Source organism: Pinus tabuliformis, chromosome 7 (assembly GCF_031772625.1).
Source record: "Pinus tabuliformis cultivar Carrire ecotype Pingquan chromosome 7, CPIR1, whole genome shotgun sequence".
Taxonomy (NCBI): domain Eukaryota; kingdom Viridiplantae; phylum Streptophyta; class Pinopsida; order Pinales; family Pinaceae; genus Pinus; species Pinus tabuliformis.
The window spans coordinates 406,852,019-406,924,107 of NC_142293.1; positions in this window are offsets into that span (position 1 = coordinate 406,852,019).

The window sequence follows — 72,089 nt, forward strand, 5'->3', positions numbered from 1 at the left end:
TCACACATCCATATAACCATACGAAGAACAAATTAACACACAAACATTAAACTGGCGGAAAAGGTAGAGAGCCATCATGTGGTCTCTCATACTCATGTAATTTTCTCTTGTTCAAATAATTTAATAATACATTTAAATACATGAGCAAGTGGTCTTAAGATACTGCATCTATCTTAGACTCACTTGGTTGAGACAATTTCTCAACTTACACACTAATTTAGGAGAGCTAGACGGAGAGAATATCTCATCCAAACTAGACTCCTTAGTTTGAGGAATTCTCATGATTTTATTTATTTAATTTAATAATTGCATTTATTATTATTTTTTTAGAGAGTGAGGCTAACATTTCCCCCCTTAATGATAAATCCAAAACGAAAAAGGAACCATCTTCCAAGTTCTCAAGTTGATCCTCAAAAAACATTTTCCTGAAAAACCGCCAAAGCTAGATGCTAGAAAAAACTCAAATCTAAAGAGAACATGAATCAGTTGCATGTCCAATTCATCTCTGAATGTCACTTGATAACTCCATCACGTGCAAAGCTACAAAAGAATCCATTTTTCCTTTGCTTGAAAACAACATCCGGTGTCCACTAACAAAATCTAATGAATGCCCACTGGCGTATTTGCTGATGACGATCACCCACTAGCTGATGAAGATGCCCACTAGCTGCTTCACTGATGTTGTCGAGACTTTCAGTCTCACAACCACTTGTCAATTTCATTGACATTTTCCCCCCTTTGTTAGCTGAAAGGAGAGGCAATCTTCTCCAAATTATATCTGAACTCTGAACTCCCCCCTTCAGATGTAGGAGAGTTTCACTATGGTACTCCCGCTTTCAGGTGCATGAGAGTACCATCTTCATTTGACTATTGGCTGCAATATGTGTGAGTGAATCCCATTGTAAAAACTGTACAATCTTTAGGCTTTGGATGACCATTCCTAGGGATCAATCCATGAATAATTTATCTTCAATCTGGCTGACTGTCGTTGGTTGCAACATTTCTCTAATGTATGATATGACTTGCCACAATGGTGACAAGGATGGAGATCAAAACACTGATCTTCTAGATGACCGGTTCTTTGACGATGGGAACTTTTCAGTTTGTCTACAACTTGAGTTTGTGTGCATTTATGTTTGTCTGCAACTTCAATTTATGTGCATGCACGTTGGTCTGCAAGTGGATAAGAACTTGCTGAGGTGATTTGTACAAGTAATCCGGCACCGACGAACTGAATGGGCTTTGAATAATCAGGGATATGTAGGTTGTCATTATCTTTGACATATCCTAAGTCGCATCGATTTCGATTACTTTGAATTTCTTCCCATGGCTTGATGATGGGTTTGGAAGAAAGTTGAACTGGAACAACTTCAACACTTGAAGCTGGTTGAATGAATGAATTCGAATGATCAGCTGTCTCTGGATTGGTCAACAACTTGGAAGCAACATGCTTCTCTTGCAACTCATTTCTCTGCAGTTGCGATTCCAGTTGAAGGAACTCAATTGTTTCATGTGCATGTTGTAGATTCATTGAAATATCAACAAGGGTTGATTTGCTGATTTGCACCATGTCTTCATTAGTTGAGAGGATCAAATTGTTAAGAATCTTTAATAACTGAATGCTTTTAGCTTTGTGAACTTGTTGGAACTCACACTTGCTTGCTTTTAATACTTGTTTGATTTTTTGAACTCGCTTGCTTGATGTTTGATTGATTGTTGTAGGCTCGTTTGAACTTGTGTTAACAATTGATTGTTTGAACTCTCACTTTCTTGCTTTCATGCCCACTTGATGATTGGTTTGAATGACATGCTCGCTTCATGACGATCACTTAGCTTGAATGAAATGTTTATGAATGCTTTAATGAACTTTACACAGGCTCACTTGTTGTGCATTGAACTATTGTACTTGATTTCGTTACTTGACACGCTCGCTTGCTCTTAGTGCACTTGCTGTAGACACATGCTTGTTTTGATGCTTACTTGAAGATTAGAGTCCACGCTCATTTGAAGATGATTGCTTGCATGATTATGTGCTTGATTGTTTTATGCGTACTTGAATGAAATACTCATGCTTCCTTGCTTGATTATTTTATGAACATGTTCACTTGCTTGATTGTTGTTATGAACACGCTCGTTTGCTTGAAATACTTGTTGTCTTGAACTCTTCTATGATTACTGCACTTAGTGGTGCACTGAATGGGCTAAAAAAATTGATGGCTGTCAAACACTGTCAAAAATGCACCCAAATGATAAATGTTCAAGTGACAACTGACTTGACTTAATGTATGAACTATAACAAATCAAATGAGGGTGTTTGTTACAACCGAAAATGCACCCTTACAATTCAAAAAAAAGTTTATCTGGAAGTGATACAAAAAGTGTTGATGATGTTGATGTCATTAGGCTTGAAGTGCTTGATTTGTACTGTCCTTGACTTGATGGTGTGAATTAGCTGTTGTGAAATGTTGGTGTAGAATATTACTTTTATCAGGTCGATGATGTGACGCTTTGTGCTTATGAACTTAATTGATTATGGGAGCTTTGATTTCAGGAGCTTGATCAATGACTTGTATATGTAAACTTTCTTATGTGCATGTAGTTGTTTTGATTAAGCATAATAAAGATAGTGTTTTACAAATTCGACTCAAATCATGCAAGCACATTCACGACACATAGTGTACCTATGATCCCTTTATTCAATTTCGGGAAGACCTAGGACATGATCACCACAAAAATATATGTTTTTATTTAAATATGAGAGTACATCAACAATCAACTTCATCCTTATAACTCCATTGTTGACACAGTTTAAGTAATGATAATACAAAGCTCTATCTTCAAAGTTAACATAATTTTCCACTCCACTTAACTTTCACATCAACCCTCACTTTTCTCACTTGACATTGTAGCTTCTCAATTACAATTTTAACTTTGACTTTCCTTTGAAGTGAACTTAAATTATCTCAAAGTAAAACATTACTTTGGATTAAAATAATGACTTTCATTAAAAAAATTCCACTTATCACTCCAAATACAAAAATTCATTTCACCTTATTACTCCAAAATAAAAATAAAAATACATTTATCACTCCTCACCTTATATCTCCACATCTTATTTCTCCATTAAAAAACTTTAATAAAATAACTTAATTCCTTTTTAAACTCCCACTTAAAGGAATTTTATGGAGTCCCTTTAATAAAGTGAATTAAAAATTGAATTCAGAGTTATGGAGTCATTTTAAAAGTGAACGAAATATCTTTTTTGAAAAGTCAAAGCACACTTAATTCATAAAGTGAACCTTAATTTAACGCATTCACTTGTCCTCCATGCAAGTACTCCTCCACGTTAGACATTTTTTTCGTCAATGTTGGTTGTTGCTGGCACATCATAAACTATCGTCGCTCCAAAATAGCTCAAAGGTCTACACATAATTCGCACTCACAGTGCAAGCATAAGCATGTTGGTTGGGTGGCAATTTGACATTGGAATCAAAAGCAGATTCTTTACTTTCCAGTCATCTCTTGATCTAGATTTGTAAATTCTGGCATCGTTGCACCACTCGTTCCACTACTTCAATGCTGCCAACTACGCTATTCAGTAAAACACTCCAAAACTTCCATTGGATATCTTCTATTGTGATAAAAAACATCCAATGGAGAATTTTTCATGTGGGATAGACTAATTGATGTGAAGGGCGATTGTTGGTGTAGCGCAGGAGGCCTCCATATGGGTGTCGATAAGATGGATCCAATACTCATAATCTGAATAAGACTTGATGCTGAAGAAAAGAGAAAAATGTTAGTCAATAGTGCTGGCTATGATCCGCTTATTCAGGCTTCTTTTTATTCTATCGTTCCACCTGACTTCTTGAACCTTGCCAGTGACCAGAAGTTAACTGAAAATATGTTGAGCTGCCTTGCTAAATGGTTTCAAAGCACTTTCCATGTCCAGTCTTCTGAAGAAATCTCATCTACTCAGCCTGAAGAGAGTAAAACTTTTTTGACCAAATTTCTCCATTCGATAGAAAGTCACATTGGGACTATTGAAGAGGTGGCTACATTGAATTTGGATGCAATGATGGATCTTAATTTTCTAACAAAATAGAATTTCGCTGAGCAGCAAGGCAAGATAATTCACCCAAAAAATGCAAGAAACTTTGCCCAAGTATTGATATGATAAATTTAGTGCTTAACAAGTGAGGAATGTGTTCGAATTACAAGGAATTTTGGCCAATCCCATAAATATAATGGCCATGAGCATAGCAGAACTTTTCATATTGAAACAACCCATCACTGGGTCGAACCAAGTCAAACTAAGACTAGGCAATGGCATGAAATCAATTGCCATGTTCAGATCTGTAGCTTCTCTTTAGAGACATATCTGCAGTGGTATATTTGGTTTTCAATAGCATTTCCAGATTAGCACAATCAAGCTCTGTCTTCTGGTGTTAAAACCAAGGTGTATTCTCTACAAATAATATTATAATACCTGACAATTGTTCTTAATAAAAAACCTGAAACATTCATTTGACTATGCGGCTCAGTTTTGGTGAATTTGTATGTGAATGCAGTTTATTGTTGAATCATTTGGAGCTTATGATTTAACAAAATCATATGCTCATCCAATCAACCACGTTTCCGAAAGACATCAATGAACACAATATAAAAATTTCCACGCTCCTCTATGGGGAATTTCAAACATAATTTCTAGCGCTCACTCAAAATTTTCATTAATAGATTGTTCTATTTCATTCTTTGAGAGCTACGACTGGTCACGGCCAGAAAAACCACCTCAAATCATATATTTAGAATGGACATCCATCCCCAAAAGCCAATAAGGATTGCAAATTTTAGAGGAACTAATTATTCAAGATATCCCCTCATAAGTGTAGGGGCAAGGGTTGTATTGATAGTAGGTCCTTTCTCTTTGCTAAATATCACACTGAAAATTTCCAATAGCATGAACATAGCACTATTGAATGTCTCTAACTTGAAAATTGACTCTCCACACTGCGATCCTAATCTACTACAAAACGCATAATGGTTATGTTCGCAAAATCCTTATGTGATTTTCACAACATCCACTATCAAAAACCATGGATGAACCTTGCTCCAATCAAGCCATCAATTCCTCGCTAGGTGCTCCTCAGTTGCACACAGAATTTTTAACACTCAAGATTTGTCACATGATCCCAACAATCATGAAATTTGCTCTGATACCACATGAAGAAGAATCACACAGCCATATAACCATATGCACAGCAAATTAACACACAAACATTAAACTGGCGGAAAAGGAAGAGAGCCATCATGTTGTCTCTCATACTCATGTAATTTTCTCTTATTCATATAATTTAATAATACATTTAAATACATGAGCAAGCGATCTTAAGATAGTGCGTCTACCTTAGACTCACTTGGTTGAGACAATTTCTCAACTTACACACTAATTTAGGAGAGCTAGTTGGAGAGAATCTCTCATCCAAAATAGACTCTTTGGTTTGAGGAATTTTCATCATTTTTATTATTTAATTTAATAATTGGATTTATTGTTGTTTTTTAAGAGAGTGAGGATAACACTCCCTTTGACAAAGCCTATTTTTTCCTGAGAGATTAAGGCAGGTAGGATAGGTTTGAGGTGATTCACCATGATTGTGGCCATGATTTTGTAAAATATGTTGCATAGCACTATTGATCTGAAACCTTGCGGTTCTTTCAAGTGGTCGATTTTGGGAATAAGGGAAAGAAGGGTAGAATTTAGGGTCGGATGCATTCTTTTATTGCGTCGGGACTCCTCCATGATTTCCACAATATCATCTCCCATGAACTGCCACGTAGCCTAAAAGAACTCAGCTGTGAACCCATCTTGGCCTGGTGCTTTGTTTTTCGCAAGGCCTTTGATTACTTCTTCCACCTCGGACTTGGAGATTTCCATTAGAAGAGCCAGATTTTGTTCCCTGCTCACTAATTAGGGAATATGTTGAGTTAGTTTGTATATATTCTCCATCCTATCTATGTTCAGTTTAGTCAACAAGCTTTGAAAGTGGTGAACTAGCAAGTTCTCCATATCTTCCTTTTGAGTAAGGCAATTTCCTTCCTGATCCACTAGGGAGAAGATCCTTTTTTGCTGCTTGTATTGAATCATTGCTTTGTGAAAAAAATCTAGAATTCCTTTACCCTTCCTTTAACCACTGGATTCTTGATTTCTGTTTCCACATGATCTCTTCTTGTTGCCTTATTTCCTCTAATTTGTTTATTAGTTGTCCTTCTACCTCTACTAAGGATTCTGATCTACCCTCATTAATTATATGTTGTTGCACTTTCCTCATCTTAGCCTGAATCAATTCTTGATATTGATGTATGTTGCCAAACTCTTCCCTATTCCATTTTTTTATTTTACCTTTAAGATCTTTGAGTCAGAGTTGGAAAGTATGCATTAGGTTTATACCTTCTTTCTCACTATATTTCCACCATTCCTTTAGTTTTCCAATGAAGGTCAGGTCTCTTAGCCAAAAGGATTCAAAACTGAAGGGTCTCTTTGTTTTCCCTTGTTTCATGTCCACTTCTAGTATAATCGGCCAGTGATATGAGCCCAAGCAAGGTAGGATGGATGCCTCATAGTAAACATCTTTGCTGATGATATTTTCTATTTCCAAGAATCAGTTGAGGCGAGAAGCTATTTTCCTATTTCCTCCCTATTTATTGTTCCACGTATATCTTCCATTAATTGTTGGGATATCCACCAAGTAGAGCTCTTCTTGGATATCCCTTAATTGTTCCATTTCTGGCTCCTCCCTTCTAATTCCTCCCTTTTTCTCCTCTAACGATGTTATGAGGTTGAAGTCACCTGCTATCGGCCATAGATTTTCGTCATGCATCTAGTTAGTGTCTTTATCTTTTGGGGGAAGTTTTCCTTTTCAATTGGGATGTGTAGGACATAAATTACTGAGAGAAAGAACAAGTCTTTAATTCCTATGAGGCAGAACCAACCTATGAGGATGTGTTGCATGCCTATCCAATAGTCTACAGTTACTTCTATATTCCACAAAATTGATATCCCTCCTGCACTTCCTTTTGCATCTGTTTTCATTCCCTCATACCTCAATTTCATCTTTCTCGAGATCTCTTCTAGTTTTTCTCCTATGATCTTAGTTTCTTGGAGAAGCATGAATTGTGGTTTTTCTTTTCTCAGTCACTCCACTAAGTATCTCTGTTTACCTCGGCTGTTTAGGCCTCTTATGTTCTAGGATATTACTATCATTGGGAAACTTTATTTAGTTGTTGGTATACCGCTGATAATGGTACCACCCTGCCTATGTTCACTAACATTTCTCCCATTATCTGTATTGATTCCTGTAGGTTTCTCTGGCCTCTTTTCTTCCCCCCTTTTGCTTTGTTTTGATACTCATGGGGATTTTCTTGGTGCATCCCCAGTTGTTCTGTGATCTTGACCTATCCCTGTCCTTGCTTAGCTTGATATTGTTGAAAAGTCTCTTTGTATAGTTTCATTTGGTCTTCCGGGATGAATCTTTCATCTAAGTGTCTCCATTCATTTAGTAATTTCTTAAGGATTTCTTCTTCCATACTAAGCTCCTCTCCCTTTCTTGGGTCGATTTCCATTATAGTGGTTTCCATCCCTACCTGTTCATCTTTGTCTGTGAGGTCTCTTTGGGCTTTCTGCTTGGGTGTTGCTTTTGCTTGAATGGAGCTTCTTTCTTTTCCTTTTTCCTAAAAATCCATGGGTTGGGTCTTGTTTTCCACTTCTTCTTCCACCTGTAATACTTCATATCTTTTTTTACTACTCGACTGGGCTTGGGTTTTTTTTTCTAGGTTATGGAGTCCCTTTGGTTGCCTCCTCTTGGTTTTAACTTCTTGGAACCCTTCATTTCCGTCATGTGGGGTCTTCTGCTGCTTGTCCTTGTTCTCCATCTCTTCCTGGTTCAGTGGGCATTCCTTGAATAAATGGTCATATTCATGGCACCTTCGACATCTGAATGGGATATTCTCATAGTCTAGGGTCTGCTGCCAAACATCCTCATGGTATTATAGCTCCACTGACTTGTGTATGAGTTCTGCTACATTCATGTATACACAGATTCTCACATAGGATGTGTACGAGCATCTTTTTGTAGTTTCTCATATTTTGACGAATTTTGCTATCATATTCCCAATTCCCTCTAATACTTCTGGATCCCAGAAGTCCACTGGGAGGCCAAACAGTCTTACCCATACCAAAGATGTGAGGAATTTCTCTTTTTTTGGGTCATAGAATTCCTCCCAATATTGCATGAACATACCAACATTATAATGGAAATAGGGGCCATTTTCAAATACTATTTCTTTATCTTGCAAGTTTGAGAAGATTACCATAAAGAAGCCTTTGTTTCCTAGCTTGAGTTTGATATGGCCCTTGGGTTTCCATTTCTATTGTATTCACTTGATGCGGTCCTTCTCCATCGGCCACACTCCTATGAACTTGCAGACCATCGCATGGTCCTTTATGAAGCTTCTATATCTTTCCAATTTGTTCATCGGGATGACAAATATCAGTTTCTCTACTGCACATGGCATGCATTTTTCCCTACTATGATCCTGCCACCACGACCTGAGGATAGGGCCATTTGTCTAGTTCGTTTCTTGGGTTTTCGGCTGGTTGTTTGGTTTATGGCGGGAATAGCCCACTGTAGCATCCCAGTAGGAGGGTATCTCCCTCCCCCCTCCCCAGACTTCCTTTGTGATCCCGGCCTATCTTGCGACCCACAGGTTGGCTACGTTGCTAGAGCCATCAGGAAATCAGGTTCTCGACTTAGTTTAGGGCATGGAAAAGTCTCAGGTCTGCTAGGGTTACAGAGCACTGACAATTTTTTTAATTCAATTTGTAACATTAAAAGCACCTCCATCATGGTAAGAAAACCAAAACATAAAAAACTAAATACAAGTCACTTAGTGTATTATGTACAATTTTGATTACTTTCTATTGCCTTCCATGAATTAAATATTTTTTTTATCCACAATGTTTGACTATTTCAAGGTTACCTTGTAGTCATATCCTAATATTTTACATATTTCTTCAGTATTTTTACACAGTAAATGCTGGTGCAACAAAGAGAATGGGACTTCCATCCCAGCAACATGTTACCTATAGGTGGATGTGGCATCATAAGGTAGATGTGTTGTAAATGGCCATCTTTTAATTAGCTATTTGGAGCATTACTAAGAATAAATTGTTATTGAATACAATAACTATATCAATTCTCTTTTGCCTTTGCAACACCTTGTTGACTTTTTATGAACTGTATCTATTATTAAGAAAATATTCTTTTCAACACCATGCCTACTATGTCTATTTTGTTTCCATGTATTGCAATTAGCTGTAATTTATCATTTTAACATTAATCTAAATTATAAATAAAACCATTGAGTACCCATGTACAAAGCAAGATTGGTTCATGTTCTAGGTGACACTGGTTTTTATTTCTTTCATATGCAGATGAAAATGGGGAAAAATGGCTTGTTTGTGTTTCTTTTCAGCCTGCATTGCTTGTTGTTGTTGCAACATGAAAATGGAGGTGAGGACATAAGTCCGAAGATGGAGATGAATATGATCCATCAGAAATTGACAAGCATACATGAGGTGATACAACCACTTTTACGTGTGGACTCCATCAGAACAAGGTCTTGGCAATACAAGAATACTTCTTACCATCACAAGAGGCTTGGAACTTCAGGCTTTCAAATGTCAATAACCTCTGGTGCAGTAGACATGGGAGCTCCTATTTACTTTGTGAGTGTGAATGTAGGAACCCCTCCTCAGCAAGTTCTGTTGGTTCTAGGCATAGGTAGTGATCTTGTGTGGGTGAATTGCAATCCAAAGATCTGATCTACTACGACGAAGCCTCTACCCACTTTCAGACCCAAAAAATCCTCATCTTTAGCATATGTTCCTTGTAATTCCAAAGATTGCAGAGAGATTTCCCAAACCCCATCGATAGCATGTTATGGTTCCACGAAGACTTGCAAATACAGCCACAGTTACATGGATGGCACCACCATCAGTGGCCCTTATATCAGGGATACCATAACCTTGAAGTCCACCAATGCCAATGGTAGGATTTTTGGAGCAAAAGGTGTATTGATGGGATATGTAATGCAGAACTAACAACAAAATGTTTCAACATTAGTTGAAGAGTGCACTAGAGAAGATAGTGTAATGCCCACCTTGAGTTAGATATTGGACCTCCTTTTTCAGATGATTTTCAACAAGTGATATTTTTGTTCTTACTACAAGATATTTTCCCTGATATTTTTGTGTTTCCACCATCACTTATATGCGACATGAACTATAGAATGCAATTGTTAATAGTTTATTCCTCCATATAAGCTGATTTTTTTCTCAGTATCGTATATTCTTCTACCTATCTCCTTTCCTTACGTGTCAGTCACATCCATCCATGATGAGTATTCCTACTAACCCTGCACATTTCTCTTGTACAATGATTGATGTTATTGTCAAGAGTGTTCACATAAATGACATAAGTTGGAAATGTAGGTGAAAACATAGAGGATAATGTGGGTGCCTAATAAATAGGGACTGGGTGCTTAATAAGCATGAAGTGAGGTTTTGAGCCCCATGTTTCACCAAATAAAATTTGAGAAATTCATCTTATCTATTGGTCAACCTTTTTTATAATGACTCTATAGCCATAGACAAATAATGAGCTATAATTTAATTAAATAGGAACAGACAAGTCAAAAATCCACCCATGTTAAGTATTCATAATGCCTTACATTATCGAATCAAAATTGTCATTATGTCACCTTGACCTCTTTCTCTTTAGGTAAAATCTAGGGGAGACTGACTAGTGTGTATGCCTATTCTAAACCAAAATATTTGTTTATCACAAATTTGAATCTCGAGTCTCACCAACACAGAGAGAATTTGAAGTTTGAGTTTCATTTCCATGAGTTTAAAAGAAAATACAAGAGCTTCTTTACAAATACAATATTACTTAGTGTATAGATAAATTTTGGCATGATAACATGAATGGTTTCTCGAAAAATGGACCAAAAAAAGCATCTTAGGCATGCATTATGATTTATATGAACTTTGAAATGTTAAAAGTGGCACTGACCCAACTTAGTGGCACAAAGAACAATTTAAGCCAAAGAATTTATAGAACATGTAGTTGTATAAGTGTATTATCTACATCATTGCATATATAATGTAGAATGTTGCGTATCTTATTGATACCCTAGCAGAGGTCTTGATCGAGGTTAAAACTCAAGGGAAAAAGATGAAAGGATTTCTCATATCTAAGAAATGTATAAAGCCATAATACAATGGCTATTGGCTCTAATCCTCATTCATGAATGAAACCATTGTGTGCTCATATGTGCCAAAGACTCATATGATCCACCCAAAACCATTCATATCAAGCCCCCATTCCTTGGAGGATACAATGGTATAACCATTGGAATTCAAGTCCAATTCCGCAACCAGTTTGACAATATATTACTCCCGTTGGAACATGTTTTATCTTAATTCATATAAAATTTGGTTGCCTTAGGAATTTGACTATTTTCATGCACAAATAGAGCATTAGAAAAGGCTGATCATTTTTATGTAGAGACAGAGCACTAGAAAAGGCTAATGTTGTTGGCATGGATTGAAGAGCAGGCACTCCATTCATTCACATGCTTCCTTTTCTTCCCAAATAAATGGTTTTCATTTTCTTACGATTGTACTATGTGACTAGTAGCCTTCGCATTCAAAATGGTCGAAGCGCCCTTGGTCCTTAAAATAGGAGAATAAATACTTTACTTTCTTCTCTTGGAAATTCTTGCAACCTCGTATCTTTTCTTATTTCCTTCTATAGAAATTGCACTATTGTATGCCATATGCATGTCTTGACCTTTTTTTGTAGGAATCTTCACTGAACTCTCATTTGAAGTGAGAGAAATATATCCAAAACAATCTGCAACCTAGAATTATTGACCAAAAATTCTAGATTGTAGAAATAGACCGGAAATTGTAGATTTAAAAGAATTTGCTTTTCATTCTTGAGGCCTTCTCAAAAAAATTTTAACAAGCAACTTCCAATCCAATTGACCCCAAGTTTTAACTTGTGAGAGTTTCCTCACTTTCTCTAGAACTGACTGCAAAAACTTTCTCTGTGCTTCCATATGAAGTTGCAAGTGTCTATGGACCTGCTCAAAAGAGAGGCACACAATCAACGTGACATTTTAAGTTCATACTTCTCTATAGCATAGCAAAGTCATGTACAATGAATGAAAGCCAAGATGGGAATTATAGCCCTTAACTCTAGCGGTTTGCATGACCTTCTTTGTACCTCCATCTGCATCCACAGGGACTATATGATCTACAATGTGCTGAGATACAAAAAAATAATTTTAGCTAGATATTCCCTCTCTTATTGCATCGTTAGTATTAGAAAATAAAACATCATTTGGAGAGGCTAAAATGGTCTAGGGACCATAAACCTGAGGCATAGTCTCTAGCAAAAATAAACTAAAGCACATAGTTGTGACTCTCCTTAGTCCTGATAGAATTGAAAACCCTTTTTTACAAAAACACCTCGGAGACTTTGTCAAATCCTAACAGTGTTGTTTAAACTAATTTTCTTCTGTAACCTGGGCATTTCAAGGCCTCCTCCTTGTTTGGGTTGTGGTGTTATATGTTTTTCAAACTAGTTCTGTCAAATATAGCAATATGTATCTCAAAATGTGATTGATGACAATACCTAGGTAGATTTGACATGACACAATGCAAACATTCTTGCTGGAAGGAAGGACACTTTACCAAAGAAGAAATATATGAAGACAATTTGCAGAAACCTTTTGACAAAATTCCACCATTGCTTATATGGAATTGGAAGTACATAATCCATTTGTTAATAGTTTCTTTCACCCTATAAAGTGATGTTTTCTTAGTTTTCAAATTATTCTATCTCCTTTGCACTTACATGTCAATAATATACATTTGTGATGAATATTTATGTTAACCCTACAAACTTCTCTCATACTGTGATCATTGACATTGACAATAGTGTTCCTATAAATGTCCTAAGTTGTCAGTGCAGACTTAAAGGAGAATTTGGTTACGTAATAACCATTCAATGAGTGTCTAATAAGCATGAAGTAAATTTTTTAACCCTTAGCTTCACAAACTAAAACTTGATAACTTTATGCTATCTGTTGGTCAACCATTTTATAGTGAATTAAGCCCCTGGATCATTAAAGAATACTTGAGAAGAGAAGGATGTTGTTCTGACTAGAGTTGTCACTAGTCTCACAATTCAACTGGGAAATTTCAGTGTTGATCTCATCTACGAGGTTAATTTCGTAAGTCATTATGTGCTCGTAAGTAAGGGTTCTCTGTGGTCCATTTTCTTCTATGTATAGCATCTCTCATTCCTAGCAATGTACAAAGCCATAATGCAAGGGCCATTGGCTTTGAATCTCATTCATTAATGCAATTAGAGCTTGCTCATATGTACCAAATTCTAAGCTATGTTGATATACAATGCTCATCTAATTCACCCAAAACCACTCACATAAAGTCCCCTTTCCACGGAGGATATAGTGGTATAACCATTGGAAATCAAGTCCAATTTAGCTACCATTTTCATAGTTTATTATTCATGTTTGAGAATTTTTTAACTTGTATTGGATGTGTGATGTGGAATGTGAGATAAGTAGAAAAACTGTGTCGGGCTTTCCAATTTATGGCCAAAATTTATTTGAATTGTGAACAGCTAAGTCATGCAATAATTTCTCAATGAAGTCCTAAAATATATTATCACACTGTTTGGTATGGAGTCATGAATTATATTATCACACTATTTGGTATAGAGATTTTTTTTTTTTTGTTTTTTCATGTATAGTCGAGTTACTATGCTCAAGCTTCCTGCTAGGTGTAGTATAATCACACAAATTTGCTTACTTACCATCTATAAGTATATTGGTGTGTCTTCCACCAAAGAGATTTAACCCCTATAGTAGTCACATAAATTTTCTTACAATCGATTGTAACACTGTCACACAATAATACCTCATGGAGTCACGCAATATACCATTTGGTATAAGATGAAATTTTTTCTATTAGGAATAGCTGAGTTGCTGTGTTCATGCTTCCTGTTAAGTATAGCTGAGTCAGGAAAATCTCAATGGCCAGTCATGGTTGTCCATCCATGATTCCACAAGGCAATTCATTCGTGCCATGATAGCATGAGTGAATTATTAGTTTCTTTGACTTTTCTTGATATCAAAACATTGTTTATGATGTAAATAATACTAAATATTCCATTTTTTAACTTGTATTGGATGTGTGACTACAGGGTATTTTTTCACAAACATCTTCCACCCTAATATTACAAGCAATGGAGAGATATATGTTAATACTATGAAGAAGGATTAGAATCTAACCCTTGGACTATGACACATTCTTCTTGTATGTGTTCAACCACTTATCAATTTAGCTTATTTATGGGTACGATGTGATTATGTTACAAGAGGTACGATGTGCTTATGTTATAAAAAAATATATATTTATATGGGTTTATTTTGCAGGATATATACAAGCATTCATGCTTTGAAGCCGAAATTGAAGAGTAAAGTGGAAATTTCAAAGTCTATTTCTTTAAATGAAGACCCAAGAAATACCCTTGTGACTTCTCCTAACCCACTTCTACCATGCCAAACAAATATGAGAATAATATTCAAGATCCAAGCATAAATGTCGCGTCAACAGAAGCTATAGGGGTTGGTGCATCAACATTTCATAAGAAGAAGGATCTAGCTTCTACCAGAGTGCACATTGATAATAAAAAACTTGATTCAATTTAGGAGGGCATGGTAGACTCTGAATTGTATGATATGTACTTTTCAAATAACAGATGAATATTCTAACACCAGGTTTTGTAATGTGTCTTAATAGTGGTCATAGGTTTTTCACAATAGTCAAAGATTTTCTGTAGTTCTTTTACAAAGATATTTCTGACCAATGCTTAACAAGTTGACTTGGATCTAGGTCTATGGAGTTGTTTCATAGATTCAATTTATGCTAGCATGAAGCACGATCCTAAACATGCAAGCTTTGAGTTTGTAGAAGTGAACAATTCTAGAGTTGGAAGTACAAATCTACTATTGGTTGTATCATCATCCCATAAACAATTGTTTGATAGAGATTTTTTTTTAAATATATATCATAATATTTTCAAGCCTTTGCATATATTCATTGTTTAGATTTAAACTGTGGAATGGTTGGCAATTTGGAATTTGGTTTTTGATTGTGCGCAACCTAGATATTTTGGCTTCATGCTATATAGTTGGGAACTTTCAAGTGCATTATGGTCAGATAAAGATATTGTTTTCTTCATTACGGGGTAGATATACAAATTTAGTCTTGTTTATAGTGGAGACTATTTTTTTTCATGTTATTTCATGTTGTTGTGTATTTAGTTTGTGCTTTGAGTCTTGACAGTATGATTTTTGTTTACAACATAGTGTTTAAAGTAATTTTTCTTGGATGGTCCAAGAGCTTGATTCTTCTCAGGGCTCTTACACTAGAGCAGACATTGTAGGTGGCACAATTTTTATGAAAAATCCTTGTATGACTGTTCGTTGTGTTGCTACAATAGTTCTTGAATTCTATTGGAAGGTCACCCACTTGCATTTTCTGTTAATTGTAAGAATATCATAGTTTTAGACTTTAGTATATTGTTTTATGTATATTTATATTTGTCTAGGTACACCTTACGAGTGCAAAAAAAAAAATCCAAAGCCTTATCAAAGTTTTTTCCAGTGAAGGCTTCCGAGACATTATCTTCTTCATACTCTACATGCAATTGTGTATTTTTGAGGTCAGTCTATGACATGTAATGAGAAATATTGGATATGGATGTATTTCACATCTGTTAACTTGTTAATTCTTTTCAGTTATGTTACAACTAATAAGTGAGTGAATTTTTAGTAATAAGTGAGTGTTTTTTTGTTTTCTATCATTTATTTCTCCTTAATAATGAATTTAATTACTATCCTTTTTAGCAACAAGGAAAAGATTTCTTGTTGATGTTGTCTATGTAAAATGCTAACTGATGTCTTGTGTACTTATTTCCTTTCTGAAGTTTGGAAGCTTTGTTAAATAAACATAAATTTGGAGGATTTTGAATGTACATTTAATTATATTATTTTTTACTTACCATGTCATTATTAAAGAGTCTTCCTCCATATTACATTTGCTTGAAGATCTTGAAAAATATATTTTCAAGAATTGAAATGCATTGAAATTTAGTAGGTAGTAGTACATGTTAACCTGTGCCCACTATCCATCTTTTCTCCATGAGCATGAATTATATATTCTCGGAAGATTTTGTCACATGTATCCCTTGGCCTGTGTCATAAATTTAATAAATTGCACAGAAGGTGCAACCAAAGGCCTGATTTTTATCACTCTTTCCAAAGCTTGGGTCCCAAGTGCAAGTTTGTAAGAAACCACAAAGACAACAAGTAGATCAACTTTTGAGAATAGTGAGACTCTAGGCTATACAGCTATAGTATAGACTACAATTTGTCTCTTAAGGCTTTTTTCCAAAGATATTACTCTCCGAAGCTCCAACAGAGAGAGTTAGTTCACCTAATACTACGATTTCAAATAAAAGAATATATGCATATTGAGTGAAAGCTTTGAAACCATGTGAATCTTACTCTACATATATCTTACTCTCCAAAACTTGTATATAGTAGTTATGTCAATACAGCTAAAGACTAAGGCAAGTGTCATAGGGCTTACACTATAGACTAAGCTTAGAGCTCTTAAGGAAGTCAGTTCATAGGACTTGAACTCTATAGGTGCTTAGGAAAATCTTCACTCCAATGGATACTTTCTTAAAGCTAGTTTTTGGACCAAGGCTAGTAAGATGGAATATTCATATAGACGGGCTTGTCTCTTTAGGATTTCCACTCTCTTTCTTGTTCAAAGAATGGAGACTATATATTATGGCTAGTCACCTACAGCTTAAGACTATAGCAAGAGGTCCATGCTTATTCTACCATGCTCTAGGGGTCTATTTTATAGTTACAACGAAATTAAACTAGCGTTGTCAGAATCTATTAGCTCGTAATTATGTTTTCAACTTCTGTTTGAATTAGAGGCAACTAAGTTGGACTAAATCCCGTGTTTTATAGGAAACTAAGTTAGACTATAGTTTCTCAAAACATTTTTAGTGTGGAATTTTGTTTCCAACTTCTATTTTTATTATATACAACAAAGTTTGATAAAATGTTGCATATTTCTGTTGTCTCTGAGTAAGTTCAGAGGTATTAAAAGAAAATTGTGTGTCTTCTCTTCAACTAATTCTGCCATAGCTATTTAGTGCAATTTATTGTGACATCTTGGTAAAATGACCATTGTTCTGATAAAGAAGTTGTTTTTTTAGAATCGCTAGCTGCTGCGAAATTATATTTGGACATTTGAGAAGTTTAACAGTTTCATGTAGAAAAATCAAGGACAACTGGTTTAGCTTTGAACATTCTATAATATATGTTGTGGAAGTTGATGTGGGTCCTACCGGTCATGCCCAACTTGAGCTTCCAAGGTAATAAGATGATCCATGCACCTATGCTTTTAGAAGTGCTCAAACCTCGTTGGCCTTTTATAACCTATGGTCTGCGGGTTTTCCATAGAAGCTTTTGGATATTTGTAATCATGGTTGCATATAGAGAAAATGGTTGTTCTCTATTCTAATCTTAACAATGAGAAGGCAATATTAATTGAAGTGTTATACAACAATATTAAATGAAGTGTTTATATAAACAACTGGCTTAATCCCTTGTTGGGCATGGAATCCCCCCAAGGCATGTTTTGGGGCTTAAAGCCCAAGTTTTGACTAAGTCCATTGTAAAGACTCCGCTAATTGTGGGCATAGAGTGCAAAGTTATAATAGAGTCACAAGGTTGTCTGCCCTTGTTTTTGTAATGTAAATTTGGTTTGAAAGATCTACACATGGTTCGTAGACCATGGGATTGTATAAATAGAGCGAGGCTCTAAGTGTACAAAACAGTTAATCTAAGAAAGAAGAAATATGAGTCTAAGGAATTGATGAAGAATTGCGTCAAAGTGTAAGTCATGTCTTTGCGTCGTAGAGTAGGAGAAGGCTCTACAGTTGAGGGCGTGGACCCTTGCAGTTGAGTGTGTAGGGAAGGTCGAGTTTGTAACCGTTGGAAGCATTAATAAAGAGAAGTTCTACAATATTTTTGTGTATCTTTTCCTGTTTTATGTATTATTGGGTATGAATTACAAGTTTACTATTTATTTGCTATGTGAACTCATATGAATGTGATGTATAAGTAAATATGAGATAAGGCATCCATTTACGCAAAGATAACTAACTCGTGTAAGAAGATAAGTAAGATCTCAGGTGTGACTTAGAGAAATAGTGTAGAGCGCTGCTCCAGCAGCGCAGAAGCCCCACAACCCCTGGTTAGGGCTGCATGAAGGAAAATTTATTAGGGTGCGAAGGCCAGGGAAGTGCACAGAGTAATGTATGCGAAGGGACTAACAGTTGGACCAAATCAACGCCTTAGACATCTGAAGGGTCTGAAAACTTGGTTCCAACACCCCACCATGCTACTTAGGGTGAGACCTTAGTACGTGCTCCGTGAACTATTGCCGAAAGGGCCAGTAGTATAGGGATATGTTTGGCTAATTAACTCTGAACCTGGGTCAGGCCCCTACAATCTAACAAATGGTTCTGTTGTCAGGACCGGGATCTGCATAGAGATGTCTGACGTCATATGACTGGAATCCAACTAAGAAAGGAATTGAAGAGTGGTTGGATAGGAAGATTCATGAGTTTGTGGTGTAGGAGAACAAGAATCCGCAAATATCAAAAGAAGAGTGGTTGGAATGCTACCTGTACACAGAGATCCATGAAAGTTTCTTCGCATATTTCCCTACTGACCTATACGAGTGGATCGTGAAGCTAGCAGATAGCCAAGGAAGGTGTAAGCTCGACAGACCTACTGTGTGGACTCTAGAATTGGTGCACAAATTGGAAGCATTGGAGGATAATATTTCACACGTTGTTGATCACTAGCTCGATCAAATTATAGGAGGATTCATCATTGAGTTCGCGGTAGATACTTCAGTCAGCGATAGTGAGGTGGAACGATGCTTCCTCAAAAGACTATGAGGTAATTATGTTAAGGCTTTGAACACTTAGACTAAAATTCTACTGCGTGAAAAGTGGGTTATGCAAATACATTGATGTTTGGGGCTATGCGAAGTCGGAGAATTTACAGAAATGAAGGTAGTGTAGAACTAGAAACTATACCCTTCATTTCACCTTCATGAGGGGATGAGGAAGAGCTCGCGAAGGTCGCGCCAAGAAGTGCGATCAATTTGATAAGGCAAAGGATTTTGTGCATACCACCCCACTCACACCACCGCCAGTTTCACTGTCTTCACCCCCATCTTCGCCCATACCATCTCTGCCACCACCACGAGTCAATATGGAGAACATGATAAAGTTGTCAGTGTTCAAGGGAGTAGGAAATGAAGATCCGAACCAGTTTTGATCCGTGATAAAAGCTATATGTGAAGTGTTAGGTTCCTATACCAATAGGAGTCATAATTTTGAATGACTAAGGTTAAGCCTTGTAATATTGTACATACCTTTGCTTTTTGCAAATGTTTTCCATATTATAAAAATTAAAAAATGTAAAGAGGGTATGTCCTAAAAGAAAAATCAAAGGACAAAAGAATAAGAGAAGGTAAAAAAAAAATGAAAGTATATGAACCCCAAAATAAAAGAGACCATGAAAGTGTGCAGTCTAAATACCACTACTATTTACTTTTATGCATAATAATGATTGTGTGCAACTTGTTATTCATGCCATAATCCATGGTAATCAAACTGTTTAATCTTGGTTATTTCATGCTTTGAATTTTACGTTTATAGTTAGATAATAAAATCCGACCAAACAGTTTAATCTTGGCAGATCATTAGATAGGTAGAGAAAATAAAAGGAGCTCATAAGCTTAATCTGAGTGCTTGGATGATATAAGGTTAGAAATAGATAGTTTTCTTTATAAAAGAAAAGATAGAATAAGGGTTTTCTAGCCTAAATGCACCCAAAGAAATGAAGAAAATATGTTAGAGGTAAGAAATGGGTAAGTGTAAGAAAGGTTGTTGAACTACAAAGTTAATTATATCAAATCACATGCATCATTCTTAGATACATCTTTCAACATGTATGGTCGACTATGGAAGCAAAGGCAAGGGTTTACACCTTCATGTGATTAACTCCCCCTCATTCACTTTCCCCCTTTACTTACTAATTTCCTATTTACAAGTATGTTCTAGTACTTTTAAATCCTACAAGTCAAAAGACTTAGAGCATTTCTCTAACTTTTGGTGGGACCGAACCCTCGGCTTTATGACTTATGGACACACGTGCTCGAATCCCCTTCATAAAATCATTCCCCCTTCATACAATCCATTTCCCCTCATCACCCTAAGAAAACCCATTTTTCCTAAGGTCAAACACCATTTACCTAGGAAAAGTGAAAACCCCCCATGTAAATCCCTTTTGGCTCAAAAACCCACAAAAAACCTTTTATCCTAAGTATAAAGAAAAGTGCGTGAAATGTATACATTTTACCCTTTTACTTAGGAAAAACCCACTCCGCCCATTATATTTCATATTAATTCCTAATTTTATTATATAATTCCCGATATAGCCCTTTTCTCGTATATTAACTAAATCCCTATGTAAATACCCCCAACCCTTAGCTTTAATACAAACTAATACATTTACCCTTATCCCAACAAAACAAATAAATCCCCCATTAACCCCGAATAAACACAAATAACTCCTGATTAAAGGTTTAGGCCCCCACTAAGCCTCCGTACATTTCCTCCATGATGTTTCATGACCCGACCACCATCCGATCAACTGCACCCTAATCCAAAGATGCACAACCGTATCGGTCTCACCCGACGCCTGACCTTTACCCAAAGAGTTAAGCTCCCTTATTAAACACTGCCTGATCATTGTTAACCCACTATTAATCCCTAAATAGACCAATACTGCCGAAGATTAAAGCATTGGGCCCCTCCTAAACCCAAGCTTTTATAACCTGCACGTTTCCCTTCACCGATTGTCGTCTGAACAACATCTGCTAAATACAATGCTCCACAGCCATATCGGCCATGCCCGATGGACGAATGTTATCAGGCAGTTTTCCCCGACCCCCCGATGGCTATGTGTCAAGCTATAGGGTACATTGGGTGAGCCCTCCTAAAAACCACCTTCGCCTCATAAGTAGTGCGACAACCTCCAATACCATCTCCCCACTAACCCGATAAAATGCCTATTATCCATAAATATGAATTCTCGCACCATATTCAAAAATTTGCTTGTTAAAGACTTTAAACCTTGAAAACCTTGTTTTCGTGCCTTTCGCCCGTTTCACAGTATAAACCCATTAAACCCTTCAGTGCCACCCTGAACCTCTGCAATGCAATTCCACCTCCATTTACATCCAAAACACTGCCACAACCCCTTCCCCAGGAACCCTTGTGAAAATAAAGCCATCAAGTGTCTTTCCAGTCGACTGAGATTTTCTTAGTTATTGTTGAATTTTGCAGATAATCAGCGGAATACTAGAGCTTGGATAAACAGTTTTGATACTAGTCATAGAACCTGTTTACTCCAAGACTCGACAAGAAACCTAATAAATTATATATTCAGAAGAAGAATACCATTATACAAGGAACAGAGAAGAAGACAATTACACATAGAGCCGAGAAGGAAACACTTATACAGAGCATTGACAGTCAAAATAGAGGATCCAGACCGAAGATGCAGTTAGAAGACAAACAAATGAAACATAGAGAGACTTGATCAAAATTCACTTCCCAATGATGATACACATAAAAACAAAATAATTTACTATTGAAACACACAGTAAAAGGTTAAATTGTGCATTAAAGGAAAAAACACAGTGAAGGATAAAGACAGATAATCAGAGTGAAAGAGTATCACAGTCAGAGAGTATCAAATGACATCCAGAAGTAAACGAAACCTCTAGCATGATAATTCAAACAACAAAGAGCATAAAGAGCTAAAAAAAACAATAAAATCCAGTAGTACCACAATAAAAGGGACAACATGAAAGTAGTTAACTAGCTGTCTCTATCTTCCTGCGAGAAGATATTTGTATTTCCTAGATTAAATATCAAGTCAGTTTGAGATATTTGTAATAAAACCTTAGTATAAATACTTCACAATTTTAAGTATGTAGGGTGAATTCGTATACATTTCTATAGACTTCTTGATCGAAATACTGTAAGTCATTGGAGCATTGACTGAGCCAGCAAGCTAGATTGATGAATAAAGACCAGATATTTCAAACGATTCATGTGTAGAGCAAAGTGTAGACAAGTATTTTCTCAAGATGTTGTTATCTCTTAAAGTTTTTCCATAATGTTTATCTGAATCTGAATGCCATAAATAGAGTACTGTATCATAATTTGTTTAATTACACTATGTTATAACAACTAGGCAAATACATGTTTTCTACTAATAATCTAAGTTAAGGAATTATTAATTGCTCCTTAGTTTAGGTTGTTTCGTTATGATATATAGCAAAGGATTCTTAATTTAACTTTGTTTCCGATTACTCTTTGTTCCTTGTTTCAATCCCGGTCTAAGAATTCTTAATTGCTCTCTCACCCTGGTTAAAACATTTTTCACCCCTCTAGCCCTAAGACCTACACTCAACTCTGCTATCTTGTCCTTTAAACATTCCCTTTAGTGAGTTGATCTAGTTTTGTTGCCCTTCTTTTGACTCCATATGCCCAATGGTCTAGAGACATCATTCTATCCATCTTTTTCAAGGATTCCACCACCCAATCTTCAATACAAATCAAAACCCCCTTGGACTTTCATAACTAGCCTAAAATCCCATAAAACAATGCTAAATCATATAGAGAGAGCCCTCTCTAAGAATCAAGAAGGCTAGGTCATGATCTCCAAAAGTGGTTAGTGGTTACCCCGGTGATCTATTTCTTTAACCTTGGGAAATTACTGGGTGATAACACAGTGGCGACTCCACTGGGGAGAACTAACATTTTCTTTAGAAATAATTTATAGGTTTAGATTTGATCTATGATGGTGGATAGTGATCAGACACACAAAGGTTAAAATCATCCGCCTAGCGACTCCAAATCAATTTCACAATCAAGACTCCACTGGAGGAATGAACTTGAAAGAACAATATGAAAAGATCAGGGTTTTATCTTGGATTGTTATCTAATACATTATGTTCCATCTCATCAATAAAGTTTTTCAATGTATATTGTATTTTAGAGAAGATTTTAGATTAATTTTTTATTATTTCCATTTGAAAATTGTAGATATAAAGTCTCCTTACACATTTGAGCATAATTGTTCTAACTCTTATGAAGATCATTTTCCAATTGAGAAGAATCAAACAATCAAGACTAATCATACAATCCCTATAAATATTCCTGTACCTTATAAAGTTCCTCATAGATATAAGCCACTCATCTTACCTCCTACACTCCATGCTTTCCCTAAAAATTATTACAAGTATCTCCCTGGGTTTGATGGAGAGAATGGTATCACTGCTCAAAAACATATTCAAGGTTTTAAGAATTATCTGGATTTATTTGAAATTGATGAAGATGATGTTATTATCAAACTTTTCTCTCTTTCTTTACAAAGTAGAGTAATGAGTTGTTTCAAGAATTTGCCTATTGCAAGCATCTCAAATTTCCAACAGTTTGTCAAAATTTTCCTTGATAGATGGATAATCAAAGTCAATATTCTTGTGATCAAAGAAGAATATAATCAGTTAAAAAGACAACCAAATGAAACAATACAACAATTTTTTGACAGGTTTAATCAAGTCTATTATTCAATGCCATCAAATGTAAGACCTCCCCCTAATTCAACTCTTTTGCATATCCAAGAGCATTTGATCCAGAGATAGAATTTCAACTAAGAGAAAGAAACCCCTCAACATTGGAACAGATGTAGAACTTTGTAGTAGATGTAGAAGTTAATTTACAAATTAGAAGAGAAAAGTTGAAAGCAGAAGCATAGGAAAACAACATTGCAAGGAAAAACTCGACATTTTGATGAAGAAAATAGAGGAAAGGATGCAGAATATCACCATGAAAGATAATTTTTTTTCTCAAAATCAAAATGATACATTTATTTCACAAAAATGAAGAGGTTGATAGCCATGAATAGATTCCTGCTAATTCCAACTACCATAGATCAGAAGATAGATTCATAGAGCAATATGTAGAGGAGCAATCTCTTGATCTAATGTGTATGTTTGATGACATTACTTCTTTTGATGACTTGCCTAAATATGATCAGTATGATGATAAGCATGTTCTTCAAATCCAAACTAACTTTATAGAGGAATCAGAAGCTAGTTTGGGGAATAAGGAATTCAGTGTTAGCAACTTCAAAATAGTGATCATCTTATCCATAGTAGCTATAAAAGTGAGGAAGAAAGTGAAAAAAATTTGGAAATAAGTGGAGCTTCTTTGCCTTTTTGTTTTTAATCATTTCAATTCTTTAAAAAAATGTGGTGTAAAATCTCTAAAGAAAAGGATGAGAAACTTGTAGAAATCTATGAAGTTCCATTCAAACCTATATGCAATAAGTTGCAACAATCCTTTCAAGTTGTTTATGAACCAATAGCTGATAGGTTGGGTAATGAATGCAATCAGTGTTAGAAAATTATATATTATGGAGCAATGGAACACATAAAATATTGCAGAAATATAAACATAGAAAATGTATAAAACGAGAGAGACACAGATATACGTGGTTCACCTAGTTTGGGCTACGTCCACCCCGAACAGCCCACTAAACCCTAAACCCTAAACTAAACATAAGTTCTACCGTCAGATCATCCGCCTAATGAACAACCCAGATTGACTAGAAATTACTATATTTTTACAAGGCAATTTTACATCTGTTTTTATCTTCGAGGGCGCTGCGCCCAAAACCCCCATCGGGGGACGGCTAGCCCCCAGACCCCCCAGATGGGGGGGATCATCCCCCTCGAACCCCAGCGGGGGGGAAGGGGTGTACAAACTTCCTAGGGTATACATCCAGCTGAAACAAAGACCTCTGAACAATCATGCTCCACACCCAACAATCTCCCACTTGGAGAATGATTGTAGCAACTCCATCGCTGCTTCATTTGCTGGACAATGAATCCTCTTTGGACCTAGCTATTTCTCATCTTCATCGTCATCCTTGAAGACCAATTGAAATTAAGCATATTCTCAGTTTCTCCCTGGCTACAACTTTTGTTAGCATATCTGCAGGATTCTGGCTAGTGTGTATCTTTTCCAGCTTCAACTCTCCATCTTCCAACACTGATCATATGAAATGGTACTTGAGCTGTATGTGTTTAGTCCTGGAATGAAATGTTGAGTTCTTTGCAAGATGAATGGCACTTTGGCTATCATTGTATAACGTGCCCATATCATGCTCCTTACCCAATTCACCCATAAACCTTTGTAACCAAATCATTTCTTTAATAGCCTCTGTAGCAGCAACATACTCTGCTTCTGTTGTTGAAAGTGCAACAACACTTTGGATTTTTGAAACCCAACTGACAGTTGTTCCACCTACAGTAAATACATATCCTGTAGTGCTCCTTCTATTATCTCTGTCACCTGCCATATCTACATCAACATATCGTGTAGAGAAATGTTTGAACCACCAAAGCATGATGCTTGATTTGTGGTACCTTTGAAATATCTGAGAATCCATTTCACTGCCATCCAATGTTCCTTTCCTAGATTGTTCATGTACCTACTTACAACTCCCAGTGCATGTGCAATATCAAGCCTTGTGCAGACCATTGCATACATTAAGCTTCCAACTGATGATGCATATGGAACTTTAGACATACAATCCATGTCTTTTTGGGTCTTTGGGCACATTTCCTTACTAAGTTTGAAATGGCTAGCAAAAGGTGTACTAATAGGTTTTGCATTGTGCATATTAAATCTTTTCAACACCTTTTGTATGTACTCATTTTGAGACAATGTTAATTTGCGATTTTTCCTGTCTCTAGTGATTCTCATACCAAGGATTTCTTTTGCAGCTCCCAAATCCTTCATTGCAAATGAATTTGCCAATTTTCTTTTGAGCACATTTATTTCTTGCATGTTAGACCCTGAAACAAGCATGTCATCTACATACAATAACAATATAATATAGCTGCCATCATTTTGCTTTTTCAGATAAACACAATAATCAGAGTGACATCTAGTATAAACTTGTTCAGATATAAACTTGTCAAATTTTAGATACCACTTCCTTGGAGCCTGTTTTAAGCCATACAAGCTCTTCTTCAACCTACACACTAGTTTCTCCTTCCCTTTCACCTCATATCCTTATGGCTTCTGCATATATATCTCTTCCTCCAAATCCCCTTGGAGAAAGGCTGTCTTAACATCTAACTGCTCAAGATGTAAATCTTCAACTGCTACTAGACTTAAAATAGTTCTGATTGAAGTCATTTTAAAAACAAGAGAAAATATTTCATCAAAATCAATACCTTTCTTCTGTGCAAACCCCTTCACCACAAGTCTAGCTTTGTACCTCTGTTTTCCTCCATCTTCTTCCTTCAACCTGTAAACCCATTTATTCTTCAATGTAGTTTTTCCTGCAGGCAACTTGACTAAGTCCCAAGTCTAATTATGCATTAAGGAGTCCATCTCTTCTTCCATGGCTACCTCCCACTTCTTCCTGCTTTCAACCTGCATTGCTTCTTCATAACATTCGGGTTCATCGGAATCAGTCAACAATAAATAATATAATGAAGAATAGTATCGTTCAGGGGGTCTACTTATCTTGGTAGATCTTCTAACACCACTTTCAGGTGTTTGGGGTGCCTGTTGCTATTGTGGTGGTTGCTGTTGTTGTGGTTGTTGATTATTATTATTTTCAAGCACCTTTACTTTTTCAGTGATTTCATCAAGAACTGCGTATTCCTTGTTTTCTTTTTCCTATTTCTTCTCCTGCAACTGATTCTTATACAAGACCTTTTCATTGAATATTACATCTCTGCTCCTAATGATTTTGTGATTTTTGTAATCATATAAGCGATAACCAAAATCATTAACACCATATCCAATGAAGGTACATTTCTTTGACTTTGCTTCAAGCTTTGTTCTATTTTCTTTATCAATAAAGACAAAGGCCTCACAACCAAAAGGCTTTAAAAAAGAGTAGTTTACCTTTTTACCTGTCCATGCTTCCTTTGGAACACCACCATCCAAGGAACTTGAAGGCCCTCTGTTTATTAGATAAACAGAAGTATCTATAGCATCTGCCCAAAACTGTAAAGGCAATCCTGCATGAAATCTCATGCACCTTGCACGCTCCATGGTTGTTCTATTCATCCTTTTTGACACACCATTTTCTTGTGGTGTTCTTGGAACTATCTTCTCTCTGCAAATTCCATGCTCTGAACAATACCTATTAAACTCTTTGCTGCAATATTCGCCTCCATTGTCTGATCTGAGACACTTCAATTTCTTTCCTGTCTCAATCTCAACCAAAGCTTTCCATTTCTTGAAAGTATCAAATACATCAGATTTATTCTTAATGCAATAAATCCAAGTTTTTCTAGTTGCATCATCAATAAAAGTAACATAAGAATGAGAGCCATCGAGAGATGATACCTGAGCAGGTCCCCATACATATGTATGCACAAGCTCTAATTTTTCGCTCTTCTTTTCTTTCCCATCTCTGAGAAATATGACTCTCTTCCGTTTTCCATAAATGCAATTCTCACAGAAGTCCAAATCAACGTTCTTCAAACCCGGCAACAAATTCCTTGAGTGAAGAATCTTCATCCCCTTTTCACTCATGTGTCTAATCCTATGATGCCATAATGCTGCATCAGCTCCTTTGGAAGTTAAAGCATTAACAGAGTTAGAAATAACATTGCATAAATACAATGTACCAACCTTTTTGCCTTTTGTTATTACCAGGGTTCCTTTGGTGACCTTCCAAGATTTATCTATGAAAGCTGTCACACAACCTTCACCACGTAACTGCCCTGTTGAAATCAGATTTTTCTTTAGATCTGGAACATGCCTTACCTCCTTTAGTAGACATTGGTTTCCATTCTCCTATTTTACAAGAACCTTACCCATTCCAACAATTTTACAGGTTTTATGATCACCCAAACGAACTTGTCCAAAATCTCCTTGAACATAGTCATGAAAGTATTTCTTATCAGGTGTGGCATGGAATGATGCCCCTGAATCTACCACCCAGGAATCATCAAATATATTCAAAAGAAAGAATCAAACCATCTTGTAACACCTCACCTGTCACATTTTCTTCATGATTGTTTTCTTGTTGTGCATCTCCTTCTATTCCCTTCCAAGATCTACAGTCTTTCTTTAGGTGTCCTTTCTTTCTGCATTTCCAGCACACTATCCCTGATCTAGACTTGGATCTGCCTTTCCTTGATTTATTGCGATATCCTGAGCTCTTTCCTCTTTCCATTTTTCTTCCCCTAGCATCTACACTCAAAGCATTACTCGATGTCTCACCGAAGCTTTTCCGTCGCATTTCCTTGCTAAGGATAGCACCAACAACATCATCAAACTTTAAAGTACTAGATCCAGAAACAGAGTTACTAATGGCGATTACTAAACCATTCCAACTTTCTGGCAATGAGCACAAGAATAACAGAGCTCTAATTTCATCATCAAATTTTACCCCTACAGAACATAACTGACTTGTAACAATATTAAAATCATTTAAATGGTCTACAACAGATCCACCTTCCAACATATTCATATTAAATAACTGTTTCATAAAAAATACCTTGTTTGAGGCTGAGGGTTTTTCATATAGTTTCTCCAACTCCTTAGTCAAACCCTCTGTCATTGTTTCCTTCAAAATGTTGAAGGTGACCAATGCTGCGAGGCACAATTGTACTGTTCTGAGTGCCTTCCTATCGAGAAGGTTCCATTCTTCATCTGTCATACCCGTCGGCATCTTTGTTTTTCTGACCAATGGTAGGTACAGATCTTTCTGATACAGATAATCTTCCATTTGCATCTTCCACAACGAGAAGTTTTGGCCGTTAAATTTCTCGACCCTAAGCTTACCATCTTCTGCAATTTCTCCCACTAGAACGACGAACCCTTCTTTCCTACAAGTTTATCAGCAAAATAGACCTTCAGCTCTGATACCAATTGTTAGAAAATTATATATTATGGAGCAATGGAACACATAAAATATTGCAAAAATATAAACACAGAAAATGCATAAAACAAGAGAGACACAGATATACATGGTTCACCCAGTTTGGGCTACATCCACCCTGAATAGCCAGTCCTTCCTTTCTATTATCCAGCAAAATGAAGAGACACAACCTACAACAGATCCGCTGTAATATCCTCTATTTTCTCTCACAGTCTCACCTCTCTGTTTCTCGCTCAGAGAATACACATATATTACATAGCCTCAAAACAATGCCCTCATACAAAGAGAGGGGTTGCCTTCTAGGGAAAAAAAACCCTAAACTAAACATAAGTTCTACCATCAGAGCATTCACCTAATGAACGGCCAAGATTGACTAGAAATTACTATATTTTTACAAGGCAACTTTATATCTAGTTTTAGCTTTAGGGGTGCTGCCAGTGAAACCCCCACTGAGGGACCGGTGGCCCCTAGACCCTCCAGCCAGGGGGGGTCAACCCTCCCGAACCCCCGTGGGGGGGACAAGTCCCCCCCTGTTATTGAGAATAGTGTCTATGCAAAGCTGCTAATCCCACTAAGGCTGGTAGCTACCTTAGAAACAAACACACTAAAAACTACTTTCATTTTCCTTTATGAGAAATAGATAAGAGAAGAATAAGGAGACCAACCTCTGTCTTGCGCTTGCTTCCTTGCTCGATTCCTCTCTCTTCTGGTAGGTCTTTGCCACTCACTTCCTTGTCTACCCAGTTTCAAAGAGTACCTATAGAATCAAAGCAGCATAACACTATCCAAGAACATAGATCTATTATCATAAACAATATAGGATCAGATGTACATTGACCGCACAAATGCATAAATCATCAATCAGACAAGAATATGGGGGAAAACTTGAATAGATTTATTGATAATCAAGAAAGAGCAAAGAGGATTACAACCGATTGTTCTGACCTAGCATCATCCTCTCAGCAAGTAAGCCCTTCTTCGCCTCCTGAAAAGCTTAGATCACCCAACACTATGATATTCACCAAGAAACCAACAGCACTTCCTTACAAGATACAAAATTCCAGCCTCTGGATCTCTGGGATGAAGGATCCATATATAGATGTCTGCAAGGGAGGTGAGTCAGCTTTTGAGATTTGATTAGTGTCTTCTCTCTGATAGTTCTTGATTCCACTTGGAGATTGATGATCTCTTACTCATCCCTGGTAGAATTCAGAGAGGCAAGTGTCACAGGAGAAGTTTCTGGAAGATTCTATGCTCCTCCAACTTGCGGATTGACCTTGCCATTTGTCCCTTCTCGCCCATCGCACCCCATAGAAGGTCTTTTTGACATGCATCGCACCTACTGTGTGTATTCAGGTGGGATGCAACGCACTTTTCCTATGGAGCAGGTGAAATGGTCCAGTTTTGACCAGTTTTGAGTAGTTTTTCATGGAGAAATTCTGGGAGATGCTATAATCAGTTGACCTTGTTCTTTTAGGGGTTGGAACAACACCTTTAGGGACTTAGGAGCCCTTGGTTTATGGACATTTATGCTTGGGGTTGCAGTGCCCAAAAATGTCTATAACAGTTTCCCCCTAAAGCATGAGGTCGTTAATCTTTTTGATGTCGGGTGAAATGCTTTATCATGAGGATTTGAAGTTTTTTCGAGCTGGAAGGCAACATGTAATAAGATAAAATACAATACATTATCTTCATATTATTTTCATGATCTAGATGAGGCGGGCATTCCCATGCTCAGCTTTATAAATTTATTTTCATGTACATAGGACAGACAATCGTTTGAGTGTAGACTGATGATTCTGGTAGAGCCATCATCCCTTAGATTGGATGATTATCTGTGAAACAATGATGTACATTTGATGTCTTTATTTTCTTGAATATATATTGCAGCCCGGATGGATGAAACTAGATCCGGGGTCTTCAATCTCGTTCGATCTTCACTCTAAGTATAAGTCGATCCATGTGAGAGATGTTCTGGAGTCGAACATGGAAAGACATCGCCTGATTACCAGCCAATGATGTAAGTTGTTAACAGGCGTGAGAGGAATCACCAATAATAATAATGATCCTCAAGGTACTATAGTACAAGTCACGTGGTGTGAATAAGGTACTTCGCATCGAACACCACGCAAAATCATTCGGTTGAAGGCCATTGATGTAAACTTGTCGCCGGAAGTGAGAAGCTTGCCATTGAGGCATGCAAGCTTCAAAGTACTGAAAGGGTTGTTCCTAGATCGACTTCTTGGATAATGAGCTGATGTCGACAAGAAGCGATCTCTTATAGGAGGGCCTTAGTGAATCCCACATCAATGACACGGAACGAAGCAAATGATTTTAATGGAGGTGAAAACAATCTGGTGATATACGGTTCAGGGTGGTGGTCATCAAAGAATGGAGCGAAAATGTGTTATAGTGGGTGAGACACAGGTGAATTCTCTGAGTGACTTCTCTTGAACATATCGGCGACACTGATATGATCGATTGGTAGCATTAACCCCAAATGTGGATGGTGTGATGGAACCATGGTGATGTGACCAGTGAATGGAACAACCCAACCCAACTCGGATGCAGAGTGAAAGTGTCATGTTCAAGAGCGACTTGCTACCAACAAAGTCTCTTCAAGTTTTCTTCCCAATTTTTCCCCAGTCATTGCTGATCAGTACCTCTTTATTTTTTTCAAGCTTGAGGAGGATAACATATGCTTGTTCTATAATTTTCCCTTAGGGTAAACCCATCGCTATGTTTTAACGAGCCTAGCGATAGTGAAACTCGTTCTTGTTTGTTATGGACAAGTTTGTCGCTATTAGGTTTTAACGAGTTTAACGACAAAGATAACTATGTCCTTTTTAGTTTTAGAGAGTCTGAAAAGGGACGTAAAGGAAACTCTAAAAATCCTTTTTCATCATCTAATCCCTTAAGTTCGAAAAAGTATAAAATAATACAAAAGGGATGAATTTTCGGTAATTTTAACGAGCCAGACAAAACAAGTGCTCGATCTTTTTGTGTAATCATCCCTCGGGTCCAAAAAGATTAAAATCTAAAGGAGGGATAGCACTTCCAGTCACGGAGGGATAGCACTTTTGGTCACTTTAACGAGCTGGAGAGGCCAATGGCTCGGCAATCTTTTCATATTTTATGAGTCAGTTGAAAAGAGCTTAAAGGAGACTCGTTTTTTGAGGAACGAGTGATAGATTCGGGTAGCAGTTGATTCCAGGGAAGGTTTGGAATTTTCCAATCATGGCAGTGTCACAAGGATGGCTAACAAGATCACTCTTCGCAGCTGTTCCTCAAAAGGGGTAAACAATCAAGTGGAGGTGAATGATCGGCCAATACAGAGTGGAGGTGATGATGAGAACATGACCAAGGCTTCAAAGGCTGAAGTAATACATTCGCGATGGTTATTTACCGTAAATTGGTTCATTTTTTAATGAGCTTAAACGTTGGGGGAAACACTTGCTCATTGCTTATGTTTATTTTTTAACGAGCTTGAATTCCGCATTAAAACTGCTCGATATAACGGTCATTTCTTGACTTTACCATTAATGACTTTGTTCCTTCAAAGGTTGTGCTGCATGCTTAATTGCTTCATCAAACTAGTTAGAAATGAACAATACATGTTTGGAAAATGAGTTAAGACACTAATATTTTACGTGAATTACGTAAAAAGTAGTTTAAAATTGATTTTACCCCTCATTTTACCATTTCGTTTGAACTTTGGTCTGTTGGAGCCTTGGAGGTGCTTTCCCCCTTGATTTTCACCAGCTGATTCTGGAAGATTCTATGGACGATTTTTGGTGTCGTCTAGACCAGGTAGGAGCTAAACCTGAGCTCTTTCATTTCATCCTTTCCATTTTGCATTCTGAGCCTACTTTCTGGTTTTTCTGAGCCTCTGGGGTTTGAAAAACTCGCTCTGGCTCCATCGCACCCTTTTTATATCAAAAGGTGCGTTGCATGTTGGCCTACTCACTGGATAGTTGGCATGCAACGCACCCAAAACACTATTGGGGGTGCGATGGGCGCAAGGAGGGAAATTTGTGCACAGTTTTCAATGGAAATTTTTGCCTATTTCACACCAAATCAAGATCTAACTCTTCTCTTTTTTGTTTTCAGAGATTTATTGGAGAAAAATGCCTATTACATGGCGAGAACGTGAGCATGAAGAAGAGGACATGCTTGCTTTACATGATCTGGTTATGGTAAATGCATTGCGGAACTATGGCCTACTGAAGTTTTTCCGCATCTCTAGCATGAGGCAACAAATCAACTTGTTGCAGTATTTGCTCAACGCCTGGGACCCTACCAGCAAGGTGTTCCAGATTAGGGGAAAATCCATCCCCTTGACTGTCGTGGACATCTATTTTTTGACCGGCTTATCGAGGCGGGGTGCCCCTATCTCCTTATCAGGTTTAGCCCGTGGGGGTGAATATGTGAGAGATTACATTTGCAGGTATTCCAGAGAGGGATCTCAGCAGAGTAAGACGGCAAGATCATCATCCGAGATGTCACTGGCAGGTCCTTGAGGACCATTCTGTTCACCTTTGGTAGGATGGCTGGTGGTGTGGCTCTTCACGTGGCCAACCGGTCTTATATGCAGTATGCTTTAGAATGCCTTGAACCGAAGGTGTTCAATTGGTGCGATGCAGTACTCTTTATGATGAAAGAACAATTGACCAAGGTGAAAAATGGAAGATTGAAGAACTTTGGATATGGTTCTATTTTGACCACCTTTGCCTTGGAAAAGATCCCACTGATGCAGCCACAATATATTTCACTCGGTTTACCTCCACCGACTGAACCACAGATGCAGAGATGGGTCGACCTTATGTCCAGACATGCTGGTCAGTCTCATATTTCCTTTTCTGATACCTTCTTTGGGTGGTTCGATCGTCAGGAGATGGTTTTTTCCTAGTATCCATATGCTGGTATGGACTTTCGGGGTGACCCGAATTTGGTACTGCCGGCTGGCGAGCAGTGGGGTGCCATTGGTAAATTCTTTGACCATATTTATGTTTATCGTTTCTCTTTATAATGTCCTTGTGCTTTATTCTGTCAAGACTAATCAGAACTCATGTGCTCATGCAGATGTTGGTCCCGTTCGGCCAGTAGTACGCCTGAGAGTGCCAGCTGCCGCTCCAGCAGGAGAGGCTGTGGGAAGGGCTATCCTTCGCGACCTTGATGTGGCCGAGACTCTTTCAGCATTACAGGATCAGGTCAAGGGCCTCACTCTCGGTATTCTAGATGTGAGGATTGACGAGCTGCCTCTGAGGTTGCAGCGACATACTACTGGCGTGCCAAGTCGATGGACTAGGCTTTTACGCATGATTGCACAGGCGGTGACTTGTTATCACCAGCATCATTAGACTAGGGTGCCCCCTAGCGTTTTGAGTTTTGGGTCATTTGACCAATTTTGTCTTGGTTACAGAACATTATGTGTAAACCATAAATAGTTATATATATATATATATATATATTTGATTTTCAGAGTTTCATTTTGGTTAAGTTACATGATCCGAATGCAAATATTGATGAAAAGTTTCTTTTTATAAATGTTGCAAATGTCTATCTAACACATAATTTGCCAATGAGTCAGTTAATGTGTTTAAGCTTCTAGAAATATGCTGATATTGAATAAAATCAAATTGCCTTTCCAAAATCTTGACCCTTAGGTACATGCGATAGATAGCTGGATTTCGGACAGAGTAGATACCAGTGAGTTGTAGTATGACGAGCTGTGAGTCTAGCCTGACGACAAGTCAGCGTATGCCACGTGTGATGGCATCAAAGAGAAGTTCTATCAACGCGCTATATTCAACAATGTTATTCGTTGATTGACCAATACATACCCCTCTGAAACTTACTAACTTGCCGCTTGGATCAAAAATGGCCCAGGCCGCAGAAGATAGGTTCCGCGAACTACGACTTGCTCCGTCGACATATCCAACAAAAGATTCCAATAGGTTTGACATCTGCGACAAATGTAAAAAGTGGATTTACTTGACCAAAATGATTACCCTTAGCGAAAACAAAAATGTAACAAAAGCATATAGGTTACCACACAGAATTATGCATAGTAACGCTTAAGGTACAACCCGTTACGGGGTTGCGCCAGTGGAATTACGTTGTAATCCATTAACTCGTAGGTTCCTTTTGTTAATACATGTTTAACAATATAAGGGCCCATCCATAAAGATTTGAATTTACCTACTCCCAATTTATCGGATTCCTGGTCGTAAAGTAAGATCAGGTCACCTTCTGAGAAGACACGGGGTTTGACATTCTTGTCGAACTACGCCTTGACTCGTTTCTTATGGGCTTCGTTAGCCAAAGTGGCATCACGACGGGTTTCATCCAATCAGATTAGTTCCAAGAAACGAGCCTCCTCTTCTAAAGTTCCGGGGAGAAGGTCGATTGCGAGTTTGAGGGACGAGATTTCACACTGAACTGGTAAGATTGCTTCTAGGCCATACACCAGTTGGAAGGGTGTAAACTCGGTTGCATTCCTTACCGATGTTCGGTATGCCCACAAGGCTGAGTACAGGATCAGGTGCCAACTCCTTTTGTGGACTCCAATCATTCTTTGCAGCATGCGCTTCAGGACTTTTTTGATTGCTTCAACTTGTCCGTTGGCCTGCGGGTAGTATGGAGTAGAGCTGTTGTGAGACAACCCTAATTTGACAGCTAATTCGGCCATCATGTGATTGCGAAAATGCGATCCATGATCCGTGACTATAGCCTATGGAATGCCGAATCTGGAGACTACATGATTGAAAAAGAAAAGGGCATCTATTTCACCAGTGTTATCTAATGTAGGCATCGCCTCAGCCCATTTGGTAAAATAGTCCACTGCGACTATGATATACCCATGCCCCCCAGTCGAGGTGGGGTTACATGTCATGAAATCAATGCCCCATTTGGCGAATGGCCCAACAGCAACAATTGGCTGCAGATGTGCGGGTGGTCTTCTAGTTTTGCTATCGAAAACTTGATAGGCATGGCAACTTCTGACTGCGGTTATGCAATCTTTGAACATTGTTGGCCAGAAGTATCCTGCTTGTAAAAAATTTTGCGTCGTAGCGTAACCTAATTGATGCCCCCCACACGCGCCTGAATGGCAATCATTCAGGACTTTTTCGGCTTCCTCATGGGTGAGGCACCTCCTCAGAACTGTATCGACGCCATGATGGTAAAGTGTATCACCGACGATCATGTAGTCTTTTGATTGGTATCGAATACGTTTTTGTTCGGAGCGAGAGGTATTAGGCCTATATTTCTGGGTTTGGAGATAGATGATTATATCTCCATACCACAGATTGCTTGAAGATATCAGAAACAAAGATTCATTTATGATTGTTTCATCTGATGTTTCATCGTTGGACGACGATGGGAGATCACATAGTAATTCCGCGAAAACCATGGCTTTCTTTGACTTGGATTTTACAAATTCCAGATCAAACTCTTGTAGAATTGCTATCCATTTTTAATATTTTCCCCCCAGAAACTATCGCGACAATATATAAGTGATGGGGTTGCAATCTGACAGAATGGTTGTTTTTCGAAAGAGGACATAGTGTCGAAATCTCTGTATCGCTTGAATAGCTGCAAGCGCTAGCTTTTCAACATAGGAATGTTTGTTTTCCGTATCATTTAAGTTCCTACTTAAATAATATACAGGATGTTCAATTCCGTTGTCTTCTTGAACTAAAACCATTGCGATGGTTGTATCCGCTGCAGCCAGATATAGGTTAAAGTCTTTTTGATAATTAGGAGTGTACAATAATGATGCTTTCATTAGGGATTTTTTTAAGGCATCAAAGGAGGCTTGCGCGACCTGATCCCAGATGAAGGTCACTTCCTTTTTCATTAGACGTGTATAACCTTTAGCAAGTTCGGCATAATTTGGAATGAACCTCCTCAGAAAGTTTGCTTTCCCTTGGAGTTTCTGAATCTTAAGAAAATTTGAAGGTGGAGGCAAATTTATGATTGTGTAAACCTTACATGGGTCAAGACAAATCTCGTCCTTTGAGACTACAAAGCCATGTAAACGACCATAACTGACACAGAACACACATTTGTGTGGATTGAGTCGTATCTCGTAGTGTCGGCAACGTAGAAATATCGCTCTCAAATGCTGCAGATGATCGATCCGCTTTCGCGAATGAGCCGGAAGGTCGTCGAGATATGGTTGAATGATGTTTTTGATGTCATGGAAGGCATAATTCATTGCCCTCTGAAATTTTTCCCCTGCGTTCTTTAAATCAAAGGGTAATTTGCGATATGCGAATGTGCCCCACAGACAAATAAATGCAGTCTTTGACTGGTACTGTGGGCGGATATTTATTTGATTATACCCGGAGAATCCATCCATGAATGAAAAGATTTCGCATCCGATGCATTCATCAATTATCTGGTCAAAAAGGGTGTAGGGTGGTTGTCTTTTGGACAAGCTTGATTTACATCCCGATAATCGACGCACACTCTAATCGTTCCTTGTTTTTTCATAACAGAAACAATGTTCGATACCCAATCGGTTAGAGGAACCGGGTAAATGAAACCAGCATGGAGAAGCTTTTCAACTTCTCACTTTTATGGCAGTGGCTTTCTTGGGGTACACCTGCCGTAGCCGTTGTCGTACTGGTTTGACATCTGGATACATCTTGATTTCGTGTTCAACTATACTCGAGTCAATGCCTGACATTTCATCATATGACCAAGCAAAGACATCTCTGAATTCACAAAAAAGAGCGTTATATATTTCCAGTTCTGGAGGAGAACAACATTTTCCAACATAAATATTCTCTACAACATGTGTTTTGGTCGAGATATTTATGGCGGTAGTCTCTTCAATGTTGGACAAGTTTCGCTCGGAATCCACCGCGTTTACAGTATTTGATAGGAAATCAAAAACTGAAGGATGATGAAGGTCATCAGGAGTATCTTCTTTACAATTCGGAAGATGGGAACAATGGTGGTAATCTTCCCATGGTTCCCCTTCAATTACCATTGATTGAACAATTCCTTCGTTGGTGTAATGCACTTGCGACCAAGGATCTGAAGGGGTGCCATATTCCTTAGACCTATCTATCCAAACACTTGATGAGCGTTGATTCGGGTCTGCCTCCCATGCCAAAAACAGTGATTTCTACAATATTTCTATTGGGCTTGGAGGCAATACCTGCGTACGATCCATGTTTATATTGTTTTCTCAGATCTTTTGAATCGAAGATACCATATTGCAGGTTCCTACTGATGCTACTTCCGCCAGATTGTTGGAGGCGGAAGGGAAAAAGTCCCCATTAATATAGGATCTTTTAGTAGGCCTACTCCGATATTTTGAAGCCTATGGGGGCTTCCATGGATCATCAGAATGCTTCCCGTAACTTGGGAACTAATTGGGAGAAATGTTTGTTGATCGACGATCATAATTCCTCCTTGAAAAGGAAATGCAATCTTCCTAAAGTAGGTCGACACAACTGCAGTCATAGCATATATCCATGGTCTTCCCAGTAGGATGTTGTAATCGAGGTTTCTGTCGATTACTTCGACATCTATTTCTACTGTTTTCCCTTCTAGTTCAACTTGCAAGTTACTTAGAATACCGTATGGGGTATACGTTCGTCTGTCAAATGCTTTTAATGTCTTTGAAGATCGCGACAACATTGGAGATCCTAAAGTTTTCTAGCAACTCATCGACATAATACATGTGGATGCCCCCTCATCAATATTTGTGCGATGAATAGTTTTGTCGAGGGCTTTCACTTGAATGCGGAAAGCTAGTTGAGCTGGTAACTGAGGATCATATCCTTTATGATTAAAGGACACAAGATTAGAATCCTTTGGGTCTATCCCACCGATAGCTTATAATAAAGCCTGCTTTTGGGATCGGAAATTTTGCAGTACCTCAAGTGTCGACATAGCGGATGGCGATTGGGCCAGATCTTCCACTATATTATAATGTTGTGCTACTCTGGCACGAGGATTAAATGTCAACTTGTGTACTACTCCCTTTGGCGGTTTTATTGTTAGCTCAGGAATGATGGGAGGCACAACTTCTGTGGAAATTGTTGTCGAACTACTAGGTTGATCTTTATCCTTGTTGTTTGACAGCTGTGGATTCCCGTAATCTTTGTTCCTTGTCGATATCAAAGCATCATTTTGTTGTTTCGAAACCGACAACATCAGTACTTGGGATGGGGAAGCATTTTCACTAGCAACTGGATTTGTTCCTGGATTTGGAAACGGATCAGTCAATACTGCCGAGGTTTTTGAATTCTTGATGAATCTTTTAAGCTCAACATTATGTGGACAATCTCTTGTCCAATGATCTTCATCACATATTACGCATGGATTTTTTGGTTTCCTATCTCCAGGAGGGTTTTCAGAAGATTTTTCAAGTGATGATTCCTCCTATTTCTTCTTCTTCCCTTTGTTTTTCTTCTTGCCTCCCGTTGCTTGGCTTCTTTTCCTTTATCTATCGAGATGGCATTTACTTTCGAGGCGAGAAGTTCTTCTTTTGCATTTTGACTTGAAATCTTACGGGCCTTTTTAGATGTAGCCTTTGTCGATTTCGTGTTTGTTGTACCAATCACGCCATTGCCGACATGAGAGTCATTGTTCAATTTAGGAGGAGGGGGGACGGAAAATTCCGGTCTGGGAGCGTCAGGGATTTTATCGTAGAGCATGCCAGACTGAGTATAAATCAAGTCTAAATATTTCGCACGAGCAATAACTTACTCTTTAGTGACGACTCCTCCTTTTGCCACATCTTTTGTAATGGAAGGTAATAAAGACTTAATAAACCATTAAGCTAAAAGCTGATCAGGAACATACGTTTTTACCATTCTACGACAACGTCGCCACTCATGAATATCATCGGATATGTGAGTGTCTGTTGTTTGCTTGAAATTGGTAAGAAGTTCTGTTCCCATTTCGTACCTTATCGGTAACTGAAAATGGGTTAAAAAGGTTGTGGCTAGGGTAGTAAAGTTGTCAAACGAAGCTCTGGGTAACTCGATATACCATTTTGCTGCCGGACCAGTTAACGTCCTCTAGAAAAGGCAAAGTCTAATTGAATCATCGTTTAGGGTGTTTGATGAACACCACAGATGAAATGTCATCACATGATTCGATGGGTCTTCACCTGGATTTCCATTAAATTTAGGAATATCTGACGGAAGTTTATGCAGAATTGCTGGCCACCAAGGGGCGTAAGAAATTGGATCGTTTGTTAACCTATTTAGATCCGGTAACTCCAAAGTTGCCACGAAGGGTAACTATTGATTCAGGTTTGGCGAAGCATACCCAGGATACAGCGGAATTGCTTGAGCAGTTGGTCTTTTCATACCAGCATAATGCATTTGATGCTGGTAACTTTGGTAAGGTTGATGGGCATAACCATTGTAGAACGGTTGATTTTGACCGTTTTGAATATACGGTTGCCCACTATTTGCAAAAATTGTTGCTCGGATCCTTGGTATACTTGTTGGAATTGCAATTGTTGGTATTGCACCAGCCATGGTTGCGAAGCCATGTGCTGTTGTCCAATATTGACTGTTTGACCAAGATGAGGGGTAATTGTACCCGTCTTTGCCTGTGTCATCCCACCAATTGGTGATTGTGGTTGAGTCGTAGGGACAAGAGGCTATTGCATTACCACCTGAGAAACCTAAGGTTGGCATACAACAGGCAACGCTTGTACTTGCTACACTGTCACAATAGCTGGTGTAGTCGGTATATTTGACATAGGTAAGCATTGTTGCATCGAATATACAACTCTTGGTTGTTGAGGTAGTATTGGTACCCAACCGCTAGATGTAATTCCAGCATAACCTGAATTTTGTTGTGAACTCTCGTATGGTTGTCCTCCCGGAGGAGACAATGAAAGGGTATACTGCCCCCCATACGGCGGTAATCCAATACTTAAAGGAATTGTTTTCCCTTGAGGACTGGACTGCCCAAATTGACACCCTGAAGGATCAATTTGTTGAGACTCAACATAAGAGTTCCCGGATACTATTCCGAATGAATAAATAGGAATGGACCATACTGTCGAAATAGCCCTTGAGTGGGCCCCGTCTGGTGATTGAGAGCTAGTTGGGACAGATGGTATGCCGGCGAACATTGTTGGAGTGACAGCAGGGAGTTCTGTCGTCGCTGTGTCGGATGACATAGTCGTTGATGTCGACGGTTGTTCAGACATTTCTATTCTATCCAAAAGATTGCCTAGCGATTCTACAGGAGCTTCCGATGGAGGTAGACTAATTTCTGACGAAGAAGGATATAGAGTGATCCCGAATCCAAATCGTGATGGAGTACTCAATGGAGGATCCTCCACAATCTCTTCTATAGCAATCAGACCAGGTGGAAGAGGTAGACCGTCAGGTCCGTAAAATATTTCTGGTGCCGAAGAAGGTATAGAATCTGCAGCGACAGATGTTTGGGGAATAACACCTTCCGAATCAGCTGTAGATGGAGCTGGCTCAGTAACACAGGTGTTTACCTTCACACTAGGATCAGTTCTACTGTCCTTTGGTGGCTGTTGAACTTCTTCTGTAAGGGCAGGGATACCAGAAATGTTTGGAGTAACTGGAGTCTCCGATGGTGTTGGAACACTTGTTCTAACTTTACCAGGGGATTTGGAACCGGTTAAACGAGTTCGTTTTGTCCGTAACAGTTTCGACTCTGGATAAAAAGACGATTGACTCGTAAGCCTCCACGAACGACGGGGTTTCAATTGACTTTCTTCCACGTTTGCAGATTACTCAATCAACTAAAAATCAAAGGGGAAGTATGTTTCCGCATTTGATGAATTTTAGACGCTTTGACACAACTTGTTTTTTCAATTTTTAAGAGTCAAGAAAAAACAAAAGATGACTCTAGTCGCCTTTGATTTTTAATGAGCCTAAAGTGACAAGTGCTCAGATGGACCTTTTCCGTTAAGGAGTCTAAAAAGGAACGAAAGGGACTGCTCTGGAAACCTAGATAGAGGGATTACCAAACCAATTGCAAAACCGCAGAATACGTTTTACGGTACGGCAGTCAATCTTCCCGAACGCTGTGTTCAGTGCATTGCGATCGATAGAGCGGCAGACACGGCTTCCTATGGATAAAGGATAAAGCCTATTGTGGTCTCCCAAAATATACTCGACGGTACGTGGGAGCACAAGTTCGTACTGGCACTTATCGTCTCAAAGTGGAGGAATCACCCAACCAATAGTGAAAACAACAGTTACCAAGCTTTACGACACCGGAATACATCTCTAGCCTAGACTTCTAGATGTTGTGCGTTAGGTTCCAAAGCGTTTTTAGATTCATTGAATTTATTTTATGGTTGATCATGCTTAAGAAATTTGCCTTTCAGGTTCACCGCGTGATGTAGATGTACAATTCCTAAAATGCAATCTAAGATGATAAACAGTCGTTTAATCTTCTTTTTGCAATGAAAATCCTAGCTACTAAGGAAAGAGAGATGGCGTTCTTTCAACAAAGAGCATAGAGCACACACTATATGCACTGTCCTAAATCAAACCAACGAACAGTCTAAATGCAAATGCACATGCATGTATTTGTTTTCAGCCTTCTCAATGTGTGAATGATAAAAAGAAAGCTAAGCGCAAATCTGAATTATTTTCCAAAGCGACAATTACTAACAAGTTTCTTTTCAAAACAAAATGAGGACAATGACAACACTTTGCGATTTGGAATTGAAAACTTGCTTTCGACACTAGAAAAAACTGCTAATTCAGATCAAATACAAGAGTAACATTGTAATCAACTATCAAGAACAATCAGATTCTCTTCTATGACTGAAAATGACACTTGTGACACTTTCAAATCAAGAAACGACAGTACAATTACGCTACTTCTTTGTAAAGAAGAACTGAAAATGACTCAAAATACATAAAAACATTTACAGTTCTTTTCACAATGGAGGCAGAATAACAGCAAGGAAACGGGTTTCAAACAGAGGTGTACTGACTACAGGCAGCAAAACTCCTGAATAGAGCTGAAAAGAGTGAACACAGAAACCAAAATTTAGGAACAAGGCCTTGTCTGATCAGCGCACCTGTAACACAGTGAAACAGAAATGCAACGCACCTACTACACTCGGGAAGTGTGCTACATTTGAAGTTCACAGAACAGACAGTGCGCTGGACCAGGGACGAGACTTTGATTGGGTTCCGGGTCACAGTTTGCAGTTTAGTTCGAGGATTTAGGCCGAGCAAGTGGTAATAAGTAAATCAATCACAGGGGTAGATCTAAGGAGGTTACTAGAGCCACCACGAGGGAAATTAGAAAGCTTGTAAATCAATTGTTTAATTCATAAACAAAACCCGGAGATTGACTAAAGCAGCGTTGATCTACTTTGCACTTGCATAGCAAATGCTGTTCGAAGGCTAGATGGCTTGACTTCAAGCTCTGTCTGTAAGTTTATAAAGTAAACAAATGTAGATGAACAAACAGTCTACTCGCTCCCCAGCGGAGTCGCCATTTTGTTATCGGGAATAGTGTCTATGCAGAGCTGCTAATCCCACTAAGGCTGGTAGCTACCTTAGAAACAAACAAACTAAAAACTACTTTCGTTTTCCTTTATGAGAAATAGATAAGAGAAGAATAAGGAGACCAACCTTTGTCTTGCACTTGGTTCCTTGCTCGATTCCTCTCTCTTCTGGTAGGTCTTTGCCACTCGCTTCCTTGTCTACCCAGTTTCAAAAAGTACCTGTAGAATCAAAGCAGCATAACACTATCCAAGAACATAGATCTATTATCATAAACAATGTAGGATTAGATGTACATTGACCACACAAATGCATAAATCATCAATCATACAAGAATATGGAGGAAAACTTGAATAACTTTATTGATAATCAAGAAAGAGCAAAGAGGATTACAACTGATTGTTCTGACCCAGCATCATCCTCTCAGCAAGTAAGCCCTTCTTCACCTCATGAAAAGATTAGATCACCCAACACTATGATATTCACCAAGAAACCAACAACACTTCCTTACAAGATACAAAATTCCAGCCTCTGGATCTCTGGGATGAGGGATCCATATATAGATGTCTGCAAGGGAGGTGATTTAGCTTTTGAGATTTGATTAGTGTCTTCTCTCTGATAGTTCTTGATTCCACTTGGAGATTGATGATCTCTTACTCATCCTTGGTCGAATTCAGAGAGGCAAGTGTCACAGGAGAAGTTTATGGAAGATTCTATGCTCCTCCACCTTGCGGACTGACCCTGCCATTTGTCCCTTCTCACCCATCGCACCCCGTAGAAGGGCTTTTTGACATGCATCGCACCTACTGTGTGTATTCAGGTGGGATGCAATGCACTTTGCCTATGGAGCAGGTGAAATGGTCCGGTTTTGACCAGTTCTGAGTAGTTTTTCATGGAGAATTTCTGGGAGATGCTGTAATCAGTTGACCTTGTTCTTTTAGGGGTTGGAACAACATCTTTAGGGGCTTAGGAGCCCTTGGTTTATGGACATTTATGCTTGGGGTTGCAGTGCCCAAAAATGTCTATAACACCCCCGCCCCCCCCCCCGTGTGGAGGGGTGTAAAAACTTCCTGGGGTATACATCCAGATGAAACAAAGACCTCTGAACAATCATGCTCCACACCCAACAATCAAAAATTTTCTCCATTAATAGACTATGAGAGTCAAAATCAAGGTGACAAAGGTTTCACAAGATAGATATTTCGATTAGTAGAGTATTATCACAAAGCTTATTTGAAAGTTTGGAGGATGTGAAAGATAAAAGTGATATTTCAGTTTCATGGCATGGAGGCCATTCAGAACAATTGTGCATTTGCTTAAATCAGTTGAACAATAGTTTATATATGTTGCAAGATCCTTTTGTACAGTTTTTAGAGTCCATAAAATCAAGTATTTCCTTTTCTTCTCATTGGTTGACAAGGTTGTATTTGGCTTTAGAATCTCAGTTTTAATCACAAACAAGCACAAGCAACAAAATCCACCAATGTATATGATGCTTAAATGGTTGCATTGGCTGTTTCATTTTACCTAACCAGTGGTTGGACAACTAATTAGGGCAAGTAGGTAGGATTTCAATTTGATTAAATTTAGTTTTTTAGCAGCAAGTTTATGTTAGATCAGATTTCAGTTTGTGGAAAAGGGCGTATTTTCAGTTCAAGAGTTTCAGTCACAAAGATTATACAACATAGCATATACATGTTTGGGATTGGCCTAATGGATCAGGCTACTAGCCAAAGTTGTTTTTGAAATCTCACAAGGAGATTCCATCCCCATGTGGAGCCATTGTTAGGTCCCTATACTAATAGGAGTCATTATTTTGAATGACTAAGGTTAAGCCTTGTAATATTGTACATACCTTTGCTTTCTACAAATGTTTTCCATATTATAAAAATGAAAAAATGTAAAGAGGGTATGTCCTAAAAGAAAAATCAAAGGACAAAAGAATAAGAGAAGGTAAAAGAAAATGAAAGTATATGAACCCCAAAAACAAAGAAACCATGAAAGTGTGCAAGTATAAATACCACTACTATTTACATTTATGCATAATAATGATTGTGTGAAACTTGTTATTCATGACACAATCCATGGTAATCAAACTCTTTAATCTTGGTTATTTCATACTTTGAATTTTATGTTTATAGTTAGAGAATAAAATCTAACCAAACAGTTTAATCTTGGCAGATCATTAGATAGGGAGAGAAAATAAAAGGAGCTCATAAGCTTAATCTGAGCCCTTGGATGATATAAGGTTAGAAATAGATAGTTTTCTTTATAAAACAAAAGATAGAATAAGGGTTTACTAGCCTAAATGCACCCAAAGAAATAAATAAACATGTTAGAGGTAGGAAATGGGTAAGTAGAAGAAAGGTTGTTGAACTACAAAGTTAATTATATCAAATCACATGCATCATGCTTAGATACATCTTTCAACATGTATGGTCGACTATGGAAGAAAAGGGAAAGGTTTACAAGTTCATGTGATTAACTCCCCCTCATTCACTTTCCCCCTTTACTTACTAATTTCCTATTTACAAGTATGTTCAAGTACTTTTAAAACCTACAAGTCTAAAAGGCTTAGAGCATTTCTCTGAATTTTGGTGGGACCAGACCCTCGGCTTTATGACTTATGAACACAAGTGCTCGAATCGGCTTCATAAAATCATTCCCCCTTCATACAATCCATTTCCCCTCATCACTCTAAGAAAACCCTTTTTCATAAGGTTAAACACCATTTACCTATGAAAAGTGAAAACCCTCCATGTAAATCCCTTTCCGCTCAGAAACCCACAAAAAACCTTTTATCTTAAGTATAAAGAAAAGTGCGTGAAATGTATACATTTTACCTTTTTACTTAAGAAAAACCCACTTTGCCCATTATATTTCATATTAGTTCATAATTTTATTATATAATTCCCGATATAACCCTTTTCCTGTATCTTAACTAAATCCCTATGTAAACACCCCCAACCCTTTATTTCAATAGAAACTAATACATTTACCCTTATCCCGAAAAAACAAATAAATCCCCCATTAACCCCAAAGAAACACAAATAACTCCTAACTAAAGCTTCAGGCGCCCCAAGCCTCCGTACATTTCCTCCGTGCTATTTCATGACCCGACCACCGTCCTATCAACTGTGCCCCAATCCAATTATGCACAGCTATATTGACCTCACCCGACACCCAAACTATACCCAAAGAGTTAAGCTCCCTTATTAAACCTCGCCCGATCATTGTTAACCCACGATTAATCTCTAAATAAATTGATACCACCGAAGATTAAAGTGTTGGGCCCCTCATAAACCCAAGCTTTTATAACTCGCACGTTTCCCTTTCCCGATTACCGTCCAATCAACATCTTCTAAATATAATGCTCCACATCAATATCGTTCGTGCCCTATGGACGAATGTTTTCCCCGACCCCCTGATGACTATGTGTCAACTGATAAAGTACATTGGGTGACCCCTTCTGAAAACCGCCTTCGCCTCATAAGCGGTGCGACGACCTCCAATACCATCTCCCCGTGAACCCGATAAACCACCTATTATCCATAAATATGAATTCTTGTTCCATATTAAAAAATTTGCCCATTAAAGACTTTAAACCTTGAAAACCTTATTTTCGTGCCTTTCACCCATTTCATAGTATAAACCCGTTAAACCCTTCAGTGCCACCCTGAACCTCTGCAACGCAATTCCACCTCCATTTACATCCAAAACACTGCCACGACCCTTTCTCCCGGAATCCTTGTGAAAATAAAGCCATCAAGTGCCTTTCCAGCCGACTGAGGTTTTCCTAATTATTGTTGAATTTTGCAGATAATCAGCCGAAGATCAGAGCTTGGACAAAAAGTTCTGATACTAGTCGTAGAACCTGTTTACTCCAAGACTCAACAAGAGACCTATTAAAATCCTATATTCAGAAGAAGAAGACCATTATACAAGGAGGAGAGAAGAAGACAATTACACACAGAGCCGAGAAGAAAACACTTATACAGAGCATTGACTGTCAAAACAGAGGAGCCTGACTGAAGATGCAGTTAGAAGACAAACAAATGAAACATACAAAGACTTGATCAATATCCACTTCCCAATGCTGATACACATAAAAATAAAACAATTTATTGTTGAAACACACAGTAAAAAGTTAAATTGCACAGTAAAGGAAAAACACAGTGAAGGATAAATACAGGTCATCAAAGTGAAAGAGTATTAGATGAAAGCCAAAAGTAAACAAAACCTCCAGCATGATAATTCAAACAACAAAGAGCATAAAAATCTAAAAGAAAACCATAAAATCCAGCAGTACCACAATAAAAGGAACAACATGAAAGCAGTTCACTAGCTATTTCTATCTTTGTGCGAGAAGATATTTGTATTTCCTAGATTAAATCTCAAGTCAGTTTGAGATATTTGTAATAAAAACTTAGTATAAATACTTCACAGTTTGAAGTATGTAGGGTGGATTCTTAGACATTTCTATAGACTTCTTGATTGAAATACTGTAAAGCTATTAGAGCATTGACTGAGCCAGCAAGCTGGATTGATGAATAAAGACCAGATATTTCAAAGGATTCATGTTTAGAGTGAAGTGAAGAGAAGTATTTTCTCACGGTGTTGTTATCTCTTAAATTTTTTCCATAATGTTTATTTGAATCTGAATGCCATAATTGGAGTATTGTATCAGAATTTGTTTAATAAAACTATGTTATAATAGTTAGGAAAATACATGTTTTCTACTGATAATCTAAGTTAAGGAATTCTTAATTGATGCTTAGTTTAGGTTGTTTCTTTATTATCTATAGCAAAGGATTCTTAATTTCCCTTTGTTTCTGATTACCCTTTTCTCCTCATTTCAATCCCGACCTGAGAATTCTTAATTGTTCTCTCACCCTAGTTATAACCCTTTTCACCCTTCTCGCACTAAGACATGCACCCAACTCTGCTATCTTGCCCTTTGAACATTCCCTTAAGTGAGTTAAACTAGTTCTGCTGCCCTTCTTTTGACTCCATATGCCCAATGGTCTAGAGACATCATTCTATTCACCTGTTTCAAGGGTTCCACCACCCAATCTTCAATACAAATCAAAACCCCTTTGGACATTCATAACTAGCCTAAAATCCAATCAAACAAAGCTAAATCATATAGAGAGATCCCTCTCTGAGCATTAGGAAGGCTAGGTCTTGATCTCCAAAAGTGGTTAGTGGTTACCCCGGTGATAACAAGAAGTGCAGGGATTTACGAATGATAATATAAAGAAAGCAACATTGGTCAGTGCTCTGCAGGATCGTGCACTGACCTGGTACATTAAGCATTCCAATGAAAATCCAAATGCGGGGATCGTGGATATCCAAACAGCATTGAATGGAGAATTTAGCAGGCGAAAGTCAAAGGCACAGTTGATAATTGGGTTCCAGGAGATGATGATGCTACCAGGCAAGATTCCTTGGGAGTTGGACCAGAGATTGAAGTGCACAATTCGCGAAGCTAATATGAATTTGACAGATGGACAACACCGTGAATGGTTTGTAGCATCACTAATGCCACATTTAAGGAATGCACTATCATAACAGAGGCTAACAACTCAGGCTGAGGCCTTGGAGATTGTGATGAGCCTGCAGGAGACCTCGATACAGGATCCCAACCTAGGAGTTCAACAGATTCACACGTAGTTGAAAAACGTGAGCCTTGAGATGAAGAGTTTGAAACAAGACAGGACAACTCACCCAGAAGTACGCGACGAGGTATGGTGCGTAAAGTGCAAGGGTCAAGGACGTGAAAAGGACCACTACCCGATGTTCAAAAATTACCTCTTGAGAGGAGGACCAATGCCACTGAGACCGGAGGCACAAGAAGGGCCTAGCATAGTGCCTGCATTGTGGTGCATGATTTGTCAAAGAGGAGGAAAGCGTGCTACGGATAACTGCCATTTATTGCATAAGTACGTGCAGAATTCGCAATAGTTTTTCTGTAATTTTTGTAGGTCAGTGGGACATGATGAACGCACCTATAGAAGTTATGAGTTGATGATGGATAGGACTCCCACCTATAGAGTTCAGGCCGAGACATGGCCCCTTGACTAAAACACAGTGATGGCATGAACCGAATTTCAGGGGTGCGGATGAGGCCAAGGTGGAGGAGGACCTGGAAGAGGTCGCGGACAACTGATATGTTACAATTGCGGAGGGCCAAGACATTATGCCCATGATTGTATAAACCGATGCATCCATCATGCTTGTATTGTATATTGTTTGATCGTGAGATGGAGGATTATCCCACACTGATAGCAAGGTTGCGTGACAAGGGAGCACTCCAACCTCCCTCGACTTAGAACCTGCAAATGATGAGGTCTGAGCTACGCGAGGAAGACCTTAATGTGAACATTGTGCTCCGAATTGGAATTACAATAGGGGGTGATAAAGGAAAGCATCTTGAAGATAGTACTTGGGTTCGCAAGGCTCCGATGAAAGAACTAGCGTTTGATTTGGAGCACGCTAAGGAAACCTTCATGGAAGCTAAGGAGAGATTTGTTGATGCCTCCAGTTCAGGAAGAAAAGACAAACCAGAGCTGGAAATGGACCCATCGATGCTCACAACATTCCTGGGAACATGCATGAAGTTGTTGTGTGATAGTAAAGCTGTAAAGGGATTGTAGGAACTCATAAATAGATGCACTGGGACTGCGCCAGGAGAATTGCATGTAGTTTGGAAGATTGGAAAGCACATGATGAGGACAAGAAGAGTGATGAGATTGACCACGTAGATTGGGGAATATGAGATGGACCAAGTGACTCTGTACCTAGGGTCGGACATGAATGTTTTCCGAAGAAGACATGGGAGCACATGGGAAGGACTATGCTGCAATGGTCTCGTATCCAACGTGAATGGAAAACTAGAAAAAGATCCTAGCTATGGGAAGATTGCAGGGAATCACCATAGATATCGAAGTAGCAAGCACGCTGATAGATTTTGAAGCGATAGAGATTGTTGATGACAACAATCCCTACCCTGCGCTATTAGGTATAGATTGGGCCACTCACATCAATGGGGTGATAAATTTGAAGAAGCGTAAGACGATTTTTGAAAAAATATCTCTACGCATAGTCGTACCTTTGGACCCTGTAGAAGGATTGTGCTACACGGAGCCAGTGTGTGACTATGAAAGTGACGATGACTTCAATGCATCTACATGATAACTGCCCGAGAGAAAGACTGGGTAAATCACGTCGTGGATGGACGAATCTCATGGGAGCGTGAAAACTCCTGTACATCGGATTTGGATGAGGAGATAGAGCGATGGTAGAACCAGTTACACGAGGTAACCATGCTAAATTCTAACATGATTACGAGATCGTTGTGTTGTGTATCAATGGAGGTAAGGGATCTGCCTACATATGATGGATTGAATGAGGCAGATGACTTCCTGAATAGATTCGAAAGGGAGGTGCTGGAACAACAACGTTTTGAGGCTTTGAAATGGGTACTGCACGTTGCCCGTGAGGTGGTGGGGCACACACCAAGGAATCTTTGAGGATTGGCGCGAATGCAGGAAAATGATGCATATGCATTTTGGGAAGCCTCAGATGCAATTAAAAGAAAAGTATGATGGACGAGATGATCTGCGCATGCACCTCACCAAGTGGACAAAGGTCTATGGGGCTTTGCCACAACCTGAGTGGGTGCACCTATTCTGTCATACCCTAGATATTATACCCATGAACTGGTATATAGAGATGGAGCTCTACCATGGGACAAGTGAATGGAATATATTGCGTGAAGGGTTCCTGTTAACCTTCACGTTTGAGAATCATTGGTGGGATACTGTTGATGAAGCACTACAAGCAGTCAAAGAAACTATCTTTAAAACACCGAAGGAGACAATAGAATTGATTCAACTTGAATGGGTGACTCAACTGACCTGCCTGTTTGAGTGTTATAATGTGAAAACTGAAGAAGACGATGAGAATCCGTGGAAAGTTAACATTCCATAAAATGAAGGTTATCGCAAGGTTCAAGGGCCACTAGTTGAAGACCATGACATAACCACACTGGTAAAAACAAAGCAGGTGAACATTGGTATGGAAGTCGAACCTAAGTATGCAACACTCGGTGACTACTAGGATGACGCGACTGTAGATAAAGTTGCTAAGTTACTTCGCAAGTATCAGGACATGTTCCCCACCAAGATCACAGACTTAAAAGGAATCGTTGAAGATTTAGGAATGATGTAGATCACATTAAAGACCGATGCGAAGCCTGTTAAGCAGAGGCCTTACTACTTGAATCCGAAGTACAAGGAGAAGGTCTACATAGAACTAGACAAGATGCTCACAGCTGGAATCATTGAGCCGTGGAAGAATCCGATTGGGTAAGCCCTATGGTAGTACAGGAAAAGAAGTAGAAGGGTGAGATAAGAATATGCGTGGACCTCAAAAAATTGAATGACACATGTGTGCATGACCCATTCCCAACTCCATTCACAGATGATGTACTGGAAAATGTCGGGGGGCAAGAAGCATATTCTTTCACTGACGGATTCTCAGGGTACGACTAGATCAAAATCGTGCCAGAATATAGAAGTAAGATGACCTTCACGACTTAATGGGGCTGCTTTCAATACACTGTTATGCTATTTGGGTTGAGGAACGCGCCGAGCATCTTTTCGCGCATAGTTGTTGCAGCATTCAAAGAATATATCCACAAGTTCCTGGAGGTTTATCTGGATGACTGGACTATATTTGGATTGGTTAAGCACCATGTAGCGAGCTTACGCTTGATGCTGGATACCTATTGACGACACCAAATCACGCTAAACCTCAAGAAGTGTAAGTTCCTCGTTCCCTTTGGGAATCGGTTGGGACATGTGGTTTGCAAACAAGGACTGATGGTAGACCCCGCGAAGATTGCGATAATTTTGAATTTGGAAGTGCTGCGAAGTGTCAAATAGTTGTGCACTACCATGGGACACATAGGGTATTACAGGAAGTTCATCAAAAGCTATGCCCAGATAACCACGCCGATGGAGAAGTTGTTGAAAAAGGATGTAACGTTCTGCTGGAATGATGATTTCATGAAGAGCCTAGATGTATTAAAAGATAAATTGGCCTCTGCACCAATCCTAGTCTTCCAGAAATGGGATGAGGAGTTCCACGTACATGTTGATGTGTCGTGTATAGCGCTAGGAGCGGTACTAACACAAGAGGGTGGAGAGGGCTTCGATCACCCTATCACATTCGTGAGTCGCATGTTGTCCAAAGCAGCAAAGAACTATTCCACAACTGAACATGAGGGACTAGCTATTGTGTACATGCCCCAAAAATATCGGCACTATTTTCTAGGGGGACACTCCAAGATATATACAGATCACTCTGCGCTAAAATAGGTGGTCTATAAGCCTGTGTTGGGGGGGCACATATGTAGGTGGCTCTTATTGTTCCAAGAATATGATTTTGAGGTTGTTGTGAAGCTTGGATGCGTGAACACAGGACCAGATCACTTGTCACGCATTGAGACGGGAGAGGAACCTACTATTTTGGAAGAAGGATTACCTGACATACAACTCTTTGTTGTGCACATAGCAGATGGAAACTTTGAAGATATAATCCACTTTTTGATGACGGGAACTACACCGAAGGAATACTCCATCCAGCAGAAGAAGGAACTCATGGTGCGCGTGGCAGATTTTCCTATCATTGCGGGGCACCTATATAAGATGGGCAATGATGAGATACTGCGAAGGTATGTACCTGAATTCGAATGGAGTCAGATCCTCTCAGAAGCGCATGGGGGTGTTGCAGGAGGACACTATGCAAGACGAGTGACCACGCAAAAGATTCTCCGCGCAGGGTTGTGGTGGCCAACCCTTCATCAAGATTCAAAAGAACAATGTAACGCCTATGATATATGTCAAAGAATGGGTAAACCATCATGGAGGGATGAGATGCCTTTGAATCTGCAAATGACATTGTAGCCCTTTGAAAAGTGGGAAATCGACTTTGTAGGACCTATCAAACCTCAAGGAATGACAGGCGCGAGATACATTATCACCACAATAGAGTACCTGACTCATTGGGCAGAAGCATAGCCAGTGAAAGATTGCACAACCACCATGGCTGCGAAGTTTCTGTTCGAACATGTACTGACTCGATTTGGATGTCTGAAGATCTTAATGAGTGATCGTGGCACACATTTCCTGAATGAAACAATCAGCATGCTAACAAAAGAGTTTCAAGTGTATCATTAGAAAAGCACACCATATTACCCACAATCCAATTGGACAGTAGAAGCATTCAACAAAATATTGGAGACTTCGTTGACCAAAGTCTGCAAAGTGCAATGGAGTGATTGGGACCTACGTGTTCCTACAGTGTTATGGGCTTATAGGACAATGTGCAAGAAACTGACGGGACACACACCTTTCCGGTTCATCTATGGTGTGGAAGTTGTCATGCTAATGGATTATATTGTGCCTGGTCTGCACATAGTAGTGCTCACAGGTATGATGGACCACAGAGCCCTAGAAGAGAGGCTCACATAGTTGGAAGAACTTGAAGAGGAATGGTTCTTGGCTGGCTTCCATCAGCAGGTACAAAAGCAGCACGGAAAGGCTTGGCACGATCACCAAATTAAGTTATGCACCTTCAAGGTAAAAGATTTAGTGTTACTGTATGACAGTAAGTTTGATAAATTCCTACGAAAGTTCAAAATGCATTGGCTGGGACCGTATGTGGTTAAGGAGGTCACAGATGGAGGTGCGGTGCAGCTGGTAAAGCTAAATGGAGAACCTTTCCCAGGAAAAGTGAATGGTAGTTGATTCAAGCCATACACGAGTGGCCTGGCTATCTGACTAATTGAGAGGAGCATAGTCTTCATGCTTCAAGTAGCCAGATGAAGTCGTGGGACTATAAACAGATGTAGGGAAGCAGTTCCAACACTGTGGTCTTGGAAGAACGTGTACAGGAGATCTAGCAGGAAGTAGCTTAGTGCGAAGCTGACCTTGCCACTGTTCAAGTAGAGTTGAAGCATCTCCGCGTGAAGATCTCCACACCGACAGAGTGACTGGAGGGTGAGTCACAATGTTTGTATTGGGGGCCTGTTGGGCGTGGAATCTCCCCAAGGCATGTTTTGGAGCTTAAAACCCAAGTTTTGACTAATTCCATTGTAAATACTCTGCGAATTGTGGGCGTGGAGCGTGAAGTCATAATAGAGTCACACGGCTATCCACCCTTGTTTTTGTAATGTAAAGTTAGTTTGAAAGATCTACCCATGATCTGCAGACCATGGGATTGTATAAATAGAGTGAGGCTCTAAGTGTAGAAAACAGTTAATCTAAGAAAGAAGCAAGATGAGTCTAAGGAATTAATGAAGCATTGAGTCAAAGTATAAGTCATGTATTTGAGTCATAGAGTAGGAGAAGGCTCTGTAGCTGAGTGCGTAGAGGCCTAGTAGCCTGTAGCTGAGTGTGCAGGGCAGGTCGAGTCTGTAACTATTGGAAGCATTAATAAAGAGAAGTTATACCATATTTCTGTGTATCTTTTCCTATTTTATGTATTATTGGGAATGAATTACAAGTTTATTGTTTATTTGCTGTGCAAAATCATATGAATGTGCTGTATAAGTAAATATAACATAAGGCATCCATTTAGATGAAGATAACTAACTGGTGTAAGAAGATAAGTAAGATCTCGGGTGTGACTTAGGGAAATAGTGCAGACCACTGCTCCAGCAGTGCAGAAACCCCATAGCCCCTCGTTAGGGTTGCGCGAAGGCAAATATATGAGGGAACGAAGGCCAGGGAAGTGCGCAGAGTAACCTACGTGAAGGGACTAACAATTGGACCGAATCAACCCCTCATACATCTCAAGGGTGAGGAAACCTGGTTCCAAAACCCTCCCATACTACTTCGGGTGAGACCTCAGTCCACGCTCCATGGAATGTTGCCGAAAGGGCCAGTAGTACATGGATTTTTTTAGCTAATTAACTTTGAACCTCGGTCAGGCCCTTGCAAGCCAACATCCCCTTGGAAAGAATAGTGAAAGGATTATTTTGAATTTTTGGGAAATATTTTATCCTATCATTTCCTCCTTGGACATTTAAGCTTGTCTTGCGAGAACCTCTGTTCAGATAATCATTATATAAAATAGTGGAAGTCTGATCCCATTCTTCTCAACTGGTTTTCAAATTTGAAAGTCCCATATCATGCTTTTCAACTGATTTTGGCATTATAGATGTGTTATCTGGTAGGATTACGTACATGGATGTTCTCTGACAGGTATTTTTTGTAAATTTGCTCTTGCATAGGTTGCTTAGTTATAGGGTTATAAGGCTCTTGGTTCTTGGTTTTCAGGACATTAGTTTAATATTGTTTAGATTAAATTTTCAAGTGATTATCTGATTATAGAAATGTCAGGGTCATTCCTATTTCAAGGAAGTGATGTTAGTTCTTAATATTGTTTCCAGGGTTGTTTCTATTTCCTATATGATGTTAGTTCCAATGTGGTTCCAATGTAATCACTCATTATGTAAAAGTGGCCTTAAAGAGAAATCCACTATGTCTAGATTGAGTGGGCCTAGTGGTTAAGAGCATGTGTTTCCTCCTAAGAGGTCACAGGTTCAAAACCAGAGGGAGTAGATTATGTATGCCTTCATTGACTTAGTGGTGAAATCACTGTGTGGAGGTGGGTCCCTTGTACCACAAGTAAGGGTGTCTCATACACCAATGTGGGGTCTAGCTTGGTTGTGACCTTTAGAATTATATTTCAAGGGTATGAGAGTGCAAGGAAGCGTTGTCTTTAGTGAGGTGCATGATAAGGTAATGCTTTCCTTCAATATGTAGAAAATATTGTAGATGTTTGGAGGTTTAATTTGGAATACACAATTGTTTTGAGCTAGCCAAATGGAGCAGATCACCTCTACAACCAAATTTTGTCTTCTTTTCTAGTTGTAGTCCATTCATTTAATGGCTCTGTGTTATCTCAAATCCATTTGTACATTTTACATAGTCTATGAGTGATAGTCCATATCTCATTGGTGAGATGATATTGAATCAAAAGGTGATTTCATGCTTTCATGTTATTCCCTTAAGAGCGCATGTGTTGGTACTTTTCCATCCTCTTCTTCTAAGCATGTCTAGGCTGGGATTGCACCCTTGATTTGAGATTTTGGGCCCCAACCTTGGTTGTATATAGTTGTCTTTCATCTAGAGGGTCTAGACTTATGCTTGAACACCTTATTTGGTGCAAACCTATTCATAAAGATTCATCATCATATAGATCAATTTATATGTTATTTTGTATACATGCACATAATCAATCTTCCTAAAACATGGTTGATCTTTGTGTGCATTAGACCACTAAATGCCACAACTCAAGGTGAGATGTGCTTAAGTGTGGGTTAAGTAATTTCATTGTGGGAGAACTAATATGCATTTACAATGTCTATCAAAAGAAGAAAGGTGCAACTAATATGCATTTACAATATATATCAAAAGAGGAAAGGTGCATTGTAGAATACATGTGGGGTCATAAGAGAGGAATTATGTCACTATACCATGGATAAAAAAATAAAAGGGTATAAAAAATGTGAATAAAAAAATGGATACATAAAATATTTAGTAAAAATAGGGATTTTATAAATTGGGAAGGTGTATTGGATTTATATTGGTAGGGGGTTAAATAATGTGATTTTTAGAGGTATTTTCCAATATGTCGTCAAATTAAGGGTATTGTTTAGTATGCCATGAACACACATGCTATGTCAGAGGTTCATTGATTGAAGCCCCTATGATGATGATCCAACGTGCATACTTCCCATTGATGATCTGTCGACTCAATAGGAAGGTCATGGGGTTGGATTTTGTTACGACCTTGGTAGTATGCATAAGGATATAGTGATGGAGCTTTTGGACGGAGAACATGACATCCAGCACCCATTTCTCTTCATGAGAGTAGTTCACGAGGGGACCTATGAGGCTATTACTGACATAGTAGATAACGTTCTCATTCTGATCATCATCTTCTTGAATAAGGATTGTAGCGACCGAATGGGAAGAATCTGATATGTACAAGATGAAATCCTTGGTGAAGTCAGGGGGACTAATCAAGGGAGTGGAAGTGCGAGCATGCTTGAGGGCATCAAAAGACTGTTGAGTGTGATCTTCCCAAACAAATGGAATGGTTGAGAGAAGGAGTCTAAGAAACCCATGCACGGTGGTCGCATAGTGAGGCACGAACTTGTGAAGGAAGTTGGCTTTACCTTGAAGGCTTTGTAACTAGTGCAAGCTACGAGGAGGTGGAAGCTCAAGAATGGCTTGAACTTTTAGGGGGTCAAGAGTGATACTATCTTTAGACACAATGAATCCTAGCAAACTATCAGCGAGAACACAAAAGACACATTTCAATGGATTAAGACAAATGTTATACTTGTGACATTAGAGAAAAATGGTGCGTAAATCATGAATATGTTGCACCTAAGACCTAGAACAAGCGGTGAGATCACCAAGGTAAGCAAGGATAAGGTGCACCAAGTCATGAAAACAGTATGGCATGGCCCGTTGAAATGTGGCTCCATAATTATTTAAGCCGAATGGCATGAACCTATATGCAAAGGTTCCCCAAAGACTAATGAACGTTGTCTTTAACTGATCGACATGATGGATACTTATCTAGTTATACCCAGAGAATCCATCCATAAAGGATAGAACCTCATGCCCTGCACACTCATTAATGATATAGCCAATAAAGGGTGTGGGAAAGTTGTCTTTGGGACAAGCTTTGTTCAGGTTGTGAAAATCCGTGCAGACACGAATGGTGCCTTGCTTCTTGAGAACGGGAACTAGGTTGGATACCCATGTGGTATACTCAATGGGATAGATGAAATCATCCTACTTAAGCTTGACGATCTCGACTTTATGGACTCACGACGAGAAGGGTGGATGGGTCTCAACTTATGATGGATAGAAGTGACATCAGGCAATGTGTCGATATGGTGTTCAACAATGGTGTGATCAAGTTTGGGCATCTCAGAGTAAGACCAGGCGAAAGCATCACAAAATTCCTTAAAGATATCGGTGTAAGCTTCAATTTCTTCTGGGGTGCACTATGCCCCCAAGGTAATGTTTTTTTCGACCCCTGGTTTATCTGAAATGTTTATTTTGATAGTAGGAGAGATGTTGGCCATATTCTCTTCTTCTAAAGCATCTAAGACAGAGATGGGATTTTGAAACTAATCGACTTCACCATGGATGAAATATTTTGATTCCATAACATACTGGTCATGAGACTATTATGGCAAGAAGTATGCATGATGATGCATATCATTCCAAGGGTAATTAGGGGTAGACATAGCTTCCATGATGTCCTCATCAAAATGGAAGATGGGAGGATGGGAGGAAGACTAACTACATGATGCGACGGTTATACCTGGTGCGTCATCTGAGAAAGAAGGTGCACATACGCATCATCTGGAATGGTAGATAACGAGAAATTGGATGGAAGATCTATGGATGCTGAGACTTGGGATTTTGTTGAAAGAGAATCGATATAAGTGAACACAGAAACCTAAAAAAGGTTTTCTACGAGGAAATCAAGGATGACGACAGGTAAAGGATATGGTCCATGGAGTCCGTCATCTCGACATCGGGGGAATGGATCACGATGGTGGGACCAGAGCCCCCCTGTTCTGGTTTACTAGTGGTAACAAAATCCATGGGTAGAGGAGTAGGTGATCCACTATGGGTGGTCTCGTATTTGTGAAGTGCCTTAAGGCAATCATGAAATTCGTCAAGATGAGGGAAAAATGGGAATAGTAACCATGTTGATCGCACAAGGCACTAGGGTGATTTGTACGTAACGTTCTAAGTTTCTTGGTTGGACTTGGTAAGGTAACTTGGACCTCAAGGATATTTGAATCAGGGAATGTTTCATGAACCAAAGGTTTGAGATGAGGGAGTTTAGGAAAATTATTGGTGGCATGCCCAACAACATTACACAAAGCACATAGAGGTGATGACTTTGGGGCTTTGGGGGCTGGAGGAGCTTGGGAAGCCTTGTCCTTAAGTTCTTTCCTCTTGGCTTTGCCCCCCTATCTGGATGATTTAGCAACAGGAGTGGGTTCCTGTTGAGGTTGCAGTGGAACTAGAGCAGTGGCAGGGGTCATAGGGACCTATTGAACCTAGGTCAAAGCATGATAAGGTCTTAGCAAACCAGGTGGTGTGCTTTCAGGGGTTCAATGTACCATACTAGGATCCCCAAAGTCATATTAGGGACGACCAGGGAAGCCATGATAGGGACATAAAAGATTCCCAGAGGAGGAAAAAAGAATGGTATTTGGACTATAGGGAAATGTCCCATTAGAATGACTCCTAGATGGTTGAGACCTCGAGGAATTGTTTCTAGTGGGAACATAGGAGAGGTATCCACAAATGAAGGAGGTCCTGGGGGGTGGATCCATATGGTTTGGTTGAGATGGTAACAACAAGGTGTTGAGGCGCTGGCTATTGATCATATGTACCAAACTGCTTGTAAGTAGCCTATGACACTTGTAACATGCAAACACACAAATATCTAGGCTCAGAGATGGGAGGGGGAGGACCGGGGAAAGCACCTAATAATGAGGAATCTTTGTAGACTCTGCGTGAGACACCGGTGAGAGGGTTATAAGACCGCTTATGGGACATCGACGAGCTACTCAAGACAGGTTAAGGATGATGGCTCGTAGTATGTCAAATGATCAATGGTGATGATCTTCCCTTCATGGGGGAAGCACATCTTTCAGAAAACTGCAGATGTGATGGCTTACGGGGATGTTGTAATCTAGAGGGGCATCAATAACCTCAATGTCTACCTGAACAGTCTTTCCTGCAAGAGTCACGGGACAATTGTGATACATGTAAAAATGTTGGGAGGAGTGACTGTCCCAAGCATGCAAAGTGATGGTGGATGTGGACAGCTCAGGTGACTTAACTTGTTTCCAAACAGCTACAAACATCACACAGGTGGATGCGCCTTTGTCAATAATTAATCGAGAGATGATGGAATTACGAAGTCAGACTAGAATTTGGAAAGAAACGGATGAAGGTAATGGGGTATGTTCAAATGTATCAACTGGAAAGACAATCAAATGATCGTCTGAAGGATCTACTACACCCGAAGCAGTTAGTAGAGCTTTCTTTTGGGATGGGCATGACTGGAGGACTTCCATTGTTGACATGCTAGCGGGGGATTGCGCCAAGTCGTCTACTATACTGTATGTATGGGAAGCTCACTTATAAGCCGCGTTACAGTGTATGGTCCATTTGAGATCTTAGGAATTGACTCAATTATAGTTTGAGGGATCAGTAATGGACCATTTGGTGTCGTAAGAGGCTCAGTAGATGTTTTTGTTTTGGAATCAGTGGCAAATGAAGTCAATGGATTTTCATATTGACGCAACTAAGTTTGCATGTTGATATTGGAGGTGTTGACCTCATCAGAATTCATCATGAGGATCTGGTAGTCACCAATGAAGAAATTTTGAATAATATGACACTTATTCACAGATATTATCCCAATTATACACTATTGTGGAATACATGCATAATACATAACCTCCTTTACGTTGATCATCAATTTTGCGGAATTAAAAACAATGAAACATCAATCGCATGCGCACATTAACACAGTATGTAACCCAGGGAAAGCATACAGCTGAAAACCCCACACTATCTATATATTATAATGATTGAGAACATGTAACAATACATAGTACAATACTCCTCGCAAGTACTCAGTACTATCTCCACCTGTTACACACAAACTAGCTCAGATCTTATGCCTCAAATCTCCTCCACTATTTGCCTGCCTCCACTGCACAATCCTGCAAGAGAATAATGATGAATGGCTGAAGCAAACTCATATTTTCTTGGCTGAACCATGCAATCCTCATTGGCATTACTCAATCCCACTGATTGTGCAATATCTCATGCACAACTATAGTCACAACTGATAGCAATCTCAACCTCTAACACCTGTCTCCACTGAACTGCACATGCACTAACATGCACTGAGTTAACTGATGTATTCTTCAGTTGCTTTATGAGTTAATAATTAGTGAATTAATTAACTAGTTCAACCAAGTTAAACTGAACACAACTCCATCAACTCCACAATCAACTCCACCAAACTCAACCACATGAGTTCTAACTAAAGTCCTGCATGCAATAGCTCAACTGACCCACAAGAAAAGTGTATTTCCTTCTGACAACTGCATGTGCCACATCTGTAGCTCAAACTGAAGTGCTCCAAGAGGATAAGATAATGTTTATAGTTCAAATATTATTATGAGCTAATAATATTCGACTGTTCTATTTTTAGCCTGGCAGTCTAAAAAATAGAAACCGCCCATATGTCTAAAAATAGAAGTCCATCTATTTTTACCAACATGAACAATCATACAAAAATAGAATCCTGCAACTCATAGACCATGATCCATATGTCTAAAAATAGACATAGTCTAAAAATAGACTTTGCGCCAAAAATAGCCTGCGGGCCCACTTAGTGAAGGCGACTTCTTTCCACTAAGCTCCATCATCTTGTTGCATTCTCAACACTCCCTCTCAACAAGATATGGATTATCAGCAACCCCTATCCTGCCTCGTTGGTATTCGAATTTGCTCCTGGTGAGCGCCTTCGTCAAGATATCAACATCCTGATCCTCCGTTGGAATGTATGAAAGTAACATGATTCTCCGCTGCACACAATCTCTGATATGATGGTACTTGATGTCAGTGTGCTTGGATCTATCATGAAATACTGGATTAGCCGAGAGTTTAATGCAACTCTGGTTATCACAATAAATCACAATAGGCTCCAAGTGAGAACCGAACAACCCGACCAGGATCTTCCTCATCCATATAGCCTCGCATGCAGCCAAACTTGCTACCATATACTCAGCCTCCGCTGAAATGAGTGCCACAGATCTTTGCTTCCTGCTATACCAAGAAACTGTTGTCGACCCGATACTGAAGACCCCTCCAGATGTGCTCTTTCTGTCCATTGGGCTCCCTGCCCAATCTGCATCCGTGAAGCCACATAGCTTCACCTCATCCTCCTATCTATACCACAAACCATATCTCGATGTGCCTCTGAGATAACGCAATACATGCTTGCCTGCCTTCCAGAAGAGCTTGGTTGGCTTAACCATAGCTTGTGAAAGCTAGTTAACAGCATAGCATATATCGAGTCGTGTATTGACCAGATACATAAGTGACCCCACCAACTGTCGATAAATAGTGGTGTTACACAAAAATATCATCACCATGATTATTTGCAGTCAGTATGGGTCTATCATCACTTGTACTGTCCTCCTAAGCAAGTCTCAGACCTCAGCTCTTCAAGTCAAGCTTTGAAAATGAGAGAAAGACATTAAAAATCAACGTAACTCTGGTTCCGCACTTTCTCTCACTGTCACCTGCAGTCCCGCACCTTCTGTGTATAAAAGCTGTGGATCTGCCCACTCTGTCCCTAACGGTGTAGGTGCGGACCCCTGTGAAAGTCAAAAAGTGCAAGTTTTATCTTAAAAAACTTACTTTGGGTTAATTCTAGAGTTTTCTAGAAGGAATTTTGACGTGGATTGTTCGCTCTGAGGTGGTTCATGCATCCCAAAAGAGAAGGAGCTAATCCCTTGATGAGAGGAGCTATCCCTTTGAAGGAGGACCTAGTAACCTCCCTCCATTGCACTATAAATACAGGCATTGGGCTGGTTGCTAAAGAGGTTAGAAGCTGAACATTGTTTAGGGTAAATGCTGGTGAAATCAAGACTTCCTAGTTAAGCCTAAGAGGAGAGATCACATACCTTTTTGGTTTCATTGGGGAGTGAGTGAAACTTGTCAAAGTAGAGGAGACTTCTTGCTGGACCCTGGGAGGAGCTTGAACAGCATCAAGGCAAAGGTTGTAAAGTTCTTCTTCTTTTGAATTAATACAATCAAACTCATTTTTCTCAACAAGTATCTTATGTTATTTGTTTCATGGACTCCTTGACTTTCATGTTAAATATGTTTTATGCAATTAGCTTTTCAGGTGCTATTTAATTTGTTTGGCTTGTTTGTGTTTGCAGATTCGCGACAAAGGAGCTCATTTGGATTGAAGAAGCGAGGGCATCCACAAGCTTGCGTTGGACCTAAGGTAGGCCCTAAAAACACTTGTTTGCTATTTTTTATCAAAGCATATTTAGAGAAAGATAGTGTCTGGTTGGTTTGCTTGTCATTAGGTCTTCTTTAGATTCTAGGAAGGTCTATCTTGTCCGCAAGATCGACTTATTCCGTGTGACAAAATGGTGACTCCGCTGGGGACTTGATTGTTTTCCTTGTTTATACTTTGACCTGAGAAACTGTATTTTTGTTTCTGTTTTTGGCTTGTTGTGTGTAAAATTGGGTAGAGTTTGTAGATCCAGGGTTATTTTTCGTTTTTCATAGCTTTGGGAGAGGACCGCACCCTAGCCGTTTGACACAGTGCGTACTTACCCGCAACTTGGCTTTTAGCACAGAGCGGGACCGCACCTATGTCAACTGTGGGCCTGCAGACCCTGTCAAAATTTTGAAAAACCCTAAGATTTCCTCTGTTAGTCAGCTTAGTGTTTGTTTAGAAATTGTTATCCACTGCCTAGACCTGCATATAACTTGTCAGAAGCTTTCCTTAGATTGATTTCGTTAGTGTTAGGGTTTTAAGTGAAATTCCTAAAGTTTTGCTTGTTGGGTTTGTTTTTCATTTTGGTTGTGTAGTGGCTCTGAGCTTAGAAGTTGTAGGGACTTCAGATCACCTTAGTGTCTACCAGCCTTCTTATGAGTCTGACCATTTATGAAATTTCCCCTTGTTTGAGGAATCCGCTTTGAGTTTTCTCTTTAGAAAACTTCAAAAAGCTTGTGTTTGAAAGTTTGGATTTTCATTTGCAAAAAGAAAACAAAATTGGTTGTTCTTGACTTATTTGTGATTCTGCATAAATTGGTCCTTAGCTTACATTTAGCTAAGTAAAACATCTTTAAAAAAAGACTTTTAGTAGGCTTTGACTTCAAATAGGTTTTTATAATTTGTAGATCTCAAAGTTAGTCATTTTCATAGTTTTGAGTGTTTTATTTAAAAAATATAAAAATCTCTTTTGAAAAAAAGTTTGTTTTGTAGTGATTGAGTGCTTTGAAACGAAAAAGGGAAATTTTTGTGAAATGACTAGTTGTCTCGCTTTGAGTGCATTGGAAAAGGACAAAAAACTCTTCTTTTAATTTGTTGAATTGAGAAATATTTGTGTTTACAAAGTATTTGCATTATCAAACTCTTTCTTAGTTTAGAAGTTCATCGAAGAGAAAAAGATTGTTTAAATCATCTTAGGTGCATTTTTAGTGATTTTGAGTCGAGTCTTCATACCACGAGTTTCATCTCCGCACCTTTGGACTTAAACAAAAACTACTAAAATTAACGCTTAAAGTAAAATTCACCTAGTAACATTTTTATTTCTAGGGCTCTGATACACCAACTTAGCTTAGGCTAGTGTCTTGGAGTAGGAGAGTAATTAACTCTCCAATACAGTAAAAAAAAACAAGTAGCTGTATCTTGTGGTAGGGAAGAAATCCAATTGTTGCATTTATGCTCTGGGAAAGCTCCTCTTAAAGGAGAAGCACGAGATCGTGTCCGAACTAGTGTGGGAATCAATCCTTCCTCATTGGGAACGACGCCAGATATTCACGTATTAAAAATGGTAAACCTCGGATTAACCATTATCAAGGAGCCTGGGGTCACTTGTTGGTAAACCTTGGATTATGTCAAGGAGCCTTCACGGGGATTGAGCTTGCTACTCTGCCCTTGTGTGCGTATCAGATCATAGACTGTTCCCCCAGGTATATTTGTCTCAGTTGGTAACCTTAGTGCCCATATTCTTTAGGACTCTTCCTGAGGTGACAGTGGTGGGAAGATCCCACTGTACCTGGAGCAGATATCGACTAGACTCACTTGGATTTTCTGGGGGGTTCACTTCACTCGAGACGGTTAAGTGGAGGAACTTGTGCTAGTCTATTCATTAAGCAGGTTGCCGGGGTAACTATTTCAACCGCCATTTCTGTATTGAACTCTACGATGTTGGATTTCATCACCAACTAGTGTTTTCGGTACGGAAAGTTACTGTTTGTGTGTGTTTGATATCCTAGATTCTTTAGGCGTGTGATTCAAATTTGTTTGGTTCTTTAGAGACTTTAGGTGCCTTTTATTGAGATTTTATTTTGTTTGCATGTGAAGTAGTTAAAAGTTTTCAACTGTGGTTGAATTACCAAGATAGTCCCGTAGACTTCGAGGCCAGTCTCCTGAGTTTGTAAATGTAGCTGAGTTACTGAGGAAGTTCCGTAGACTTCGGGGCCAACCTCCTAAGGAAGTACCGAGCCAGCTTGAAGGCTTGAAAGTCCTCGTAACTCCTAGAGACAGTAGAGTTGGGTCATCTGAGGAAGGAGAATCTTCTTTGATAGTACATCCTAATTTTCAACCGTCAGTAGCAGAGTATAATCCACAGTCAGTGTCTGTTTCTGAAATTGCTGGTAGCTCTTCATCTACTAGTGATATAGGTGAAGAACCTGAAATATCCGAGCCTGAAAGTGAATTTGCTACTACTCCAACATCGGGGTTTGTTTCTCCAACTTCTAGTGGTCTTGGTTCACCTAGGGTAGAAAGACTGATCACCCAAGATCTTCCTTCTGGACTCATTGCTATTGAAGAACTTGCTCCGGAAGAAGAAGTAGGCATCCCTATCCCTGAAAATCAACCTGTTATTAAGCTAAGGGAGCATGAATCAATTTTTTACAGTCCACCTAGGAGTAGTTCTTGGTATCTTTCTTTGACTAATTTTCTAGAAAACTCAGGGTTAAGTTTTTCACCACCTCGTGCTCCTTATCACCCAACACCTAGAGGTTTTTATACTCCCGTCAATATTTCAGAACAGTCATCCATGTTTACTCAATCGCCCAAATCTTTTTTGTATGACGGTCCTTCTGTTCCCTCTGGGTATCAGTCACTTTCTGGTACTTTTTCGGGAGCATCTCCTCAACCCATTGAGCAAGGGTTATTAACTGGAAACAATGGTACTAAGCCGTTGAGCGTAGAAGACATTCTCATGATGTCAGATTCTATTCCCAATCCTCAACCTCAAGGTGGCCAGTTACCGCCTGGGGGGCAGCCTCAATTAACGCCTGGGGGGGCAACATAAAGGTACACAGTTTGCATCTGGGGGGCAACCTCAAGGACAGTACATACCTATGGGACAGTACGTTCCTCAAGGTAAACCCCAGACTCAATATGTACCCCAAGGTCAACCCCAGTATCAATTTATACCTCAAGGTCAACCCCAGTATCAGTATGTGCCTCAAGGGTACCAAGGTCAATACTCGAACCACGGTTTCCAACCACCCTCCGGTCAAACGTATGTTCAAGGAACGGGAAATGTACCTTTCAATTATCAATCCTACCCTCAACCTGGTTATGGTCCTCAGTATTCTCAACCAGTTATGGGTCAGTACCCCGGAATGAACATAGTGTGGGATCCATCGCAAGCTCAACAAGTATTGCAGCCAAGTGTACAGTTGTCATCTTAAACTGGACAACCCCTAGTTTCTGGTTCACCCCAGCAACCAATCTAGTCTAACATTCAAACTTCTATACCTTCGGTAGTTTCTGAGCCTGGGCCTAGTACACCTCATACTCCACCTCAAACGACTGCTACAACTGCCGCAACATCTGTTCAATCTACCCAACCTACTTCTAGAGTACCGACAGCTCCGGTTTCTACTGTTACTGTATCTACTCCTCAGACATCTTTACCACTGTCTGGATCTACGATTCAAACTTCGGTTCAGATGCCTGTAGGACAACCTGGTTTAAGTACGGTTGTCACAAGTCAACCACAATTCACTTATCAACCGTACCAGGGACAGTACCAATTCGGTCCTGCTGTGCAGCAGCCAGTCTATCAGTATCAACCGTACCCTGGGTACACTTATCAACAACCTCAACAACCCCAGTACGGTCCGGTTAATCCTGGTTTTCTGGGAGGATATAATATCCCGAACGCGATTCCTATTCCTAGTTATCCTGGATATCCTCCTCCTGGAGCTGGTCTCATGACACGGAGTTTTAGGGATCCTAATCGACAATTACCGTTTATCGCAACTTTGGACTTACCTGACTTGTCGCGCCTAACGAACTATCCCATTAATTATCTTCCGTTTTGGCTGCCAATGGCGAATAAGTTGCTCAGTGACATTCCCAAGTTCAAAGGTAAATCAGGAGAGGACCCGTCAAACCATGTGATGACTTACCACCTCTGGTGTGTGTCTAACTCCATTACTGATGATTCAATACGTCTTAGACTTTTCCAGTGCACTCTAATTGGTCTCACGGCCAAGTGGTACATTGAGTTACCGCGAGGCACTTTTTATAATTTTAGTCAGTTAGCTACCTCGTTTTTAACTCATTTTTAGTTGCCAGTCTGATATGAAAATGGCATGGAATTGTTAACTTCACTAAAACAATCGACATCCACTTACATTTCAGATCATATTCATGAGTGGAGATGTCGACGGCGTTTAGTGAAGGTATTTATTCCAGATCAGATCTTGGCCGAGTGGTTTGTAAAATCTTTGTTGCCAAAGATCAATGAAGATGTTGCTAAAGCCGGATTTGTTACTGAGGAGTAAGTAATTGCTCAAGCACAGTACCTTGACTTGGTCTATACTCAGTCAGGTATGTTACACGAAAAAATCCCCGATCTTCCCAAGCAAAATCAAATCACTGCAGCTCCTTCGGGATCTCATGTCGCCGATGGTATGATTGGCACGGTTAACACTAAAAGTAAGAAGAAGTCTTCCAAGAATTCGTTTCCTATCATAACCTTACCTAATTCCCCAATAGGAGATTCTTCTGTAGAGATTTCCGCCGATATTCATGTTGTAGAGTCATCTACAGCCAAATCAAAATTCGGTGGGAAGAAGAATAAAACAGACAAAAGTTCAAAGGAGAAACCTGAAAAGGCAGAATCCAATGATGAAAAGTGCAAACCTCGTTATCCTTGTCTCATTTGTGACGATGAACATTTTACAAGAGACTGCCCTCATCGTGCAGAGGTTTCGAAGATTGTCAAGGGTTCCCAAACTCCTGCTGTTTTGAAGGATCCTTTTCCGGCTCAAGACAGTAAGATGATAGGTTTATCCTCGAATGCCAATGAAGAACCCATACTGATGATGTCCCATGTTAGGATTGTGACTCGATCGCAAGATTATGGTAGTAAAAGTCATGTTGATGGTAAAGAAGCAGAATCTTCTCATTCTAATTCATCAACCTCAGCTCCCGGTTCCGATCCACTACAGATCGAGAAACCTAATCCAGACTTGGTAATCAAACCGCCCGCCAAGGGTATACTTCGAAAGTCAGCTTTCAATCCACATGCGAGAGCGGCTCATAATTATAACATTGTTGAGGATTTAGCTGTTTCACCCTCAGCAATGTCGGCTTTGGAAGTGCTGCAATCATGTCCAGCACAATGTAAATTACTTTTGTCGGCTATAGGAGTTGTTGATGTTCAGGAATCGAACCTAATGATTTTCGATCTAGAAAATAGTACACCGCGTTTACCTCATCAAATGGCTTTCTAGATTCCAGTGATAGTAAAAAACAAGCCTATTCATCAGACTGTAATTGATGAGGGAGCCTCAACATGTATTATGTCGATACAGTGTTGGAGATCGCTTGGTTCTCCTTCGCTAAATCAATCCCCGACGATTCTAAAGGCCTTTGATTGCCGTGGGTTTCATCCTTTTGGCATTCTACAGGATTTGCCTATAGGGGTTGAAGGAAAAACCGTTAGTCTAGATGTGGAGGTGGTTGATGCCCCTCTAGATTACAACCTTCTCTTGGGTCAAAGTTGGTCTTACGCTATGACAGCGGTCGTTTCATCGGTCTTTCGAGTAATAAATTTTCCACATAATGGAAAGATCGTAACAATAGACTAGTTGGCTTACTTTTCATCTGACCCAGCCTCTTCGGAGAGTATTCAGCATGTCGGTAAAACGACTATCCCATATAAGGATGCTAGAGTAGGATTAGTTAAAGATGCCAATTTATTGGGAACTTTTCCTTTTCCTCCGATCAACGCATCGTCTTCATTTGCAACCATTCATATGGTTACATCAGACACCATTGTTTATGATGATCCTTGGATCATTCCTTCTGAATCTGAGATAGACTCATTTGGTAATGCCATGCCTTTAAGTCCATATGAAATTGCCTATGAAGCCGTGCAGTCATTTGCCGACCCATCTTCAACCGAAAATGACTTAATGAATGTGGTCCGTGAGGAATCACTTTTCACATCAACCTCAGATTTAACCACGTTTTTTGAACTTGTTCACTCTGATGAGAAAATTCGTGAAATCCTATGTGTAGATGATTTACCATGGGAAGATCTCCATCACAGATCTTCATTTTTACCTGAGGATGATCGTTTTGAAAATGATTTATCATCAATTTTTACAACTGAATATGTCAAGGAACCTTAGAATCCAATGAAACATCCAGATTCAGAGTTAAATTTGGGAAACATCTCTCGAACTATTCCTATTGACATTTCGGTTAAGCTCGGAATTGTTGAGAACATTCATATAGGTGCCTCGTGTACAGATGACGAAATTCAGATATACAAGGCCCTATTTCAAGAATTCCGTGACGTGTTTGCCTGGTCCTATGAGGAAATGCCAGGAATTGATCCCGCAATTGTTGTTCATGAGATCAAGACTTACCCGGACGCTAAACCCGTCCAGCAGTGTTTGCGTCAGATTCACCCACGAAAAGCTGCTGCAATTAAAGCAGAACTTGAAAAATTATTGAAAGCAGGTTTCATTTATCCGATCCCGTTAATGGATAGGGTATCGAATATTGTTCCAGTTAACAAAAAGCAGGGAACAATAAGAATATGCATCGACTATAGGGACATTAATCGAGCCTGTCCAAAGGACAATTACCCAACTCCCTATATCGATCAAATCATTGATGATTGTGCTGGTAATGAACTATTCTCCTTCATGGACGGTTTTTCCGGATATAATCAAATCAATATTCTACCTGTCGATCAACCAAAAATGGCTTTCATTTGTCCATGGGGGACATTTGCTTATTGCAAGTTACCTTTTGGGCTTAAGAATGTCGGAGCAACTTTTCAAAGGGCGATGTCTTATGCGTTTCATGACATCAAACACATTGTGCAACCCTATCTCGATGACTTTCCTGCTCATTCATTACATCGAGCTGATCACCTCGTCCGTTTACGAGCAATCTTTATGAGGTGTAGGCATTATCGTATTCGGTTGAACCCACACAAATGTGTCTTCTGTATAGAAACGGGTCGATTACTGGGATTTGTAGTTTTGAAAGCCGACATTCGTGTCGATCCCTCGAAGGTCAAAGCTATCATCAAATTGCCTCCTCCTTCAAGTCTTCGCCAACTCCAAAGTTTGCAGGGGAAAGAAAACTTTTTACGATGATTCATTCCTAACTACGCTGAGGTTACAAAGTGTTTTACCCAGTTGTTGAAGCAAAATACTCCATTCTATTGGGATGAGATAGCTCAGAAATCTTTTGATGCACTCAAACACGCGTTGACCCATGCACCGTTGTTGCATCCTCCCAACTACAACCAGGATTACTTCTTGTATCTCGTCGCCTCTCATTCTACCATTGGAATGGTTTTAGTTCAGGAAGATGAGTTCGGAACGGAACATGTGATATATTACCTTAGTCGAACTTTAAATCCAACTGAGCTAAAATACTCACATGTGGAGAAATTGGCATTGGCAGTCGTTCACGCTGTCCAACGTTTTTGTCACTACATTTTACTACGTAAAACTACAGTAATTTCGGATCGCAACCCTATGATCTACATTTTGACCAAGAAATTGCTAGGGGGAAAGTACTCTAAACGGATCGTTATCCTGCAGGAGTTCGACTTGGAATTTGAGAAATCTAAGTCTAAGAAATCTTTAGTTTTTGCAGAGTTAATGTGTGACTTCCCGTGTGCTGACACAGAAACTGTGGCAGACGAGCCCATTGCGGACGAATCCTTGTTTCTAATCAGCACTTTAGATCCATGGTATGGGGATATCATCGTTTATCTCCAAAACCAATCCTTTCGGCCAGAAATTTCAAGGTCAGTCCCAACAATACAGGATTATTGGAGATACTCTTTATCGTCGTGGGGCGGACTCTGTTTTTTGACGTTTCTTA